This window comes from Panulirus ornatus, chromosome 39, assembly GCF_036320965.1.
Source record: "Panulirus ornatus isolate Po-2019 chromosome 39, ASM3632096v1, whole genome shotgun sequence".
In the NCBI taxonomy this organism is placed as follows: Eukaryota; Metazoa; Arthropoda; class Malacostraca; order Decapoda; family Palinuridae; genus Panulirus; species Panulirus ornatus.
The window spans coordinates 88,130-157,903 of NC_092262.1; positions in this window are offsets into that span (position 1 = coordinate 88,130).

The window sequence follows — 69,774 nt, forward strand, 5'->3', positions numbered from 1 at the left end:
AGGAGAGGAGAAAGATGCATAGGTCGAGAGTGAAACAGGACAGGAGAGAGAGGCTTGGGACTAGAGTCAGGCTGGACAGGAGAGAGAGGCTTGGGACGGAAGTTAGGCAGGACAGGAGAGAGTGTTTTGGGACGAGAGTCAGGAAGGAGAGGAGAAAGAGAATTGGGACGAGAGTCAGGGAGGAGAGGAGAGATAGGACTGGGACGAGAGTCAGGCAGGAAAGGAGAGATTGGCTTGGGACGAGAGTCAGGCAGGACAGGAGAGAGAGGATTGGGACGAGAATCAGGCATGACAGGAGAGAGAGGATTGGGACGAGAGTCAGGCAGGAGAGGAGAGAGAGAGGCTTAAGAGGAGAGTCACGCAGGTTAGGAGAGAGAGAGAGAGAGAGAGAGAGAGAGAGAGAGAGAGAGAGAGAGAGAGAGAGAGAGAGAGAGAGAGAGAGAGAGATAGGTAAGTTTGGGACGAGAGTGAGGCAGGACAGGAGAGATAGAGGCTTGGGACGAGAGTCAGGCAGCACAGGAGAGAGAGGCTTGGGACGAGAGTCAGGCAAGACAGGAGAGAGAGTCTTGGGACGAGAGTCAGGTAGGACACGAGAGAGAGAGGCTTGGGACAAGAGTCAAGCTGGACAGGAGAAAGTGGATTCAGACGAGAATATGTAGAAAAGGTGAGAGAGAGGTTTGGGATGAGAGTCAGGCAGGACAGGAGAGAGCAGCTTAGGACGAGAGTGAGGCTGGACAGGAGAGAGAGGCTTAGGTCGAGAGTCAGGGAAGACAGGAGAGAGAGGCTTAGGACGAGAGTGAAGCAAGACACGAGGGAGATGCATAGGACGAAAGTCAGGCAGGAGAGGAGAAAGATGTATAGGACGAGAGTGAGACAGGAGAGGAGAGAGAGGGTTCGGACTAGAGTCAGGCTGGACAGGAGAGAGAGGCTTAGGATGAAAGTTAGGCAGGATAGGAGAGAGTGGCTTGGGACGAGAGTCAGGCAGGAGAGGAGAAGAAGAACTGGGACGAGAGTCAAGCAGGACAGGAGAGATAGGATTTGGACGCGAGTCAGGCAGGAGAGGAGAGAGTGGCTTGGTACGAGATTCAGGCAGGACAGGAGAGAGAGGATTGGGATGAGAGTCAGGCATGACAGGAGAGAGAGGTTTGGGACGAGAGTCAGGCAGGAGAGGAGAGAGAGAGGCTTGGGACGAGAGTTACGAAGGTTAGGAGAGAGAGGATTCGGACGAGAGTGAGACAGGAGAGAGAGAGAGAGAGAGAGAGAGAGAGAGAGAGAGAGAGAGAGAGAGAGAGAGAGAGAGAGAGAGAGAGAGAGAGAGAGAGAGAGTTGTTTGGGGCGAGAGTGAGGCAGGACAGGAGAGAGAAGCTTGGGACGAGAATCAGGCAGGATAGGAGAGAGGTGCTTGGGACGAGAGTCAGGTAGGATAGGAATGAGAGAGAGTCTTGTGACGAGAGTCAAGCTGGACAGGAGAAAGTGGATTGAGACGAGAATATGTAGAACAGGTGAGAGAGAGGTTTGGGATGAGAGTCAGGCAGGACAGGATAGAGCGGCTTAGGACGACAGTGAGGCAGAACAAGAGAGAGAGGCTTGGGACGAGAGTCAGGCTGGACAGGAGAGAGAGGCTTGGGACGAGAGTTAGGCACGATAGGAGAGAGTGACTTGGGACGAGAGTCAGACAGGAAAGGAGAGAGAGGATTGGGACGAGAGTCAGGCAGGAGAGGAGAGAGAGCGGCTTGGGACGAGAGTCACGCAGGTTAGGAGAGAGAGGATTCGGACGAGAGTGAGACAGGACAGGAGATATATCTATATCTATATATATATATATATATATATATATATATATATATATATATATATATATATATATATAGAGAGAGAGAGAGAGAGAGAGAGAGAGAGAGAGAGAGACAGGTTTGGGACGAGAGTCAGGCAGGACAGGAGAAAGAGGCTTAGGACGAGAGTCAAGCAGGACACGAGGGAGATGCATAGGACGAAAGTCAGTCATTAGAGGAGAAAGATGAATAAGACGAGAGTGAGACAGGACAGGAGAGAGAGGCTTGAGACTAGAGTCAGGCTGGACAGGAGAGAGAGGCTTGAGACGAGAGTTAGGCAGTATAGGAGAGAGTGGCTTGGGACTAGAGTCAGGTAGGACAGGGGAGAGAGGTTTGGGAGGCGAGTCAGGCGGGACAGGAGAGAGAGGCTTGGGACGAGAGTTAGGCAGGATAGGAGAGAGCGGCTTGGGACGAGAATCAGGCAGGACAGGAGAGAGAGGCTTGGACGAGAGTCAGGCAGGACAGGAGAGAGTGGCTTTGAACTAGAGTCAAGCAGGACACGAGGGAGATGCATAGGACGAAAGTCAGGCAGGAGAGTAGAAAGATGCTTGGGACGAGAGTGAGACAGGACAGGAGAGAGAGGCTTGGGACTAGAGTCAGGCTGCACAGGAGAGAGAGGCTCGGGACGAGAGTTATGCAGGACAGGAGAGAGTGGCTTGGGACGAGAGCCAGGCAGGAGAGAAGAGAGAGGATTGGGACGAGAGTCAGGCAGGAGAGGAGAGAGTGGCTTGGGACGAGAGTCAGGCAGGACACGAGAGAGAGGCTTGGGATGGGAGTCAGGCATGACAGGAGAGAGGATTGGCACGAGAGTCAGGCAGGAGAGGAGAGAGAGAGCTTTTGGACGAGATTCACGCAGGTTAGGAGAGTGATGATTCGGACGAGAGTCAGACAGGACAGGAGAGAGAGAGAGATAGAGAGAGAGAGAGAGAGAGAGAGAGAGAGAGAGAGAGAGAGAGAGAGAGAGAGAGAGAGAGAGAGAGAGAGAGAGAGAGAGAGGGAGAGAAAGAGAGAGAGAGACAGAGAGAGAGAGAGAGAGAGAGAGAGAGAGAGAGAGAGAGAGAGAGAGAGAGAGAGAGAGAGAGAGAGAGGGAGAGTGGTTTGGGACGAGAGTCAGGCTGCACAGGAGAGAGAGGCTTGGGACGAGAGTTATGCAGGACAGGAGAGAGTGGCTTGGGACGAGAGCCAGGCAGGAGAGAAGAGAGAGGATTGGGACGAGAGTCAGGCAGGAGAGGAGAGAGTGGCTTTGGACGAGAGTCAGGCAGGACAGGAGAGAGAGGATTGGGGCGAGAGTCAGGCATGACAGGAGAGAGAGGATTGGGACGAGAGTCAGGCAGGAGAGGAGAGAGAGAGGCTTGGGACGAGAGTCACGAAGGTTAGAAGAGAAAGGATTCGGACGAGAGTGAGACAGGAGAGAGAGAGAGAGAGAGAGAGAGAGAGAGAGAGAGAGAGAGAGAGAGAGAGAGAGAGAGAGAGAGAGAGAGAGAGAGAGAGTGGTTTGGGACGAGAGTCAGGCAGGACAGGAGAGAGAGGCTTGTGACGAGAATCAGGCAGGAGAGGAGAGAGATGCTTGGGACGAGAGTCATTAAGGATAGGAGAGAGTCTTGGAACGAGAGTCAAGCTGGACAGGAGAGAGTGGATTGAGACGAGAATATGTAGAACAGGTGAGAGAGAGGTTTGGGATGAGAGTCAGGCAGGACAGGATAGAGCGGCTTAGGACGAGAGTGAGGCAGAACAGGAGAGAGAGGCTTGGGACGAGAATAAGGCTGGACAGGAGAGAGAGGCTTGGGACGAGAGTTAGGCACGATAGGAGAGAGTGACTTGGGACGAGAGTCAGGTAGGTGAGGAGAGAGTGGCTTGGGACGAGATTCAGGCAGGACAGGAGAGAGAGGATTGTGACGAGAGTCAGGCATGACAGGAGAGAGAGGCTTAGGACGAGATTCAGGTAGGAGAGGAGAGAGAGAGAGAGAGAGAGAGAGAGAGAGAGAGAGAGAGAGAGAGAGAGAGAGAGAGAGAGAGAGAGAGAGAGAGAGAGAGAGAGAGAGAGAGAGAGATTTGGGACGAGAGTCAGGCATGACAGGAGAGAGAGGCTTAGGACGAGATTCAGGCAGGAGAGGAGAGAGAGAGAGAGAGGCTTGTGACGAAAGTCAAGCAGGACACGAGGGAGATGCATAGGGTGAAAGTCAGGCAGGAGAGGAGAAAGATACATAGGACGAGAGTGAGACAGGACTGGAGAGAGAGGCTAGAGTCAGGCTGGACAGGAGAGAGAGGCTTGGGACGAGAGTTAGGGAGGATAGGAGAGTGACTTGGGACGAGAGTCAAGCAGGAGTGGAGAGAGAGGATTGGGAGGAGAGTCAGGCAGGACAGGAGAGAGAAGATTGGGACGAGAGTCAGTTAGGAGAAGAGAGAGTGGCCGGGGACGAGAGTCATTCAGGACAGGAGAGAGAGGATTGGAAGGAGAGTCAGGCAGGAGAGGAGAGAGAGAGGCTTGGGACGAGAATCACGCAGGTTAGGAGAGTGATGATTCGGACGAGAGTGAGACAGGACAGGAGAGAGAGAGAGAACGAGAGAGAGAGAGAGAGAGAGAGAGAGAGAGAGAGAGAGAGAGAGAGAGAGAGAGAGAGAGAGAGAGAGAGAGAGAGAGAGAGAGAGGTTTGGGACGAGAGTCAGGCAGGACAGGAGAGAGAGAGGCTTGTGACGAGAGTCAAGCTGGACAGGAGAGAGTGGATTGAGACGAGAATATGTAGAACAGGTGAGAGAGAGGTTTGGGATGAGAGTCAGGCAGACAGGAGAGAGAGGCTTGGGACGAGAGTCAAATTGGACACGAGGGAGATGCGTAGGACGAAATTCAGGCAGGAGAGGAGAAAGATGCATAGGACGAGAGTCAGACAGGATAGGAGAGAGAGGCTTGGGACTAGAGTCAGGCTGGACAGGAGAGAGCGGCTTGGGACGAGAGTTAGGGAGGATAGGAGAGATTGGCTTGGGACGAGAGTCAGGCAGGAGAGGAGAGAGAGGATTGGGACGCGAGTCAGGCTGGAGAGGAGGTAGTGGCTTAGGACGAGTCAGGCAGGACAGGAGAGAGAGGATTGGGACGAGAGTCACGCAGGTTATGAGAGAGAGGATTCGGACGAGAGAGAGACAGGAGAGAGAGAGAGAGAGAGAGAGAGAGAGAGAGAGAGAGAGAGAGAGAGAGAGAGAGAGAGAGAGAGAGAGAGAGAGAGAGAGAGGTTTGGGACGAGAGTCATTCAGGACAGGAGAATGCGGCTTATGACGATGTTCAGGCAGGACAGGAGAGAGAGGCTTGGGATGAGAGATAGGCAGGATAGGAGAGAGCGGCTCGGGACGAGTCATATAGGAAAGGAGAGAGAGAGGCTTGGGACGAGAGTCAGGCAGGAAAGGAGAGAGAGGCTTGGGACTAGAGTCAAGATGGACACGAGGGAGATGCATAGGTTGAAAGTCAGGCAGGAGAGGAGAAAGATGCATAGGACGAAAGTGAGACAGGACAGGAGAGGGAGGCTTGGGACTTGAGTCAGGGTGGAGAGGAGAAAGAGGCTTGGGACGAGAGTTAGGGAGGATAGGAGAGAGTGGCTTGGGACGAGAATCAGGCAGGACAGGAGAGATAGGCTTGGACGAGAGTCAGGCAGGACAGGAGAGAGTGGCTTTGAACTAGAGTCAAGCAGGACACGAGGGAGATGCATAGGACGAAAGTCAGGCAGGAGAGTAGAAAGATGCTTAGGACGAGAGTGAGACAGGACAGGAGAGAGAGGCTTGGGACTAGAGTCAGGCTGCACAGGAGAGAGAGGCTTGGGACGAGAGTTATGCAGGACAGGAGAGAGTGGCTTGGGACGAGAGCCAGGCAGGAGAGAAGAGAGAGGATTGGGACGAGAGTCAGGGAGGACAGGAGAGAGAGGATTGGGACGACAGTCAGGCAGGAGAGGAGAGAGTGGCTTGGGACGAGAGTCAGGCAGGACACGAGAGAGAGGCTTGGGATGGAAGTCAGGCATGACAGGAGAGAGGATTGGCACGAGAGTCAGGCAGGAGAGGAGAGAGAGAGCCTTTGGACGAGATTCACGCAGGTTAGGAGAGTGATGATTCGGACGAGAGTGAGACAGGACAGGAGAGAGAGAGAGAACGAGAGAGAGAGAGAGAGAGAGAGAGAGAGAGAGAGAGAGAGAGAGAGAGAGAGAGAGAGAGAGAGAGAGAGAGAGAGAGAGAGAGAGAGAGAGAGAGAGGTTTGGGACGAGAGTCAGGCAGGACAGGAGAGTGCTGCTTAGGACGATGTTCAGGCAGGACAGGAGAGAGAGGCTTGGGACGAGAATCAGGCAGGACAGAAGAGAGCGGTTTACGACGAGAGTGAGGCTGGACAGGAGAGAAAGTCTTGTTACGAGAGTCAGGCAGGATAGGAGAAAGAGGCTTAGGACGAGAGTCAGGCAGGACACGAGGGAGATGCATAGGACGAAAGTCAGGCAGGAGAGGAGAAAGATGCATAGGACGAGAGTGAGACAGGACAGGAGAGAGAGGCTTGGGATTAGAGTCAGGCTGGACAGGAGAGAGAGGCTTGGGACTAGAGTCAGGCTGGACAGGAGAGAGAGACTTGGGACGAGAGTTAGGCAGGATAGGAGAGAGCGGCTTGGGACGAGAATCAGGCAGGACAGGAGAGAGAGGCTTGGACGAGAGTCAGGCAGGACAGGAGAGAGTGGCTTTGAACTAGAGTCAAGCAGGACACGAGGGAGATGCATAGGACGAAAGTCAGGCAGGAGAGTAGAAAGATGCTTAGGACGAGAGTGAGACAGGACAGGAGAGAGAGGCTTGGGACTAGAGTCAGGCTGCACAGGAGAGAGAGGCTTGGGACGAGAGTTATGCAGGACAGGAGAGAGTGGCTTGGGACGAGAGCCAGGCAGGAGAGGAGAGAGAGGATTGGGACGAGAGTCAGGGAGGACAGGAGAGAGAGGATTGGGACGAGAGTCAGGCAGGAGAGGAGAGAGTGGCTTGGGACGAGAGTCAGGCAGGACACGAGAGAGAGGCTTGGGATGGGAGTCAGGCATGACAGGAGAGAGGATTGGCACGAGAGTCAGGCAGGAGAGGAGAGAGAGAACCTTTGGACGAGATTCACGCAGGTTAGGAGAGTGATGATTCGGACGAGAGTGAGACAGGACAGGAGAGAGAGAGAGAACGAGAGAGAGAGAGAGAGAGAGAGAGAGAGAGAGAGAGAGAGAGAGAGAGAGAGAGAGAGAGAGAGAGAGAGAGAGAGAGAGAGAGAGGTTTGGGACGAGAGTCAGGCAGGACAGGAGAGTGCTGCTTAGGACGATGTTCAGGCAGGACAGGAGAGAGAGGCTTGGGACGAGAATCAGGCAGGACAGAAGAGAGCGGCTTACGACGAGAGTGAGGCTGGACAGGAGAGAAAGTCTTGTTACGAGAGTCAGGCAGGATAGGAGAAAGAGGCTTAGGACGAGAGTCAGGCAGGACACGAGATAGATGCATAGGACGAAAGTCAGGCAGGAGAGGAGAAAGATGCATAGGACGAGAGTGAGACAGGACAGGAGAGAGAGGCTTGGGATTAGAGTCAGGCTGGACAGGAGAGAGAGGCTTGGGACTAGAGTCAGGCTGGACAGGAGAGAGAGACTTGGGACGAGAGTTAGGCAGGATAGGAGAGAGCGGCTTGGGACGAGATTCAGGCAGGAGAGGAGAGAGTGGCTTGGGAAGAGATTCAGGTAGGACAGGAGACAGAGTATTGGGACGAGAGTCAGGCAGGAGAGGAGAGAGAGAGGGAGAGAGAGAGAGAGAGAGAGAGATAGGTTTGGGACGAGAGTCATTCAGGACAGGAGAGAGAGGCTTGGGACGAGAGTCAGGCAGCACAGGAGAGAGAGGCTTGGGACGAGAGTCAGGCAAGACAGGAGAGAGATAGGCTTGGGACAAGAGTCAAGCTGGACAGGAGAGAGTGGATTCAGACGAGAATATGTAGAACAGGTGAGAGAGAGGTTAGGGATGAGAGTCAGGCAGTACAGGAGAGAGCGTCTTAGAACGAGAGTTAGGCTGGACAGGAGAGAGAGGCTTAGGACGAGAGTCAGGCAAGACAGGAGAGAGAGGCTTAGGACGAGAGTTAGGCAGGATAGGAGAGAGTGGCTTGGGACGAGAGTCAGGCAGGAGAGGAGAAAGAGAATTGGGACGAGAGTCAAGCAGGACAGGAGAGATAGGATTGGGACGCGAGTCAGGCTGGAGAGGAGAGAGTGGCTTGGGACGAGAGTCAGGCAGGACAGGAGAGAGAGGATTGGGACGAGAATCAGGCAGGAGAGGAGAGAGATGCTTGGGACGAGAGTCATTAAGGATAGGAGAGAGAGAGTCTTGGAACGAGAGTCAAGCTGGACAGGAGAGAGTGGATTGAGACGAGAATATGTAGAACAGGTGAGAGAGAGGTTTGGGATGAGAGTCAGGCAGACAGGAGAGAGAGGCTTGGGACGAGAGTCAAATTGGACACGAGGGAGATGCGTAGGACGAAATTCAGGCAGGAGAGGAGAAAGATGCATAGGACGAGAGTCAGACAGGATAGGAGAGAGAAGCTTGGGACTAGAGTCAGGCTGGACAGGAGAGAGCGGCTTGGGACGAGAGTTAGGGAGGATAGGAGAGATTGGCTTGGGACGAGAGTCAGGCAGGAGAGGAGAGAGAGGATTGGGACGTGAGTCAGGCTGGAGAGGAGGTAGTGGCTTAGGACGAGTCAGGCAGGACAGGAGAGAGAGGATTGGGACGAGAGTCACGCAGGTTATGAGAGAGAGGATTCGGACGAGAGAGAGACAGGAGAGAGAGAGAGAGAGAGAGAGAGAGAGAGAGAGAGAGAGAGAGAGAGAGAGAGAGAGAGAGAGAGGTTTGGGACGAGAGTCATTCAGGACAGGAGAATGCGGCTTATGACGATGTTCAGGCAGGACAGGAGAGAGAGGCTTGGGACGAGAGATAGGCAGGATAGGAGAGAGCGGCTCGGGACGAGAGTCATATAGGAAAGGAGAGAGAGAGGCTTGGGACGAGAGTCAGGCAGGAAAGGAGAGAGAGGCTTGGGACTAGAGTCAAGATGGACACGAGGGAGATGCATAGGTTGAAAGTCAGGCAGGAGAGGAGAAAGATGCATAGGACGAGAGTGAGACAGGACAGGAGAGAGAGGCTTGGGACTTGAGTCAGGGTGGAGAGGAGAAAGAGGCTTGGGACGAGAGTTATGCAGGACAGGAGAGAGTGGCTTGGGACGAGAGCCAGGCAGGAGAGGAGAGAGAGGATCTGGACGAGAGTCAGGGAGGACAGGAGAGAGAGGATTGGGACGAGAGTCAGGCAGGAGAGGAGAGAGTGGCTTGGGACGAGAGTCAGACAGGACACGAGAGAGAGGCTTGGGATGGGAGTCAGGCATGACAGGAGAGAGGATTGGCACGAGAGTCAGGCAGGAGAGGAGAGAGAGAGCCTTTGGACGAGATTCACGCAGGTTAGGAGAGTGATGATTCGGACGAGAGTGAGACAGGTCAGGAGAGAGAGAGAGAGAGAGAGAGAGAGAGAGAGAGAGAGAGAGAGAGAGAGAGAGAGAGAGAGAGAGAGAGAGAGAGAGAGAGGTTTGGGACGAGAGTCAGGCAGGACAGGAGAGTGCTGCTTAGGACGATGTTCAGGCAGGACAGGAGAGAGAGGCTTGGGACGAGAATCAGGCAGGACAGAAGAGAGCGGCTTACGACGAGAGTGAGGCTGGACAGGAGAGAAAGTCTTGTTACGAGAGTCAAGCAGGATAGGAGAAAGAGGCTTAGGACGAGAGTCAGGCAGGACACGAGGGAGATGCATAGGACGAAAGTCAGGCAGGAGAGGAGAAAGATGCATAGGACGAGAGTGAGACAGGACAGGAGAGAGAGGCTTGGGATTAGAGTCAGGCTGGACAGGAGAGAGAGGCTTGGGACTAGAGTCAGGCTGGACAGGAGAGAGAGACTTGGGACGAGAGTTAGGCAGGATAGGAGAGAGCGGCTTGGGACGAGAATCAGGCAGGACAGGAGAGAGAGGCTTGGACGAGAGTCAGGCAGGACAGGAGAGAGTGGCTTTGAACTAGAGTCAAGCAGGACACGAGAGAGATGCATAGGACGAAAGTCAGGCAGGAGAGTAGAAAGATGCTTGGGACGAGAGTGAGACAGGACAGGAGAGAGAGGCTTGGGACTAGAGTCAGGCTGCACAGGAGAGAGAGGCTTGGGACGAGAGTTATGCAGGACAGGAGAGAGTGGCTTGGGACGAGAGCCAGGCAGGAGAGGAGAGAGAGGATTGGGACGAGAGTCAGGCAGGAGAGGAGAGAGTGGCTTGGGACGAGAGTCAGGCAGGACACGAGAGAGAGGCTTGGGATGGGAGTCAGGCATGACAGGAGAGAGGATTGGCACGAGAGTCAGGCAGGAGAGGAGAGAGAGAGCTTTTGGACGAGATTCACGCAGGTTAGGAGAGTGATGATTCGGACGAGAGTGAGACAGGACAGGAGAGAGAGAGAGAGAGAGAGAGAGAGAGAGAGAGAGAGAGAGAGAGAGAGAGAGAGAGAGAGAGAGAGAGAGAGAGAGGTTTGGGACGAGAGTCAGGCAGGACAGGAGAGTGCTCTTTAGGAAGATGTTCAGGCAGGACAGGAGAGAGACGCTTGGGACGAGAATCAGGCAGGACAGAAGAGAGAGAGGCTTGGGACGAGAATGAAGCTGGACAGGAGAGAGTGGACTGAGACGAGAATATGTAGAACAGGTGAGAGAGAGGTTTGGGATGAGAGTCAGGCAGGACAGGAGAGAGCGTCTTACGACGAGAGTGAGGCTGGACAGGAGAGAAAGGCTTGTTACGAGAGTCAGGCAGGATCGGAGAAAGAGGCTTAGGACGAGAGTCAAGCAGGACACGAGGGAGATGCATAGGACGAAAGTCAGGCAGGAGAGGAGAAAGATGCATAGGACGAGAGTGAGACAGGACAGGAGAGAGGGGCTTGGGATTAGAGTCAGGCTGGACAGGAGAGAGAGGCTTGGGACGAGAGTTAGGCAGGATAGGAGAGAGTGGCTTGGGACGAGAGTCAGGCAGGAGAGGAGAGAGAGGGTTGGGACGAGAGTCAGGCAGGACAGGAGAGAGAGGATTGGGACGATAGTCAGGCGGGAGAGGAGACAGTGGCTTGGGACGAGAGTCAGGCACGACAGGAGAGAGAGGATTGTGAGAGTCAGGTATGACAGGAGAGAGAGGCTTGGGACGAGAGACGGGCAGGAGGGGAGACAAAGACGCTTGAGATGTGAGTCACGCCAGTTAGGAGAGAGAGGATTCGGACGAGAGTGAGACAGGACAGGAGAGAGAGAGAGAGAGAGAGAGAGAGAGAGAGAGAGAGAGAGAGAGAGAGAGAGAGAGAGAGAGAGAGAGAGAGAGAGAGAGAGAGAGAGAGAGAGAGATAGGTTTGGGACGAGAATAAAGCAGGACAATACAGTGCGGCTTAGGGCGATGTTCAGGCAGGACAGGAGAGAGTCTCGGGACGAGAGTCAGGCAAGACAGGAGAGAGAGGCTCGGGACTAGAGTCAGGCAGGACAGGAGAGAGAGGCTTAGGACAAGAGTCAAGCAAGACACGAGGGAGATGCATAGGACGAAAGTCAGGCAGGAGAGGAGAAAGATGCATAGGACGAGAGTGCGACAGGACAGGAGAGAGTGGCTTGGGACTAGAGTCAGGCTGGGCAGGAGAGAGAGGCTTGGGACGAGAGTTAGGCAGGATATGAGAGAGTGGCTTGTTACGAGATTCAGGCAGGAGAGGAGAGTGAGGATTGGGACGAGAGTCAGGCAGGACAGGAGAGAGAGGATTGGGACGAGAGTCAGGCAGGAGAGGAGAGAGTGTCTTGGGACGAGAGTCAGGCAGGACAGGAGAGAGATGCTTGGGACGAGAGTCAGGCATGATATAAGAGAGAGGATTGGGACGAGAGTCAGGCAGGAGAGGAGAAAGATGCATAGGCGGAGAGTGAGACAGGACAGGAGAGAGAGGCTTGGGACGAGAATCAGGCAGGAGAGGAGAAAGAGAATTGGGACGAGAGTCAGGCAGGACAGGAGAGAGAGGATTGGTACGAGATTCAGGCAGGAGAGGAGAGAGTGGCTTGGGAACAGATTCAGGTAGGACAGGAGACAGAGTATTGGGACGAGAGTCAGGCAGGAGAGGAGAGAGAGAGGGTTGGGATGAGAGTCACGCAGGTTAGGTGAGAGAGGTTTCGGACGAGAGAGAGAGAGAGAGAGAGAGAGAGAGAGAGAGAGAGAGAGAGAGAGAGAGAGAGAGAGAGAGAGAGAGAGAGAGAGAGAGAGAGAGAGAGGTTTGGGACGAGAGTCTGGCAGGACAGGAGAATGCGACTTAGGATGATGTTCAGGAAGGACAGGAGAGAGAGGCTTGGGACGAGAGTCAGGCAAGACTGGAGAGAGAGGCTTGAGACGAGAGCTAGGCAGGATAGGAGAGAGTGGTTTGGGACGAGAGTCAGGCAGGACAGGAGAGAGAGAGGCTTGGGACGAGAGTCAGGCAGGACAGGAGAGAGAGAGGCTTGGGACGAGAGTCAAGCAGGACAGGAGAGAGAGAGGCTTGGGACGAGAGTCAAGCTGGACAGGAGAGAGTGGATTGAGACGAGAATATGTAGAACAGGTGAGAGAGAGTTTTGGCATGAGAGTCAGGCAGTTTAGGAGAGAGCGGCTTAGGACGAGAGTGAGGCTGGAAAGGAGAGAGAGGTTTGGGATGAGAGTCAAGCAGGACAGGAGAAAGAGGCTTAGGACGAGAGTCAAGCAGGACACGAGGGAGATGCATAGGACGAGAGTCATGCAGGAGAGGAGAAAGATGCATAGGACGAGAGTGAGACAGGACAGGAGAGAGAGGCTTGGGACTAGAGTCAGGCTGGACAGGATAGAGAGGTTTGGGACGAGAGTTGGGCAGGATAGGAGAGAGTAACTTGGGACAAGAGTCAGGTAGGACAGGAAAGAAATGATTGGGACGAGAGTCAGGCACGACAGGAAAGAGAGGATTGGGACGAGAGTCAGGCAGGAGAGGAAAAAGTGGCTTAGGACGATAGGAGAGAGAGGATTGGGACGAGAGTCAGGCAAGACAGGAGAGAGAGGTTTGGAACGAGAGCCAGGAGGGAGAGGACAGAGAAGCTTGCGACGAGAGTCAGGCAGGACAGGAGAAAGAGGCCTGTGGAGAGAATAACCTGGACAGGAGGGAGAGGCTTGTGACAAGAGTTAGGCAGGATAGCAGAGGGTGGCATGGGACGAGAGTCAGGAAGGACCAGAGAGAGAGGATTGGCACGAACGTGATGCAGGATAGGAGAGAGAGGCTTAGGACGAGAGTCAGGCAGAACAGGAGAAAGTGGCTTAGGACGAGAGTCAAGCAGTAAATTAGGGAGATGCATAGGACGAGAGTCAGGCAGGACAGGAGTAGAGGATTGGGACGAGAGTCAGGCAGGAAAGGAAAGAGTGAGAGAAGATTAGGACGAAAGAAAGGCAGGATAGCAGACAGAGGCTTGGGACCAGAGTCAGGCAGGACGGGATAGAGAGGCTTAGGACGAGAGTCAAGCAGGACAGGATGGAGATGCATAGGACGAGAGTCAGTCAGGACAGGAGAGAGATGCATAGGACGAGAGTCAGACAGGACTGGAGATAGAGTTTTGGGATTAGAGTCAGGCTGGACAGGAGAGAGAGGCTTGGGACGAGAGTTAGGTAGGATAGGAGACGTTGGCTTGTGACGAGAGTCAGCAAGGACAAGAGAGAGAGGATTGGGACGAGAGTCATGCAGGACAGGAGAGAGAGAGGCTTGGGACGAGAGTCAAGCTGGAGAGGAGAGAGTGGATTGAGACGAGAATATGTAGAACAGGTGAGAGAGAGGTTTGGGATGAGAGTCAGGCAGGACAGGAGAGAGTGGCTTAGGGCGAGAGTGAGGATGGACAGGAGTGAGAGGCTTGGGAGGAGAGTCAATCAGGACTGGAGAAAGAGGTTTAGGACGAGAGTCAAGCAGGACACGAGGGAGATGCATAGGACGAAATTCAGGCAGGAGAGGAGAAAGATGCATAGGACGAGTGTGTGACAGGACAGGAGAGAGAGGCTTGGGACTTGAGTCAGGCTGGACAGGATAGAGAGGTTTGGGACGAGAGTTGGGCAGGGTAGGAGAGAGTGGCTTGGGACGAGAGTCAGGTAGGACAGGAAAGAGATGATTGGGACGAGAGTCAGGCATGACAGGAGAGAGAGGATTGGGACTAGAGTCAGGCAGGAGAGGAGAGGGAGAGGTTTGGGATGAGAGCCACGCAGGTTAGGAGAGAGAGGATTCGGGCGAGAGTGACCCAGGACAGGACAGGAGAGAGAGAGAGAGAGAGAGAGAGAGAGAGAGAAGAGAGAGAGAGAGAGAGAGAGAGAGAGAGAGAGAGAGAGAGCGAGAGCGAGAGCGAGATCTTTGGACGAGAGTCAGGCTGGACAGAAGAGTGCGGCTTAGTACGATGTTCAGGCTGGACAGGAGAGAGAGGCTTGTGACGAGAGCCAGGTAAGACAGGTGAGAGAAGCTTGGGACGAGAGATAGGCAGGATAGGAGAGAGTGGCTTAGGACGAGAATTAGGCAGGACAGGAGAGAGAGGATTGGGACGAGACTCAGGCAGGACAGGAGAGAGAGGATTGGGACGAGAGTCAGGCAGAAGAGAAGAGAGTGGCTTGGGACGAGAGTCAGGCAGGACAGGAGAGAGAGGATTGGGACGAGGGGCAGGCATGACAGGAGAGAGAGAGAGAGAGAGAGAGAGAGAGAGAGAGAGAGAGAGAGAGAGAGAGAGAGAGAGAGAGAGAGAGAGAGAGAGAGAGAGAGAGAGAGAGTTTTGAGATGAGAGTCAGGCAGGACAGGAGAGTGCGGCTTAGGATTATGTTCAGGCAGGACAGGAGAGAGAGGTTTGGGACGAGAGTCAGGCAGGAGAGGACACAGAGGCTTTGGACGAGATTCAGGCAGGACAGGAGAGAGAGGCCTCTGACGAGAATAACCTGGACAGGAGGGAGAGGCTTGGGACGAGAGTCAGTCATGACAGATGAGAGAGGCTTGGGATGATAGGCAGGCAGGAGAGGACAGAGAAGCTTGGGACGAGAGTCAGGCAGGACAGGAGAAAGAGGCTTGTGACGAGAATAACCTGGATAGGAGGGAGAGGCTTGTGACAAGAGTTAGGCAGGATAGGAGAGGGTGGCTTGGGACGAGAGTCAGGAAGGACCAGAGAGAGAGGATTGGTACGAGAGTGATGCAGGATAGGAGAGAGAGGCTTAGGACGAGAGTCAGGCAGGAGAGGAAAAAGTGGCTTAGGACGATAGGAGAGAGAGGATTGGGACGAGAGTCAGGCAAGACAGGAGAGAGAGGTTTGGAACGAGAGCCAGGAGGGAGAGGACAGAGAAGCTTGCGACGAGAGTCAGGCAGGACAGGAGAAAGAGGCCTGTGGCGAGAATAACCTGGACAGGAGGGAGAGGCTTGTGACAAGAGTTAGGCAGGATAGGAGAGGGTGGCTTGGGACGAGAGTCAGGAAGGACCAGAGAGAGAGGATTGGCACGAGCGCGATGCAGGATAGGAGAGAGAGGCTTAGGACGAGAGTCAGGCAGAACAGGAGAAAGTGGCTTAGGACGAGCGTCAAGCAGGAAATGAGGGAGATGCATAGGACGAGAGTCAGGCAGGACAGGAGTAGAGGATTGGGACGAGAGTCAGGCAGGAAAGGAAAGAGTGAGAGAGGATTAGGACGAAAGAAAGGCAGGATAGCAGACAGAGGCTTGGGACCAGAGTCAGGCAGGACGGGATAGAGAGGTTTAGGACGAGAGTCAAGCAGAACAGGAGGGAGATGCATAGGACGAGAGTCAGGCAGGACAGGAGAGAGATGTATAGGACGAGAGTCAGACAGGACTGGAGATAGAGGTTTGGGACTAGAGTCAGGCTGGACAGCATAGAGAGGCTTGGGAAGAGAGTTAGGCAGGATATGAGAGGGTGGCTTGGGACGAGAGTCAGAAGGACAAGAGAGAGAGGGTTGGGACGAGAGTCAGGCAGGACAGGAGAGAGAGAGGCTTGGGACGAGAGTCAAGCTGGATAGGAGAGAGTGGATTGAGACGAGAATATGTAGAACAGGTGAGAGAGAGTTTTGGCATGAGAGTCAGGCAGTTTAGGAGAGAGCGGCTTAGGACGAGAGTGAGGCTGGAAAGGAGAGAGAGGTTTGGGATGAGAGTCAAGCAGGACAGGAGAAAGAGGCTTAGGACGAGAGTCAAGCAGGACACGAGGGAGATGCATAGGACGAGAGTCATGCAGGAGAGGAGAAAGATGCATAGGACGAGAGTGAGACAGGACAGGAGAGAGAGGCTTGGGACTAGAGTCAGGCTGGACAGGATAGAGAGGTTTGGGACGAGAGTTGGGCAGGATAGGAGAGAGTAACTTGGGACAAGAGTCAGGTAGGACAGGAAAGAAATGATTGGGACGAGAGTCAGGCACGACAGGAAAGAGAGGATTGGGACGAGAGTCAGGCAGGAGAGGAAAAAGTGGCTTAGGACGATAGGAGAGAGAGGATTGGGACGAGAGTCAGGCAAGACAGGAGAGAGAGGTTTGGAACGAGAGCCAGGAGGGAGAGGACAGAGAAGCTTGCGACGAGAGTCAGGCAGGACAGGAGAAAGAGGCCTGTGGCGAGAATAACCTGGACAGGAGGGAGAGGCTTGTGACAAGAGTTAGGCAGGATAGGAGAGGGTGGCTTGGGACGAGAGTCAGGAAGGACCAGAGAGAGAGGATTGGCACGAACGTGATGCAGGATAGGAGAGAGAGGCTTAGGACGAGAGTCAGGCAGAACAGGAGAAAGTGGCTTAGGACGAGAGTCAAGCAGGAAATTAGGGAGATGCATAGGACGAGAGTCAGGCAGGACAGGAGTAGAGGATTGGGACGAGAGTCAGGCAGGAAAGGAAAGAGTGAGAGAGGATTAGGACGAAAGAAAGGCAGGATAGCAGACACAGGCTTGGGACCAGAGTCAGGCAGGACGGGATAGAGAGGTTTAGGACGAGAGTCAAGCAGAACAGGAGGGAGATGCATAGGACGAGAGTCAGGCAGGACAGGAGAGAGATGTATAGGACGAGAGTCAGACAGGACTGGAGATAGAGGTTTGGGACTAGAGTCAGGCTGGACAGCATAGAGAGGCTTGTGACAAGAGTTAGGCAGGATAGGAGAGGGTGGCTTGGGACGAGAGTCAGGAAGGACCAGAGAGAGAGGATTGGCACGAGCTTGATGCAGGATAGGAGAGAGAGGCTTAGGACGAGAGTCAGGCAGAACAGGAGAAAGTGGCTTAGGACGAGCGTCAAGCAGGAAATGAGGGAGATGCATAGGACGAGAGTCAGGCAGGACAGGAGTAGAGGATTGGGACGAGAGTCAGGCAGGAAAGGAAAGAGTGAGAGAGGATTAGGACGAAAGAAAGGCAGGATAGCAGACAGAGGCTTGGGACCAGAGTCAGGCAGGACGGGATAGAGAGGTTTAGGACGAGAGTCAAGCAGAACAGGAGGGAGATGCATAGGACGAGAGTCAGGCAGGACAGGAGAGAGATGTATAGGACGAGAGTCAGACAGGACTGGAGATAGAGGTTTGGGACTAGAGTCAGGCTGGACAGCATAGAGAGGCTTGGGAAGAGAGTTAGGCAGGATATGAGAGGGTGGCTTGGGACGAGAGTCAGAAAGGACAAGAGAGAGAGGGTTGGGACGAGAGTCAGGCAGGACAGGAGAGAGAGAGGCTTGGGACGAGAGTCAAGCTGGATAGGAGAGAGTGGATTGAGACGAGAATATGTAGAACAGGTGAGAGAGAGTTTTGGCATGAGAGTCAGGCAGTTTAGGAGAGAGCGGCTTAGGACGAGAGTGAGGCTGGAAAGGAGAGAGAGGTTTGGGATGAGAGTCAAGCAGGACAGGAGAAAGAGGCTTAGGACGAGAGTCAAGCAGGACACGAGGGAGATGCATAGGACGAGAGTCATGCAGGAGAGGAGAAAGATGCATAGGACGAGAGTGAGACAGGACAGGAGAGAGAGGCTTGGGACTAGAGTCAGGCTGGACAGGATAGAGAGGTTTGGGACGAGAGTTGGGCAGGATAGGAGAGAGTAACTTGGGACAAGAGTCAGGTAGGACAGGAAAGAAATGATTGGGACGAGAGTCAGGCACGACAGGAAAGAGAGGATTGGGACGAGAGTCAGGCAGGAGAGGAAAAAGTGGCTTAGGACGATAGGAGAGAGAGGATTGGGACGAGAGTCAGGCAAGACAGGAGAGAGAGGTTTGGAACGAGAGCCAGGAGGGAGAGGACAGAGAAGCTTGCGACGAGAGTCAGGCAGGACAGGAGAAAGAGGCCTGTGGAGAGAATAACCTGGACAGGAGGGAGAGGCTTGTGACAAGAGTTAGGCAGGATAGCAGAGGGTGGCATGGGACGAGAGTCAGGAAGGACCAGAGAGAGAGGATTGGCACGAACGTGATGCAGGATAGGAGAGAGAGGCTTAGGACGAGAGTCAGGCAGAACAGGAGAAAGTGGCTTAGGACGAGAGTCAAGCAGTAAATTAGGGAGATGCATAGGACGAGAGTCAGGCAGGACAGGAGTAGAGGATTGGGACGAGAGTCAGGCAGGAAAGGAAAGAGTGAGAGAAGATTAGGACGAAAGAAAGGCAGGATAGCAGACAGAGGCTTGGGACCAGAGTCAGGCTGGACGGGATAGAGAGGCTTAGGACGAGAGTCAAGCAGAACAGGAGGGAGATGCATAGGACGAGAGTCAGGCAGGACAGGAGAGAGATGTATAGGAGAAGAGAGTCAGACAGGACTGGAGATAGAGGTTTGGGACTAGAGTCAGGCTGGACAGCATAGAGTGGCTTGGGACGAGAGTTAGGCAGGATAGGAGAGGGTGGCTTGGGACGAGAGTCAGGAAGGACAAGAGAGAGAGGGTTGGGACGAGAGTCAGGCAGGACAGGAGAGAGAGAGGCTTGGGACGAGAGTCAAGCTGGATAGGAGAGAGTGGATTGAGACGAGAATATGTAGAACAGGTGAGAGAGTGTTTTAGCATGAGAGTCAGGCAGGTTAGGCGAGAGCGGCTTAGGACGAGAGTGAGGCTGGAAAGGAGAGAGAGGTTTGGGATGAGAGTCAAGCAGGACAGGAGAAAGAGGCTTAGGACGAGAGTCAAGCAGGACACGAGGGAGATGCATAGAACGAGAGTCATGCAGGAGAGGAGAAAGATGCATAGGACGAGAGTGAGACAGGACAGGAGAGAGAGGCTTGGGACTAGAGTCAGCCTGGACAGGATAGAGAGGTTTGGGACGAGAGTTGGGCAGGGTAGGAGAGAGTGGCTTGGGACGAGAGTCAGGTAGGACAGGAAAGAGATGATTGGGACGAGAGTCAGGCATGACAGGAGAGAGAGGATTGGGACTAGAGTCAGGCAGGAGAGGAGAGGGAGAGGTTTGGGATGAGAGCCACGCAGGTTAGGAGAGAGAGGATTCGGGCGAGAGTGACCCAGGACAGGACAGGAGAGAGAGAGAGAGAGAGAGAGAGAGAGAGAGAGAGAGAGAGAGAGAGAGAGAGAGAGAGAGAGAGAGAGAGAGAGAGAGAGAGAGAGCGAGAGCGAGAGCGAGATCTTTGGACGAGAGTCAGGCTGGACAGAAGAGTGCGGCTTAGTACGATGTTCAGGCTGGACAGGAGAGAGAGGCTTGTGACGAGAGCCAGGTAAGACAGGTGAGAGAAGCTTGGGACGAGAGTTAGGCAGGATAGGAGAGAGTGGCTTGGGACGAAAATTCGGCAGGACAGGAGAGAGTGGATTGGGACGAGACTCAGGCCGGACAGGAGAGAGAGAATTGGGACGAGAGAAAGGCAGAAGAGGAGAAAGTGGCTTGGGGCGAGAGTCAGGCAGTAGAGGAGAGAGAGGATTGGGACGAGAGGCAGGCATGACAGGAGAGAGAGAGAGAGAGAGAGAGAGAGAGAGAGAGAGAGAGAGAGAGAGAGAGAGAGAGAGAGAGAGAGAGAGAGAGAGAGAGAGAGAGAGAGGTTTGGGATGAGAGTCAGGCAGGAGAGGAGAGTGCGGCTTAGGATTATGTTCAGGCAGGACAGGAGAGAGAGGTTTGGGACGAGAGTCAGGCAGGAGAGGACAGAGAGGCTTGGGACGAGATTCAGGCAGGACAGGAGAGAGAGGCCTCTGACGAGAATAACCTGGACAGGAGGGAGAGGCTTGCGACGAGAGTCAGGCATGACAGATGAGAGAGGCTTGGGATGATAAGCAGGAAGGAGAGGACAGAGAAGCTTGGGACGAGAGTCAGGCAGGACAGGAGAAAGAGGCTTGTGACGAGAATAAACTGGATAGGAGGGAGAGGCTTGTGACAAGAGTTAGGCAGGATAGGAGAGGTTGGCTTGGGACGAGAGTCAGGAAGGACCAGAGAGAGAGGATTGGTACGAGAGTGATGCAGGATAGGAGAGAGAGGCTTAGGACGAGAGTCAGGCAGGAGAGGAAAAAGTGACTTAGGACGATAGGAGAGAGAGGATTGGGACGAGAGTCAGGCAAGACAGGAGAGAGAGGTTTGGAACGAGAGCCAGGAGGGAGAGGACAGAGAAGCTTGGGACGAGAGTCAGGCAGGACAGGAGAAAGAGGCCTGTGACGAGAATAACCTGGACAGGAGGGAGAGGCTTGTGACAAGAGTTAGGCAGGATAGCAGAGGGTGGCTTGGGACGAGAGTCAGGAAGGACCAGAGAGAGAGGATTGGCACGAGCGTGATGCAGGATAGGAGAGAGAGGCTTAGGACGAGAGTCAGGCAGAACAGGAGAAAGTGGCTTAGGACGAGAGTCAAGCAGGAAATGAGGGAGATGCATAGGACGAGAGTCAGGCAGGACAGGAGTAGAGGATTGGAACGAGAGTCAGGCAGGAAAGGAAAGAGTGAGAGAGGAATAGGACGAAAGAAAGGCAGGATAGCAGACAGAGGCTTGGGACCAGAGTCAGGCAGGACGGGATAGAGAGGTTTAGGACGAGAGTCAAGCAGAACAGGAGGGAGATGCATAGGGCGAGAGTCAGGCAGGACAGGAGAGAGATGTATAGGACGATAGTCAGACAGGACTGGAGATAGAGGTTTGGGACTAGAGTCAGGCTGGACAGCATAGAGAGGCTTGGGACGAGAGTTAGGCAGGATAGGAGAGGGTTGCTTGGGACGAGAGTCAGGAAGGACAAGAGAGAGAGGGTTGGGACGAGAGTCAGGCAGGACAGGAGAGAGAGAGGCTTGGGACGAGAGTCAAGCTGGATAGGAGAGAGTGGATTGAGACGAGAATATGTAGAACAGGTGAGAGAGAGTTTTGGCATGAGAGTCAGGCAGTTTAGGAGAGAGCGGCTTAGGACGAGAGTGAGGCTGGAAAGGAGAGAGAGGTTTGGGATGAGAGTCAAGCAGGACAGGAGAAAGAGGCTTAGGACGAAAGTCAAGCAGGACACGAGGGAGATGCATAGGACGAGAGTCATGCAGGAGAGGAGAAAGATGCATAGGACGAGAGTGAGACAGGACAGGAGAGAGAGACTTGGGACTGGAGTCAGGCTGGACAGGATAGAGAGGTTTGGGACGAGAGTTGGGCAGGATAGGAGAGAGTAACTTGGGACGAGAGTCAGGTAGGACAGGAAAGAGATGATTGGGACGAGAGTCAGGCACGACAGGAGAGAGAGGATTGGGACGAGAGTCAGGCAGGAGAGGAAAAAGTGTCTTAGGACGATAGGAGAGAGAGGATTGGGACGAGAGTCAGGCAAGACAGGAGAGAGAGGTTTGGAACGAGAGCCAGGAGGGAGAGGACAGAGAAGCTTGCGACGAGAGTCAGGCAGGACAGGAGAAAGAGGCCTGTGGCGAGAATAACCTGGACAGGAGGGAGAGGCTTGTGACAAGAGTTAGGCAGGATAGCAGAGGGTGGCTTGGGACGAGAGTCAGGAAGGACCAGAGAGAGAGGATTGGCACGAACGTGATGCAGGATAGGAGAGAGAGGCTTAGGACGAGAGTCAGGCAGAACAGGAGAAAGTGGCTTAGGACGAGAGTCAAGCAGGAAATTAGGGAGATGCATAGGACGAGAGTCAGGCAGGACAGGAGTAGAGGATTGGGACGAGAGTCAGGCAGGAAAGGAAAGAGTGAGAGAGGATTAGGACGAAAGAAAGGCAGGATAGCAGACAGAGGCTTGGGACCAGAGTCAGGCTGGACGGGATAGAGAGGCTTAGGAGGAGAGTCAAGCAGAACAGGAGGGAGATGCATAGGACGAGAGTCAGGCAGGACAGGAGAGAGATGTATAGGAGAAGAGAGTCAGACAGGACTGGAGATAGAGGTTTGGGACTAGAGTCAGGCTGGACAGCATAGAGTGGCTTGGGACGAGAGTTAGGCAGGATAGGAGAGGGTGGCTTGGGACGAGAGTCAGGAAGGACAAGAGAGAGAGGGTTGGGACGAGATTCAGGCAGGACAGGAGAGAGAGAGGCTTGGGACGAGAGTCAAGCTGGATAGGAGAGAGTGCATTGAGACGAGAATATGTAGAACAGGTGAGAGAGTGTTTTAGCATGAGAGTCAGGCAGGTTAGGCGAGAGCGGCTTAGGACGAGAGTGAGGCTGGAAAGGAGAGAGAGGTTTGGGATGAGAGTCAAGCAGGACAGGAGAAAGAGGCTTAGGACGAGAGTCAAGCAGGACACGAGGGAGATGCATAGGACGAGAGTCATGCAGGAGAGGAGAAAGATGCATAGGACGAGAGTGAGACAGGACAGGAGAGAGAGGCTTGGGACTAGAGTCAGGCTGGACAGGATAGAGAGGTTTGGGACGAGAGTTGGGCAGGATAGGAGAGAGTAACTTGGGACGAGAGTCAGGTAGGACAGGAAAGAGATGATTGGGACGAGAGTCAGGCACGACAGGAGAGAGAGGATTGGGACGAGAGTCAGGCAGGAGAGGAAAAAGTGGCTTAGGACGATAGGAGAGAGAGGATTGGGACGAGAGTCAGGCAAGACAGGAGAGAGAGGTTTGGAACGAGAGCCAGGAGGGAGAGGACAGAGAAGCTTGCGACGAGAGTCAGGCAGGACAGGAGAAAGTGGCTTGGGACGAGAGTCAGGTAGGACAGGAGAGAGATGATTGGGACGAGAGTCAGGCATGACAGGAGAGAGAGGATTGGGACTAGAGTCAGGCAGGAGAGGAGAGGTAGAGGTTTGGGATGAGAGCCACGCAGGTGAGGAGAGAGAGGATTCGGGCGAGAGTGACCCAGGACAGGACAGGACAGGAGAGAGAGAGAGAGAGAGAGAGAGAGAGAGAGAGAGAGAGAGAGAGAGAGAGAGAGAGAGAGAGAGAGAGAGAGAGAGAGAGAGAGAGCGAGAGCGAGAGGTTTGGACGAGAGTCAGTCTGGACAGAAGAGTGCGGCTTAGTACGATGTTCAGGCTGGACAGGAGAGAGAGGCTTGTGACGAGAGCCAGGTAAGACAGGAGAGAGAAGCTTGGGACGAGAGTTAGGCAGGATAGGAGAGAGTGGCTTGGGACGAAAATTCGGCAGGACAGGAGAGAGTGGATTGGGACGAGACTCAGGCCGGACAGGAGAGAGAGAATTAGGACGAGAGTCAGGCAGAAGAGGAGAAAGTGGCTTGGGACGAGAGTCAGGCAGTAGAGGAGAGAGAGGATTGGGACTAGAGGCAGGCATGACAGGAGAGAGAGAGAGAGAGAGAGAGAGAGAGAGAGAGAGAGAGAGAGAGAGAGAGAGAGAGAGAGAGAGAGAGAGAGAGAGAGGTTTGGGATGAGAGTCAGGCAGGACAGGAGAGTGCGGCTTAGGATTATGTTCAGGCAGGACAGGAGAGAGAGATTTGGGACGAGAGTCAGGCAGGAGAGGAAAAAGTGGCTTAGGACGATAGGAGAGAGAGGATTGGGACGAGAGTCAGGCAAGACAGGAGAGAGAGGATTGGGACGAGAGTCAGGCAGGAGAGGAAAAAGTGGCTTAGGACGATAGGAGAGAGAGGATTGGGACGAGAGTCAGGCAAGACAGGAGAGAGAGGTTTGGAACGAGAGCCAGGAGGGAGAGGACAGAGAAGCTTGCGACGAGAGTCAGGCAGGACAGGAGAAAGAGGCCTGTGGCGAGAATAACCTGGACAGGAGGGAGAGGCTTGTGACAAGAGTTAGGCAGGATATCAGAGGGTGGCTTGGGACGAGAGACAGGAAGGACCAGAGAGAGAGGATTGGCACGAACGTGATGCAGGATAGGAGAGTGTGTCTTAGGACGAGAGTCAGGCAGAACAGGAGAAAGTGGCTTAGGACGAGAGTCAAGCAGGAAATTAGGGAGATGCATAGGACGAGAGTCAGGCAGGACAGGAGTAGAGGATTGGGACGAGAGTCAGGCAGGAAAGGAAAGAGTGAGAGAGTATTAGGACGAAAGAAAGGCAGGATAGCAGACAGAGGCTTGGGACCAGAGTCAGGCTGGACGGGATAGAGAGGCTTAGGACGAGAGTCAAGCAGAACAGGAGGGAGATGCATAGGACGAGAGTCAGGCAGGACAGGAGAGAGATGTATAGGAGAAGAGAGTCAGACAGGACTGGAGATAGAGGTTTGGGACTAGAGTCAGTCCTGATTGACTCTCCTCCCAAGCCTCTCAATCCTGTCCATACTCACTCTCGCCCTAAGCCGCTCTCTCCTGTCCTGCCTGACTCTCATCCCAAACCTCTCTCTCACCTGTTCTACATATTCTCGTCTCAATCCACTCTCTCCTATCCAGCTTGACTCTCGTCCAAATCCTCTCTCTCCTGTCCTTCCTAATTCTCGTCCCAAGCCACTCTCTCCTATCCTGCCTAACTCTCGTTCCAAGCTTCCCTCTCCTGTCTTGCCTGACTCTCGTTACAAGCCTCTCTCTCCTGTCCAGCCTGAACATCGTACTAAGCCGCACTCTTCTGTCCAGCCTGACTCTCGTCCAAACCTCTCTCTCTCTCTCTCTCTCTCTCTCTCTCTCTCTCTCTCTCTCTCTCTCTCTCTGTTTCTCTCTCTCTCTCTCCTGTCCTGTCCTGGGTCACTCTCGCCCGAATCCTCTCTCTCCTAACCTGCGTGGCTCTCATCCCAAAACTCTCCCTCTCCTCTCCTACCTGACTCTCGTCACAATCCTCTCTCTCCTGTCGTGCCTGACTCTCGTCCCAATCATCTCTTTCCTGTCCTACCTGACTCTCGTCCCAAGTTACTCTCTCCTATCCTGCCCAACTCTCGTCCCAAACCTCTCTATCCTGTCCAGCCTGACTCCAGTCCCAAGCCTCTCTCTCCTGTCCTGTCTCACTCTCGTCCTATGCATCTTTCTCCTCTCCTGCATGACTCTCGTCCTATGCATCTCCCTCGTGTCCTGCTTGACTCTCGTCCTAAGCCTCTTTCTCCTGTCCTGCTTGAATCTCATCCCAAACCTCTCTCTCCTTTCCAGCCTCACTCTCGTCCTAAGCCGCTCTCTCCTAAACTGCCTGACTCTCAAGCCAAAACTCTCTCTCACCTGTTCTATATATTCTCGTATCAATCCACTCTCTCCTATCCAGCTTGACTCTCGTCCCAAGCCTCTCTCTCTCCTGTCCTGCCTGACTATCGTCCCAACCCTCTCTCTCTTGTCCTTCCTGACTCTCGTCCCAAGCCACCCTCTCCTATCCTGCCTAACTCTCGTCCCAAGCCTCTCTATGCTGTCCAGCTTGACTCTAGTCCCAAACCTCTATCTCCAGTCCTGTCTGACTCTCGTCCTATACATCTCTCTCCTGTCCTGCCTGACTCTCGTCCTATGCATCTCCCTCCTGTTCTGCTTGACTCTCGTCCTAAACCTCTCTATCCCGTCCTGCCTGACTCTGGTCCCAAGCCTCTGTCTGCTATCCTGCCTTTCTTTCGTCCTAATCCTCTCTCACTCTTTCCTTTCCTGCCTGACTCTCGTCCCAATCCTCTACTCCTGTCCTGCCTGACTCTCGTCCTATGCATCTCCCTCATTTCCTGCTTGACTCTCGTCCTAAGCCAATTTCTCCTGTTCTGCCTGACTCTCGTCCTAAGCCTCTCTCTCCTATCCTGCATCACGCTCGTGCCAATCCTCTCTCTCTGGTCCTTCCTGACTCTCGTCCCAAGCCACCCTCTCCTATCCTGCCTAACTCTTGTCACAAGCCTCTCCCTCCTGTCCAGGTTATTCTCGTCACAGGCCTCTTTCTCCTGTCCTGCCTGACTCTCGTCCCAAGCTTCTCTGTCCTCTCCCTCCTGGCTCTCGTTCCAAACCTCTCTCTCCTGTCTTGCCTGACTCTCGTCCCAATCCTCTCTCTCCTATCGTCCTAAGTCACTTTTTCCTCTCCTGCCTGACTCTCATCCTAAGCCTCTCTCTCCTATCCTGCATCACTCTCGTACAAATCCTCTCTCTCTGGTCCTTCCTGACTCTCGTCCCAAGCCACCCTCTCCTATCCTGCCTAACTCTTGTCACAAGCCTCTCCCTCCTATCCAGTTTATTCTCGTCACAAGCCTCTTTCTCCTGTCCTGCCTGACTCTCGTCACAATCCTCTCTCTCCTGTCCTGCCTGAGTCTCGTCCCAATCCTCTCTCTCCTGTCCTGCCTAATTCTCGTCCAAAGCCACTCTCTCCTATCCTGCCTAACTCTCGTCCCAAGCTTCTCTCTCCTGTGGATTGAGACGAGAATATGTAGAACAGGTGAGAGAGTGTTTTAGCAGGACAGGAGAAAGAGGCTTAGGACGAGAGTCAAGCAGGACACGAGGGAGATGCATAGGACGAGAGTCATGCAGGAGAGGAGAAAGATGCATAGGACGAGAGTGAGACAGGACAGGAGAGAGAGGTTTGGGACTGGAGTCAGGCTGGACAGGATAGAGAGGTTTGGGACGAGAGTTGGGCAGGATAGGAGAGAGTAACTTGGGACGAGAGTCAGGTAGGACAGGAAAGAGATGATTTGGACGAGAGTCAGGCACGACAGGAGAGAGAGGATTGGGACGAGAGTCAGGCAGGAGAGGAAAAAGTGGCTTAGGACGATAGGAGAGAGAGGATTGGGACGAGAGTCAGGCAAGACAGGAGAGAGAGGTTTGGAACGAGAACCAGGAGGGAGAGGACAGAGAAGCTTGCGACGAGAGTCAGGCAGGACATGAGAAAGAGGCCTGTGGCGAGAATAACCTGGACAGGAGGGAGAGGCTTGTGACAAGAGTTAGGCAGGATAGCAGAGGGTGGCTTGGGACGAGAGTCAGGACGGACCAGAGAGAGAGGATTGGCACGAACGTTATGCAGGATAGGAGAGAGAGGCTTAGGACGAGAGTCAGGCAGAACAGGAGAAAGTGGCTTAGGACGAGAGTGAAGCAGGAAATTAGGGAGATGCATAGGAGGAGAGTCAGGCAGGACAGGAGTAGAGGATTGGGACGAGAGTCAGGCAGGAAAGGAAAGAGTGAGAGAGGATTAGGACGAAAGAAAGGCAGGATAGCAGACAGAGGCTTGGGACCAGAGTCAGGCTGGACGGGATAGAGAGGCTTAGGACGAGAGTCAAGCAGAACAGGAGGGAGATGCATAGGACGAGAGTCAGGCAGGACAGGAGAGAGATGTATAGGAGAAGAGAGTCAGACAGGACTGGAGATAGAGGTTTGGGACTAGAGTCAGGCTGGACAGCATAGAGTGGCTTAGGACGAGAGTTAGGCAGGATAGGAGAGGGTGGCTTGGGACGAGACTCAGGAAGGACAAGAGAGAGAGGGTTGGGACGAGATTCAGGCAGGACAGGAGAGAGAGAGGCTTGGGACGAGAGTCAAGCTGGATAGGAGAGAGTGGATTGAGACGAGAATATGTAGAACAGGTGAGAGAGTGTTTTAGCATGAGAGTCAGGCAGGTTAAGGAAGAGCGGCTTAGGACGAGAGTGAGGCTGGAAAGGAGAGAGAGGTTTGGGATGAGAGTCAAGCAGGACAGGAGAAAGAGGCTTAGGACGAGAGTCAAGCTGGACACGAGGGAGATGCATAGGACGAGAGTCATGCAGGAGAGGAGAAAGATGCATAGGACGAGAGTGAGACAGGACAGGAGAGAGAGGCTTGGGACTAGAGTCAGGCTGGACAGGATAGAGAGGTTTGGGACGAGAGTTGGGCAGGATAGGAGAGAGTAACTTGGGACGAGAGTCAGGTAGGACAGGAAAGAGATGATTGGGACGAGAGTCAGGCACGACAGGAGAGAGAGGATTGGGACGAGAGTCAGGCAGGAGAGGAAAAAGTGGCTTAGGACGATAGGAGAGAGAGGATTGGGACGAGAGTCAGGCAAGACAGGAGAGAGAGGTTTGGAACGAGAGCCAGGAGGGAGAGGACAGAGAAGCTTGCGACGAGAGTCAGGCAGGACAGGAGAAAGAGGCCTGTGGCGAGAATAACCTGGACAGGAGGGAGAGGCTTGTGACAAGAGTTAGGCAGGATATCAGATGGTGGCTTGGGACGAGAGTCAGGAAGGACCAGAGAGAGAGGATTGGCACGAACGTGATGCAGGATAGGAGAGAGTGGCTTAGGACGAGAGTCAGGCAGAACAGGAGAAAGTGGCTTAGGACGAGAGTCAAGCAGGAAATTTGGGAGATGCATAGGGCGAGAGTCAGGCAGGACAGGAGTAGAGGATTGGGACGAGAGTCAGGCAGGAAAGGAAAGAGTGAGAGAGGATTAGGACGAAAGAAAGTCAGGATAGCAGACAGAGGCTTGGGACCAGAGTCAGGCTGGACGGGATAGAGAGGCTTAGGACGAGAGTCAAGCAGAAAACAAGGGAGATGCATAGGACGAGAGTCAGGCAGGACAGGAGAGAGATGTATAGGAGAAGAGAGTCAGACAGGACTGGAGATAGAGGTTTGGGACTAGAGTCAGGCTGGACAGCATAGAGTGGCTTGGGACGAGAGTTAGGCAGGATAGGAGAGGGTGGCTTGGGACGAGACTCAGGAAGGACAAGTCAGAGAGGGTTGGGACGAGATTCAGGCAGGACAGGAGAGAGAGAGGCTTGGGACGAGAGTCAAGCTGGATAGGAGAGAGTGGATTGAGACGAGAATATGTAGAACAGGTGAGAGAGTGTTTTAGCATGAGAGTCAGGCAGGTTAGGAGAGAGCGGCTTAGGACGAGAGTGAGGCTGGAAAGGAGAGAGAGGTCTGGGATGAGAGTCAAGCAGGACAGGAGAAAGAGGCTTAGGACGAGAGTCAAGCAGGACACGAGGGAGATGCATAGGACGAGAGTCATGAAGGAGAGGAGAAAGATGCATAGGACGAGAGTGAGACAGGACAGGAGAGAGAGGCTTGGGACTAGAGTCAGGCTGGACAGGATAGAGAGGTTTGGGACGAGAGTTGGGCAGGATAGGAGAGAGTGGCTTGGGACGAGAGTCAGGTAGGACAGGAGAGAGATGATTGGGACGAGAGTCAGGCATGACAGGAGAGAGAGGATTGGGACTAGAGTCAGGCAGGAGAGGAGAGGGAGAGGTTTGGGATGAGAGCCACGCAGGTTAGGAGAGAGAGGATTCGGGCGAGAGTGACCCAGGACAGGACAGGACAGGAGAGAGAGAGAGAGACAGAGAGAGAGAGAGAGAGAGAGAGAGAGAGAGAGAGAGAGAGAGAGAGAGAGAGAGAGAGAGAGAGAGAGAGAGAGAGAGAGAGAGCGAGAGCGAGAGGTTTGGACGAGAGTCAGGCTGGAGAGAAGAGTGCGGCTTAGTACGATGTTCAGGCTGGACAGGAGAGAGAGGCTTGTGACGAGAGCCAGGTAAGACAGGAGAGAGAAGCTTGGGACGAGAGTTAGGCAGGATAGGAGAGAGTGGCTTGGGACGAAAATTCGGCAGGACAGGAGAGAGTGGATTGGGACGAGACTCAGGCTGGACAGGAGAGAGAGAATTAGGACGAGAGTCAGGCAGAAGAGGAGAAAGTGGCTTGGGACGAGAGTCAGGCAGTAGAGGAGAGAGAGGATTGGGACTAGAGGCAGGCATGACAGGAGAGAGAGAGAGAGAGAGAGAGAGAGAGAGAGAGAGAGAGAGAGAGAGAGAGAGAGAGAGAGAGAGAGAGAGAGAGAGAGAGAGAGAGAGAGGTTTGGGATGAGAATCAGGCACGACAGGAGAGTGCGGCTTAGGATTATGTTCAGGCAGGACAGGAGAGAGAGGTTTGGGACGAGAGTCAGGCAGGAGAGGACACAGAGGCTTGGGACGAGATTCAGGCAGGACAGGAGAGAGAGGCCTTTGACGAGAATAACCTGGACAGGAGGGAGAGGCTTGGGACGAGAGTCAGGCATGACAGATGAGAGAGGCTTGGGATGATAAGCAGGAAGGAGAGGACAGAGAAGCTTGGGACGAGAGTCAGGCAGGACAGGAGAAAGAGGCTTGTGACGAGAATAAACTGGATAGGAGGGAGAGGCTTGTGACAAGAGTTAGGCAGGATAGGAGAGGGTGGCTTGGGACGAGAGTCAGGAAGGACCAGAGAGAGAGGATTGGTACGAGAGTGATGCAGGATAGGAGAGAGAGGCTTAGGACGAGAGTCAGGCAGGAGAGGAAAAAGTGACTTAGGACGATAGGAGAGAGAGGATTGGGACGAGAGTCAGGCAAGACAGGAGAGAGAGGTTTGGAACGAGAGCCAGGAGGGAGAGGACAGAAAAGCTTGGGACGAGAGTCAGGCAGGACAGGAGAAAGAGGCCTGTGGCGAGAATAACCTGGACAGGAGGGAGAGGCTTGTGACAAGAGTTAGGCAGGATAGGAGAGGGTGGCTTGGGACGAGAGTCAGGAAGGACCAGAGAGAGAGGATTGGCACGAGCGTGATGCAGGATAGGAGAGAGAGGCTTAGGACGAGAGTCAGGCAGAACAGGAGAAATTGGCTTAGGACGAGAGTCAAGCAGGAAATGAGGGAGATGCATAGGACGAGAGTCAGGCAGGACAGGAGTAGAGGATTGGGACGAGAGTCAGGCAGGAAAGGAAAGAGTGAGAGAGGATTAGGACGAAAGAAAGGCAGGATAGCAGACAGAGGCTTGGGACCAGAGTCAGGCAGGACGGGATAGAGAGGTTTAGGACGAGAGTCAAGCAGAACAGGAGGGAGATGCATAGGTCGAGAGTCAGGCAGGACAGGAGAGAGATGTATAGGACGAGAGTCAGACAGGACTGGAGATAGAGGTTTGGGACTAGAGTCAGGCTGGACAGCATAGAGAGGCTTGGGACGAGAGTTAGGCAGGATAGGAGAGGGTGGCTTGGGACGAGAGTCAGGAAGGACAAGAGAGAGAGGGTTGGGACGATAGTCAGGCTGGACAGGAGAGAGAGAGAGGCTTGGGACGAGAGTCAAGCTGGATAGGAGAGAGTGGATTGATACGAGAATATGTAGAACAGGTGAGAGAGAGTTTTGGCTTGAGAGTCAGGCAGTTTAGGAGAGAGCGGCTTAGGACGAGAGTGAGGCTGGAAAGGAGAGAGAGGTTTGGGATGAGATTCAAGCAGGACAGGAGAAAGAGGCTTAGGACGAGAGTCAAGCAGGACACGAGGGAGATGCATAGGACGAGAGTCATGCAGGAGAGGAGAAAGATGCATAGGACGAGAGTGAGACAGGACAGGAGAGAGAGGCTTGGGACTGGAGTCAGGCTGGACAGGATAGAGAGGTTTGGGACGAGAGTTGGGCAGGATAGGAGAGAGTAACTTGGGACGAGAGTCAGGTAGGACAGGAAAGAGATGATTGGGACGAGAGTCAGGCACGACAGGAGAGAGAGGATTGGGACGAGAGTCAGGCAGGAGAGGAGAGGGAGAGTTTTGGGATGAGAGCCACGCAGGTTAGGAGAGAGAGGATTCGGGCGAGAGTGACCCAGGACAGGACAGGAGAGAGAGAGAGAGAAACAGAGAGAGAGAGAGAGAGAGAGAGAGAGAGAGAGAGAGAGAGAGAGAGAAGAGAGAGAGAGAGAGAGAGAGAGAGAGAGAGAGAGAGAGAGAGAGAGAGAGAGAGAGAGAGAGAGAGAGAGAGAGAGAGAGAGAGAGAGAGAGAGAGAGAGAGAGAGAGAGAGGTTTGGACGAGAGTCAGGCTGGACAGAAGAGTGCGGCTTAGTACGATGTTCAGGCTGGACAGGAGAGAGAGGCTTGTAACGAGAGTCAGGCAAGACAGGAGAGAGAAGCTTGGAACGAGAGTTAGGCAGGATAGGAGAGAGTGGCTTGGGACGAGAATTAGGAAGGACAGGAGAGAGAGGGTTGGGACGAGAGTCAAGCTGGATAGGAGAGAGTGGATTGAGACGAGAATATGTAGAACAGGTGAGAGAGAGGTTTGGGATGAGAGTCAGGCAGGACAGGAGAGAGCGGCTTAGGGCGAGAGTGAGGATGGACAGGATTGAGAGGCTTGGGAGGAGAGTCAATCAGGACTGGAGAAAGAGGTTCAGGACGAGAGTCAAGCAGGACACGAGGGAGATGTATAAGACTAAATTCAGGCAGGAGAGGAGAAAGATGCATAGGACGAGTGTGTGACAGGACATGAGAGAGAGGCTTGGGACTTGAGTCAAGCTGGACAGGAAAGAGAAGCTTGGGACGAGAGTTAGGCAGGATAGGAGAGAGTGGCTTTGGACGAGAATTAGGCAGGACAGGAGAGAGAGGATTGGGACGAGACTCAGGCAGGACAGGAGAGAGAGGATTGTGACGAGAGTCAGGCAGAAGAGGAGAGAGTGGCTTGGGACGAGAGTCGGGCAGGACAGGAGAGAGAGGATTGGGACGAGAGTCAGGCATGACAGGAGAGAGAGAGAGAGAGAGAGAGAGAGAGAGAGAGAGAGAGAGAGAGAGAGAGAGAGAGAGAGAGGGAGAGAGAGAGAGAGAGAGAGAGAGAGAGAGAGAGAGTTTTGGGATGAGAGTCAGGCAGGACAGGAGAGTGCGGCTTAGGATTATGTTCAGGGAGGACAGGAGAGAGAGGTTTGGGACGAGAGTCAGGCAGGAGAGGACAGAGAGGCTTGGGACGAGATTAAGGCCGGACAGGAGAGAGAGGCCTCTGACGAGAATAACCTGGACAGGAGGGAGAGGCTAGGGACGAGAGTCAGGCATGACAGATGAGAGAGGCTTGGGATGATAGGCAGGCAGGAGAGGACAGAGAAGCTTGGGACGAGAGTCTGGCAGGACAGGAGAAAGAGGCTTGTGACGATAATAACCTGGATAGGAAAGAGAGGCTTGTGACAAGAGTTAGGCAGGATAGGAGAGGGTGGCTTGGGACGAGAGTCAGGAAGGACCAGATAGAGAGGATTGGTACGAGAGTGATGCAGTATAGGAGAGAGAGGCTTAGGACGAGAGTCAGGCAGGAGAGGAAAAAGTGGCTTAGGACGATAGGAGAGAGAGGATTGGGACGAGAGTCAGGCAAGACAGGAGAGAGAGGTTTGGAACGAGAGCCAGGAGGGAGAGGACAGAGAAGCTTGGGACGAGAGTCAGGCAGGACAGGAGAAAGAGGCCTCTTACGAGAATAACTTGGACAGGAGGGAGAGGCTTGTTACAAGAGTTAGGCAGGATAGAATAAGGGTGGCTTGGGACGAGAGTCAGGAAGGACCAGAGAGAGAGGATTGGCACGAACGTGATGCAGGATAGGAGAGAGAGGCTTAGGACGAGAGTCAGGCAGGACAGGAGAGAGATGTATAGGACGAGAGTCAGACAGGACTGGAGATAGATGTTTGGGACTAGAGTCAGGCTGGACAGCATAGAGAGGCTTGGGACGAGAGTTAGGCAGGATAGGAGATGGTGGCTTGGGACGAGAGTCAGGAAGGACAAGAGAGAGAGGGTTGGGACGAGAGTCAGGCAGGACAGGAGAGAGAGAGGCTTGGGACGAGAGTCAAGCTGGATAGGAGAGAGTGGATTGAGACGAGAATATGTAGAACAGGTGAGAGAGAGTTTTGGCATGAGAGTCAGGCAGGTTAGGAGAGAGCGGCTTAGGACGAGAGTGAGGCTGGAAAGGAGAGAGAGGTTTGGGATGAGAGTCAAGCAGGACAGGAGAAAGAGTCTTAGGACGAGAGTCAAGCAGGACACGAGGGAGATGCATAGGACGAGAGTCATGCAGGAGAGGAGAAAGATGCATAGGACGAGAGTGAGACAGGACAGGAGAGAGAGGCTTGGGACTAGAGTCAGGCTGGACAGGATAGAGAGGTTTGGGACGAGAGTTGGGCAGGATAGGAGAGAGTGGCTTGGGACGAGAGTCAGGTAGGACAGGAAAGAGATGATTGGGAGGAGAGTCAGGCATGACAGGAGAGAGAGGATTGGGACGAGAGTCCGGCAGGAGAGGAGAGGGAGAGGTTTGGGATGAGAGCCACGCAGGTTAGGAGAGAGAGGATTCGGGCGAGAGTGACCCAGGACAGGACAGGACAGGACAGGACAGGAAAGAGAGAGAGAGAGAGAGAGAGAGAGAGAGAGAGAGAGAGAGAGAGAGAGAGAGAGAGAGAGAGAGAGAGAGAGAGAGAGAGAGAGAGAGAGAGAGAGGTTTGGACGAGAGTCAGGCTGGACAGAAGAGTGTGGCTTAGTACGATGTTCAGGCTGGACAGGAGAGAGTTTCTTGTGACGAGAGTTAGGCAAGACAGGAGAGATAGGTTTGGGACGAGAGTCAGGCAGGACAGGACAGAGAGGCTTAGGACGAGAGTCAGGTAGGACAAGAAAGAGAGGCCTGTGACGAGAATAACCTGGACAGGAGGGAGAGGCTTGGGACGAGAGTCAGGCAGGACAGGAAAGAGAGGATTGGGAGGAGAGTCAGGCAAGACCGGAGAGAGAGGTTTGGGACGAGAGTCAGGTAGGAGATGAGAAATAATCTTGGGACGAGAGTACGGCAGGACAGGAGAGAGAGTCCTGTGACGAGAATAACATGGAAAGGTGGGAGAGGCTTGTGACGAGAGTTAGGTAGGATAGGAGAGGGTGGCTTGGGACGAGAGTCAGGAAGGACTAGAGAGAGAGGATTGGGACGAGAATGATGCAGGACAAGAGAGAGAGGCTTGGGACGAGAGTCAGGCAGGGCAGGAGAAAGAGGCTTAGGACGAGAGTCAAGCAGGAAAGGAGGGAGATGGATAGTACGAGAGTCAGGCAGGACAGGAGTAGAGGATTGGGACGAGAGTCAGGCAGGACAGGAGTCAGAGAGAGAGGATTAGGACGGAACAAAGGCTTGTGAAGAGAGTCAGGCAGGACGGGATAGAGAGGCTTAGGACGAGTCAAGAAGGAAAGGAGGGAGATGCATAGGACGAGAGTCAGTCATGACATGAGAGAGATGCATAGGACAAGAATCAGACAGGACTGGAGATAGAGGTTTTGGACTAGAGTCACGCTGGACAGGAGAGAGAAGCTTGGGACGAGAGTTAGGGAGGATAGGAGAGGGTGGCTTCGGACTAGAGTCAGGAAGGACAAGAGAGAGAGGATTGGGACGAGAATCAGGCAGGACAGGAGAGAGAGGCTTGGGACGAGAGTCAGGCAGGGCAGGAGAAAGAGGCTTAGGACGAGAGTCAAGCAGGAAAGGAGGGAGATGGATAGTACGAGAGTCAGGCAGGACAGGAGTAGAGGATTGGGACGAGAGTCAGGCAGGACAGGAGTCAGAGAGAGAGGATTAGGACGGAACAAAGGCTTGTGAAGAGAGTCAGGCAGGACGGGATAGAGAGGCTTAGGACGAGTCAAGAAGGAAAGGAGGGAGATGCATAGGACGAGAGTCAGTCATGACATGAGAGAGATGCATAGGACAAGAATCAGACAGGACTGGAGATAGAGGTTTTGGACTAGAGTCACGCTGGACAGGAGAGAGAAGCTTGGGACGAGAGTTAGGCAGGATAGGAGAGGGTGGCTTGGGACTAGAGTCAGGAAGGACAAGAGAGAGAGGATTGGGACGAGAATCAGGCAGGACAGGAGAGAGAGGCTTGGGACGAGAGTCAGGCAGGACAGGAGAAAGAGGCTTAGGAGGAGAGTCAAGCAGGAAAGGAGGGAGATGCATAGGACAAGAGTCAGGCAGGACATGAGTAGAGGATTTGGACGAGAGTAAGTCAGGACAGGAAAGAGAGAGAGAGAGGCTTTGCACGAAAGACAGGCAGGATAGGATAGAGAGGCTTGGGACGAGAGTCAGGCAGGACGGGATAGAGAGGCTTAGGACGAGAGTCAAGAAGGACAGGATGGAGATGCATAGGACGAGAGTCAGTCAGGACAGGAGAGAGATGCATAGGACGAGAGTCAGACAGGACTGGAAATAGAGTTTTGGGATTAGAGTCAGGCTGGACAGGAGAGAGAGGCTTGGGACGAGAGTTAGGTAGGATAGGAGAGGTTGGCTTGTGACTAGAGTCAGCAAGGACAAGAGAGAGAGGATTGGGACGAGAGTCATGCAGGACAGGAGAGAGAGAGGCTTGGGACGAGAGTCAAGCTGGACAGGAGAGAGTGGATTGAAACGAGAATATGTAGAACAGGTGAGAGAGAGGTTTGGGATGAGAGTCAGGCAGGACAGGAGAGAGCGGCTTAGGGCGAGAGTGAAGATGGACAGGAGTGAAAGGCTTGGGAGGAGAGTCAATCAGGACTGGAGAAAGAGGTTTAGGACGAGAGTCAAGCAGGACACGAGGGAGATGCATAGAACGAAAGTCAGGCAGGAGAGGAGAAAGATGCATAGGACGAGTGTGTGACAGGATAGGAGAGAGAGGCTTGGGACTTAAGTCAGGCTGGACAGGAGAGAGAGGCATGGGACGAGAGTTAGGCAGGATAGGAGAGAGTGGCTTTGGACGAGAATTAGGCAGGACAGGAGAGAGAGGATTGGGACGAGACTCAGGCAGGACAGGAGAGAGCGGATTGGGACGAGAGTCAGGCATGACAGGAGAGAGAGAGAGAGAGAGAGAGAGAGAGAGAGAGAGAGAGAGAGAGAGAGAGAGAGAGAGAGAGAGAGAGAGAGAGAGAGGTTTGGGATGAGAGTCAGGCAGGACAGGAGAGTGCGGCTTATGATGATGTTCAGGCAGGACAGGAGAGAAAGGTTTGGGACGAGAGTCAGGCATGAGAGGACAGAGAAGCTTGGGACGAGATTCAGGCAGGACAGGAGAGAGAGGCCTCTCGCGAGAATAACCTGGATAGGAGGGAGAGGCTTGGGACGAGAGTCTGGCATGACAGAAGAGAGAGGCTTGGGATGATAGGCAGGCAGGAGAGGACAGAGAATCTTGGGAAGAGAGTCAGGCAGGACAGGAGAAAGAGGCCTGTGACGAGAATAACCTGGATAGGAGGGAGAGGCTTGTGACAAGAGTTAGGCAGGATAGGAGAGGGTGGCTTGGGACGAGAGTTATGAAGGACCAGAGAGAGAGGATTGGTACGAGAGTGATGCAGGATAGGAGAGAGAGACTTAGGACGAGATTCAGGCAGAACAGGAGAAAGTGGCTTAGGACGAGAGTCAAGCAGGAAATGAGGGAGATGCATAGGACGAGAGTCAGGCAGGACAGGAGAAAGAGGCTTGGGGTGATAGGCAGGTAGGAGAGGACAGAGAAGCTTGGGACGAGAGTCAGGCAGGACAGGATAAAGAGGCCTGTGACGAGAATAACCTGGACAGGAGGGAGAGGCTTGTGACAAGAGTTAGGCAGGATAGGAGAGGGTGGCTTGGGACGAGATCAGGAAGGACAAGAGAGAGAGGATTGGCACGAGCGTGATGCAGGATAGGAGAGAGAGGCTTAGGACGAGAGTCAGGAAGAACAGGAGAAAGTGGCTTAGGACGAGAGTCAAGCAGGAAATTAGGGAGATGCATAGGACGAGAGTTAGGCAGGACAGGAGTGGAGGATTGGGACGAGAGTCAGGCAGGAAAGGAAAGAGTGAGAGAGGATTAGGACGAAAGAAAGGCAGGATAGCAGACAGAGGCTTGGGACCAGAGTCAGGCAGGACGGGATAGAAAGGCTTAGGACGAGAGTCAATCAGAACAGGAGGGAGATGCATAGGACGAGAGTCAGGCAGGACAGGAGAGAGATGTATAGGACGAGATTCAGACAGGACTGGAGATAGAGGTTTGGGACTAGAGTCAGGCTGGACAGCATAGAGAAGCTTGGAACGAGAGTTAGGCAGGATAGGAGAGGGTGGCTTGGGACGAGAGTCAGGAAGGACAAGAGAGAGAGTGTTGGGACGAGAATCAGGGAGGACAGGAGAGAGAGACCCTTGGGACGAGAGTCAAGCTGGACAGGAGAGAGAGTGGATTGAGACGAGAATATGTAGAACAGGTGAGAGAGAGTTTTGGCATGAGAGTCAGGCAGTTTAGGAGAGAACGGCTTTGGACGAGAGTAAGGCTGGAAAGGAGAGAGATGTTTGGGATGAGAGTCAGGCAGGACAGGAGAAAGAGGCTTAGGACGAGAGTCAAGCAGGACACGAGGGAGATGCATAGGACGAGAATCATGCAGGAGAGGAGAAAGATGCATAGGACGAGAGTGAGACGGGACAGGAGAGAGAGGCTTGGGACTAGAGTCAGGCTGGATAGGATAGAGAGGTTTGGGACGAGAGTTGGGCAGGATAGGAGAGAGTGGCTTGGGACGAGAGTCAGGTAGGACAGGAGAGAGATGATTGGGACGAGAGTCAGGCATGACAGGAGGGAGAGGATTGAGACGAGAGTCAGGCAGGAGAGGAGAGGGAGAGGTTTGGAATGAGAGCCACGCAGGTTAGGAGAGAGAGGATTCGGGCGAGAGTGAGACAGGACAGGACAGGAGAGAGAGAGAGAGAGAGAGAGAGAGAGAGAGAGAGAGAGAGAGAGAGAGAGAGAGAGAGAGAGAGAGAGAGAGAGAGAGAGAGAGAGCGAGAGAGAGAGAGAGAGAGAGAGGTTTGGACGAGAGTCAGGCTGGACAGAAGAGTGCGGCTTAGTACGATGTTCAGGCTGGACAGGAGAGAGAGGATTGTGACGAGAGTCAGGCAAGACAGGAGAGAGAGGTTTGGGACGAGAGTCAGGCAGGAGAGGACAGAGAGGCTTAGGACGAGAGTCAGGCAGGATAAGAGAGAGAGGCCTGTGACGAGAATAACCTGGACAGGAGGGAGAGGCTTGGGACGAGAGTCAGGGAGGAGAGGAAAGAGAGGATTGGGAGGAGAGTAAGGCAAGACAGGAGAGAGAGGTTTGGGACTAGAGTCAGGTAGGAGTGAGAGATAGGCTTGGGATGAGAGTACGGCAGGACAGGAGAGAGAGTCTTGGAACGAGAGTTATGCAGGATAGGAGAGGGTGGCTTGGGACGAGAGTCAGGAAGGACTAGAGAGAGAGGATTGGGACGAGAATGAGGCAGGACAAGAGAGAGACCCTTGGGACGAGAGTCAGGCAGGGCAGGAGAAAGAGGCTTAGGACGAGAGTCAAGCAGGAAAGGAGGGAGATGGATATTACGTGAGTCAGGCAGGACAGGAGTAGAGGATTGGGACGAGAGTCAGGCAGGACAGGAGTCAGAGAGAGAGGCTCAGGACGGAATAAAGTCTTGTGAAGAGAGTCAGGCAGGACGGGATAGAGAGGCTTAGGACGAGTCAAGAAGGACAGGAGGGAGATGAATAGGACGAGAGTCAGTCAGGACAGGAGAGAGATGCATAGGACGAGAATCAGACAGGACTGGAGATAGAGGTTTTGGACTAGAGTCAGGCTGGACAGGAGAGAGAAGCTTGGGGCGAGAGTTAGGCACAGATAGTAGAGGGTGGCTTGGGACGAGAGTCAGGAAGGACAAGAGAGAGAGGATTGGGACGAGAGTCAGGCAGGACAGGAGAGAGAGAGGCTTGGGACGAGAGTCAAGCTGGACGGGAGAGAGTTGACTGAGACGAGAATATGTAGAACAGGTGAGAGAGAGGTTTGGGATGATAATCAGGCAGGACAGGAGAGAGCGGCGTAGTACGAGAATGAGGCTGGACAGGAGAGAGAGGCTTGGGACGAGAGATAGGCAGGATAGGAGAGAGTGGCTTAGGACGAGAACTAGGCAGGACAGTAGAGAGAGGATTGGGACGAGACTCAGGCAGGACAGGAGAGAGAGGATTGGGACGAGAGTCAGGCAGAAGAGGAGAGAGTGGCTTAGGACGAGAGTCAGGCAGGACAGGAGAGAGAGGATTGGGACCAGAGTCAGGCATGACAGGAGAGAGAGAGAGAGAGAGAGAGAGAGAGAGAGAGAGAGAGAGAGAGAGAGAGAGAGAGAGAGAGAGAGAGAGAGAGAGAGAGAGAGAGAGAGAGAGAGAGAGAGAGAGAGAGAGAGAGAGAGAGAGAGAGAGAGAGAGAGAGAGAGAGAGAGAGAGAGAGAGAAAGAAAGGTTTGGAACGAGAGTCAGGCAGGACAGGAGAGTGCAGCTTAGGATGATGTTCAGGCAGGCCAAGAGAGAGAGAATTGGGACGAGAGTCAGGCAGGAGAGAACAGAGAGGCTTCGGACGAGATTCAGGCAGGACAGGAGAGAGAAGCCTCTGACGAGAATAACCTGGATAGGAGGGAGAGGCTTGGGACGAGATTCAGGCATGACATAAGAGAGAGGCTTGGGGTGATAGGCAGGTAGGAGAGGACAGAGAAGCTTGGGACGAGAGTAAGGCAGGACAGGAGAAAGAGGCCTGTGACGAGAATAACCTGGATAGGAGGGAGAAGCTTGTGACAAGAGTTAGGCAGGATAGGGGAGTGTGGCTTGGGACGAGAGTCAGGAAGGACCAGAGAGAGAGGATTGGTACGAGAGTGATGCAGGATAGGAGAGAGAGGCTTAGGACGAGAGTCAGGCAGGACAGGAGAAAGTGGCTTAGAACGATAGGAGAGAGACGATTGGGACGAGAGTCAGGCAAGACAGGAGAAAGACGTTTGGAACGAGAGCCAGGCAGGAGAGGACAGAGAAGCTTTGGACGAGAGTCAGGCAGGACTGGAGAAAGAGGCCTGTGACGAGAATAACCTGGACAGGAGGGAGAGGCTTGTGACAAGAGTTAGGCAGGATAGGAGAGGGTGGCTTGTGACGAGAGTCAGGAAGGACCAGAGAGAGAGTATTGGTGCGAGCGTGATGCAGGATAGGAGAGAGAGGCTTAGGACGAGAGTCAGGCAGAACAGGAGAAAGTGGCTTAGGACGAGAGTCAAGCAGGAAATGAGGGAGATGCATAGGACGAGAGTCAGGCAGGACAGGAGTAGAGGATTTGGACGAGAGTCAGGCAGGACATGAAAGAGTGAGAGAGGATTAGGACGAAAGAAAGGCAGGATAGCATAGAGAGGCTTGGGACCAGAGTCAGGCAGGACGGGATAGACAGGCTTAGGACGAGAGTCAATCAGAACAGGAGGGAGATGCATAGGACGAGAGTCAGGCAGGACAGGAGAGAGATGTATAGGACGAGAGTCAGACAGGTCTAGAGATAGAGGTTTGGGACTAGTCAGGCTGGACAGCATAGAGAGGCTTGGGACGAGAGTTACGCAGGAGAGGAGAGGATGGCTTGGGACGAGAGTCAGGAAGGACAAGAGAGAGAGGGTTGGGACGAGAGTCGGGCAGGACAGGAGAGAAAGAGGCTTGGTATGAGAGTCAAGCTGGACAGGAGAGAGCGGATTGAGACGAGAATATGTAGAACAGGTGAGAGAGAGGTTTAGGATGAGAGTCAGGCAGGTTAGGAGAGAGCGGCTTATGACGAGAGTGAGGCTGGAAAGGAGAGAGAGTCTTGGGATGAGAGTCAGGCAGGACAGGAGAAAGAGGCTTAGGACGAGAGTCAAGCAGGACACGAGGAAGATGCATAGGACGAGAGTCAGGCAAAAGAGGAGAAAGATGCATAGGACGAGAGTGAGACAGGACAGGAGAGAGAGGCTTGGGACTAGAGTCAGGCTGGACAGGATAGAGAGGCTTGGGACGAGAGTTGGGCAGTATAGGAGAGAGTGGTTTGGGACGAGAGTCAGGTAGGACAGGAGAGAGAGGATTGGGACGAGAGTCAGGCATGACAGGAGAGAGAGGATTGGGACGAGAGTCAGGCATGACAGGAGATAGAGGATTGGGACGAGAGGCAGGCAGGAGACGAGAGGGAGAGGTTTGGGATGAGAGCCACGCAGGTTAGGAGAGAGAGGATTCGGGCGAGAGCGAGACAGGACAGGACAGGAGAGAGAGAGAGAGAGAGAGAGAGAGAGAGAGAGAGAGAGAGAGAGAGAGAGAGAGAGAGAGAGAGAGAGAGAGAGAGAGAGGAGAGAGAGAGAGAGAGAGAGAGAGAGAGAGAGAGAGAGAGAGAGAGAGAGAGAGAGAGAGAGAGAGAGAGAGAGAGAGAGAGAGAGAGAGAGGTTTGGACGAGATTCAGGCTGGACAGAAGATTGCGGCTTAGTACGATGTTCAGGCTGGACAGGAGAGAGAGGCTTGTGACGAGAGTCAGGCAAGACAGGAGAGAGAGGCTTGGGACGAGATTCAGACAGGAGAGGACAGAGAGGCTTAGGACGAGAGTCAGGCAGGACAGGAAAGAGAGGATTGGGAGGTTAGTCAGGCAAGACAGGAGAGAGAGGTTTGGGACGACAGTCAGGTAGGAGTGAGAGATAGGCTTGGGACGAGAGAACGGCAGGACAGGAGAGAGAGTCCTGTGACGAGAATAACATGGAAAGGTGGGAGAGGCTTGGGACGAGAGTTAGGCAGGATAGGAGAGTGTGGCTTGGGACGAGAGTCAGGAAGGACTAGAGAGAGAGGATTGGGACAAGAATGAGGAAGGACAAGAGAGAGAATCTTGGGACGAGAGTCAGGCAGGACGGGATAGAGAGGCTTAGGACGAGTCAAGGACAGGAGGGAGATACATAGGACGAGAGTCAGTCAGGACTGGAGAGAGATGCATAGGGCGAGAATCAGGCATGACTGGAGATAGATGTTTGGGACTAGAGTCATGCTGAACAGGAGAGAGAAGCTTGGGACGAGAGTTAGGCAGGATAGGAGAGTGTGGCTTGGGACGAGAGTCAGGAAGGACAAGATAGAGAGGATTGGGACGAGAGTCAGGCAGGAGAGAACAGAGAGGCTTCGGACGAGATTCAAGCAGGACAGGAGAGAGAGGCCTCTAAAGAGAATAACCTGGATAGGAGGGAGAGGCTTGGGACGAGATTCAGGCATGACAGAAGAGAGAGGCTTGGGGTGATAGGCAGGTAGGAGAGGACAGAGAAGCTTTGGACGAGAGTCAGGCAGGACAGGAGAAAGAGGCCTTTGACGAGAATAACCTGGATAGGAGGTAGAGGCTTGTGACAAGAGTTAGGCAGGATAGGGGAGGTTGGCTTGGGACGAGAGTCAGGAAGGACCAGAGAGAGAGGATTGGTACGAGAGTGATGCAGGATAGGAGAGAGAGGCTTAGGACGAGAGTCAGGCAGGACAGGAGAAAGTGGCTTAGGACGATAGGAGAGAGACGATTGGGACGAGAGTCAGGCAAGACAGGAGAGAGAGGTTTGGAACGAGAGCCAGGCAGGAGAGGACAGAGAAGCTTTGGACGAGAGTCAGGCAGGACTGGAGAAAGAGGCCTGTGACGAGAATAACCTGGACAGGAGGGAGAGGCTTGTGACAAGAGTTAGGCAGGATAGGAGAGGGTGGTTTGTGACGAGAGTCAGGAAGGACCAGAGAGAGAGTATTGGTGCGAGCGTGATGCAGGATAGGAGAGAGAGGCTTAGGACGAGAGTCAGGCAGAACAGGAGAAAGTGGCTTAGGACGAGAGTCAAGCAGGAAATGAGGGAGATGCATAGGACGAGAGTCAGGCAGGACAGGAGTAGAGGATTTGGACGAGAGTCAGGCTGGACATGAAAGAGTGAGAGAGGATTAGGACGAAAGAAAGGCAGGATAGCAGACAGAGGCTTGGGACCATAGTCAGGCAGGACGGGATAGACAGGCTTAGGACGAGAGTCAATCAGAACAGGAGGGAGATGCATAGGACGAGAGTCAGGCAGGACAGGAGAGAGATGTATAGGACGAGAGTCAGACAGGTCTAGAGATAGAGGTTTGGGACTAGAGTCAGGCTGGACAGCATAGAGAGGCTTGGGACGAGAGTTACGCAGGAGAGGAGAGGGTGGCTTGGGACGAGAGTCAGGAAGGACAAGAGAGAGAGTGTTGGGACGAGAATCAGGGAGGACAGGAGAGAGAGACCCTTGGGACGAGAGTCAAGCTGGACAGGAGAGAGTGGATTGAGACGAGAATATGTAGAACAGGTGAGAGAGAGGTTTAGGATAAGGGTCAGGCAGGTTAGGAGAGAGCGGCTTATGACGGGAGTGAGGCTGGAAAGGAGAGAGAGGCTTGGGATGAGAGTTAGGCAGGACAGGAGAAAGAGGCTTAGGACGAGAGTCAAGCAGGACACGAGGGAGATGAATAGGACGAGAGTCAGGCAAAAGAGGAGAAAGATGCATAGGACGAGTGTGAGACAGGACAGGAGAGAGAGGCTTGGGACTAGAGTCAGGCTGGACAGGATAGAGAGGCTTGGGACGAGAGTTGGGCAGTATATGAGAGAGTGGTTTGGGACGAGAGTCAGGTAGGACAGGAGAGAGAGGATTGGGACGAGAGTCAGGCATGACAGGAGAGAGAGGATTGGGACGAGAGTCAGGCATGACAGGAGAGAGAGGATTGGGACGAGAGGCAGGCAGGAGACGAGAAGGAGAGTTTTGGGATGAGAGCCACGCAGGTTAGGAGAGAGGGGATTCGGGCGAGAGCGAGACAGGACAGGACAGGAGAGAGAGAGAGAGAGAGAGAGAGAGAGAGAGAGAGAGCGAGAGAGAGAGAGAGAGAGAGAGAGAGAGAGAGAGAGAGAGAGAGAGAGAGAGAGAGAGAGAGAGAGAGAGAGAGAGAGAGAGAGAGAGAGAGAGAGAGAGAGAGAGGTTTGGACGAGAGTCAGGCTGGAAAGAAGATTGCGGCTTAGTACGATGTTCAGGCTGGACAGGAGAGAGAGGCTTGTGACGAGAGTCAGGCAAGACAGGAGAGAAAGGCTTGGGACGAGAGTCAGCCAGGAGAGGACAGAGAGGCTTAGGACGAGAGTCAGGCAGGGCAAGAGAGAGAGGCCTGTGACGAGAATAACCTGAACAGGAGGGACAGGCTTGGGACGAGAGTCAGGCAGGACAGGAAAGAGAGGATTGGGAGGTGAGTCAGGCAAGACAGGAGAGAGAGGTTTGGGACGACAGTCAAGTAGGAGTGAGAGATAGGCTTGGGCCGAGAGAACGGCAGGACAGGAGAGAGAGTCCTGTGACGAGAATAACATGGAAAGGTGGGAGAGGCTTGGGACGAGAGTTAGGCAGGATAGGAGAGGGTGGCTTAGGACGAGAGTCAGGAAGGACTAGAGAGAGAGGATTGGGACAAGAATGAGGCAGGACAAGAGAGAGTGGCTTGGGACGAGAGTCAGGCAGGCCGGGATAGAGAGGCTTAGGACGAGTCAAGAAGGACAGGAGGGAGATGCATAGGACGAGAGTCAGTCAGGACTGGAGAGAGATGCATTGGACGAGAATTATGCAGGACTGGAGATAGAGGTTTGGGACTAGAGTCACTCTGGACAGGAGCGAGAAACTTGGGACGAGAGTTAGGCAGGATAGGAGAGGGTGGCTTGGGACAAGAGTCAGGAAGGGCAAGAGAGAGAGGATTGGGACGAGAGTCAGGCAGGACAGGAGAGAGAAAGGCTTGGGACGAGATTCAAGCTGGACGGGAGAGAGTATATTGAGACGAGATTATGTAGAACAGGTGAGAGAGAGATTTGTGATGAGAATCAGGCAGAACAGGAGAGAGCGGCTTAGTACGAGAATGAGGCTGGACAGGAGAGAGAGGCTTGGGACGAGAGTTAGGCAGGACAGGAGAAAGAGGTTTAGGACAAGAGTCGAGCAGGAGACGAGGGAGATACATAGGACGAAAGTCAGGCAGGAGATGAGAAAGATGCATAGGACGAGAGTCAGGCTGGACAGGAGAGAGAGGCTTGGGACGAGAGTTAGGTAGGATAGGAGAAAGTGGCTTGGGACGAGAGTCAGGCGGGAGAGGAGAGATAGGATTGGGACGAGAGTCAGGCAGGACAAGAGAGAGAGGATTGGGACAAGAGTCACGCAGAACAGGAGAGAGTGGCTTGGGAAGAGAGTCAGGCAGGACAGGAGAGACAGGATTGGGACGAGAGTCAGGCAGGACAGGAGAGAGATAATTGGGACGAGGGTCAGGCAGGAGAGGAGAGAGAGAGGCGTGGGACGAGAGTCAGGCAGGTTAGGAGAGTGGATTCGGACGAGAATGATACAGCAGAGAGAGAGAGAGAGAGAGAGAGAGAGAGAGAGAGAGAGAGAGAGAGAGAGAGAGAGAGAGAGAGAGAGAGAGAGAGAGAGAGGTTTGGGACGAGAGTCAGGCAGGACAGGAGAGTGCGGCTTAGGACGATGTTCAGGCAGGACACGAGAGAGAGGTTTGTGAAAAGAGTCAGGCTGGACAGGAGAGAGTGGCCTGTGACGAGAATAACCTGGACAGGAGGGAGAGGCTTGGGTGAGAATCAGGCATGACAGAAGAGAGAGGCTTGTGGCGAGGGTCAGGCAGGAGAGGAGATAGAGAGGCTTGGGACGAGAGTCACGTAGGTTAGGAGAGAGAGGATTCGGACGAGAATGAGACGGGAGAGGAGAGAGAGAGAGAGAGAGAGAGAGAGAGAGAGAGAGAGAGAGAGAGAGAGAGAGAGAGAGAGAGAGAGAGAGAGGTTTGGGACGAGAGTAAGGCAGGACAGGAGAGTGCGGCTTAGGACGATGTTCAGGCAGGACAGGAGAGAGAGGATTTGGACGAGAGTCAGGCAAGACAGGAGACAGAGGTTTGGGACGAGAGCCTTGTAGGAGAGGACATAAAGCCTTGGGACGAGAGTCAGGCAGGACAGGAGAGAGAGTCCTGTAACGAGAATAACCTGGACAGGAGGGAGAGGCTTGTGACGAGAGTTAGGCAGGATAGGAGAGGGTGGCTTGGGACCAGAGGCAGGACGTAAAAGATAGAGAGGATTGGTACGAGAGTGAGGCAGGACATGAGAGAGAGGCTTGGGACGAGAGTCAGACAGGAGAGGAGAAAGTGGCTTGGGACGAGAGTCAAGCAGGAAAGGAAGGAGATGCATAGGACGAGAGTCATCCACGACAGGAGTCGAGGATTGGAACGAGAGTCAGGCAGGACAGGAAAGAGAGAGAGAGGCTTAGGACGAAAGACAGGCAGGATAGGAGAGTGAGGCTTGGAAGGAGAGTTAGGCAGGACGGGATACAGAGGCTTAGGACGAGAGTAAAGCATGAGAAGAGGGAGATGCATGGGACGAGAGTCAGGCAGGACAGGAGGGAGAGGATTTGGACGAGGGTCAGGCAAGACAGGAGAGAGGTTTGGGACGAGAGCCAGGGAGGACATGAAAGAGTGAGAGAGGATTAGGACGAAAGAAAGGCAGGATAGCAGACAGAGGCTTGGGACCAGAGTCAGGCAGGACGGGATAGACAGGCTTAGGACGAGAGTCAAGCAAAACAGGAGGGAGATGCGTAGGACGAGAGTCAGGCAGGACAGGAGAGAGATGTATAGGACGAGAGTCAGACAGGACTAGAGATAGAGGTTTGGGACTAGAGTCAGGCTGGACAGCATAGAGAGGCTTGGGACGAGAGTTAGGCAGGATAGGAGAGGGTGACTTGGGACGAGAGTCAGGAAGGACAAGAGAGAGAGGGTTGGGACGAGAGTCAGGCAGGACAGGAGAGAGAGAGGCTTGGGACGAGAGTCAAGCTGGACAGGAGAGAGTGGATTGAGACGAGAGTATGTAGAACAGGTGAGAGAGAATTTTAGAATGAGAGTCAGGCAGGTTAGGAGAGAGCGGCTTAGGACGAGAGTGAGGCTGGCAAGGAGAGAGAGGCTTGGGATGAGAGTCAGGCAGGACAGGAGAAAGAGGCTTACGACGAGAGTCAAGCAGGACACGAGGGAGATGCATAGGACGAGAGTCAGGCAGGAGAGGAGAAAGATGCATAGGACGAGAGTGAGACAGGACAGGAGAGAGAGGCTTGGGACTAGAGTCAGGCTGGACAGGAGAGAGAGGCTTGGGACGAGAGTTAGGCAGGATAGGAGAGAGTGGCTTGGGACGAGAGTGAGGCAGGAGAGGAGACAGAGGATTGAGAAGAGAGTCAGGCAGGACAGGAGAGAGAGGATTGGGACGAGAGTCAGGCAGGAGAGGAGAGAGAGAGGCTTGGGACGAGAGTCAGCCATGTTAGGAGAGAGAGGATTCGGGCGAGTGTGAGACAGGACAGGAGAGAGAGAGAGAGAGAGAGAGAGAGAGAGAGAGAGAGAGAGAGAGAGAGAGAGAGAGAGAGAGAGAGAGAGAGAGAGAGAGAGAGAGAGAATGAGAGAGAGAGAGAATGAGAGAGAGAGAGAGAGAGAGAGAGAGAGAGAGAGAGAGAGGTTTGGGACGAGAGTCAGGCAGGACAGGAGAGTGCGGCTTAGAACGATGTTCAGGCAGGACAGGGGAGAGAGGATTGGGACGAGAGCCAGGCAAGACAGGAGACAGAGGTTTGGGACGAGAGGCAGGTAGGAGATGAGAGATAATCTTGGGACGAGAGTACGGCAGGATAGGAGAGAGAGTCCTGTGACGAGAATAACATGGAAAGGTGGGAGAGGCTTGGGACGAGAGTTAGGCAGGATAGGAGAGGGTGGCTTGGGACGAGAGTCAGGAAGGACTAGAGAGAGAGGATTGGGATGAGAATGAGGCAGGACAAGAGAGAGAGGCTTGGGACGAGAGTCAGGCAGGACGGGATAGAGAGGCTTAGGACGAGTCAAGAAGGACAGGAGGGAGATGCATAGGACGAGAGTCAGTCAGGACAGGAGAGAGATGCATAGGACGAGAATCAGTCAGGACAGGAGAGAGAGGATTGGGACAAGAGTCACGCAGGAGAGGAGAGAGTGGCTTGGGACGAGAGTCAGGCAGGACAGGAGAGAGAGGATTGGGACGAGAGTCAGGCAGGACAGGAGAGAGAGGATTGGGACGAGGGTCAGGCAGGAGAGGAGAAAGAGAGGCGTGGGACGAGAGTCAGGCAGGTTAGGAGTGAGTGGATTCGGTCGAGAATGATACAGGAGAGGGGAGAGAGAGAGAGAGAGAGAGAGAGAGAGAGGAGAGAGAGAGAGAGAGAGAGAGAGAGAGAGAGAGAGAGAGAGAGAGAGAGAGAGAGAGAGAGAGAGAGGTTTGGGACGAGAGTCAGGCAGGACAGGAGAGTGCGGCTTAGAACGATGTTCAGGCAGGACAGGGGAGAGAGGATTGGGACGAGAGCCAGGCAAGACAGGAGACAGAGGTTTGGGACGAGAGGCAGGTAGGTGAGGACATAAAGCTTGTGACGAGAGTCAGGCAGTACAGGAGAGAGAGGCCTGTGACGAGAATAACCTGGACAGGAGGGAGAGGCTTGTTACGAGAGTTAGGCAGGATAGGATAGGGTGGCTTGGGACCAGAGGCAGGACATAAAAGATAGAGAGGATTGGGACGAGAGTGAGGCAGGATATGAGAGAGAGGCTTGGGACGAGAGTCAGGCAGGAGAGGAGAAAGTGGCTTGGGACGAGAGTCAAGCAGGAAAGGAAGGAGATGCATAGGACGAGAGTCATCCAGGACAGGAGTAGAGGATTGGAACGAGAGTCAGGCAGGACAGGAAAGAGAGAGAGAGGTTTAGGACGAAAGACAGGCAGGATAGGAGAGTGCGGCTTGGGAGGAGATTCAAGCAGGACGGGATACAGAGGCTGAGGACGAGAGTAAAGCATGAGAAGAGGGAGATGCATAGGACGAGAGTCAGGCAGGACAGGAGAGAGAGGATTTGGACGAGAGTCAGGCAAGACAGGAGAGAGAGGTTTGGGACGAGAGCCAGGCATTAGAGTAGAGATAGGCTTGTGACGAGAGTCAGGCGGGACAGGAGAAAGAGGCGTGTGGCGAGAATAACCTGGACAGGAGGAAGAGGCTTGTGACGAGAGTTAGGCAGGATAGGAGAGTGTGGCTTGGGACGAAAGTCAGGAAGGATAAGAGAGAGAGGATTGGGACGAGAGTGATTCAGGACAGGAGAGAGAGGCCTGGGACGAGAGTTAGGCAGGACGGGATAGACAGGCTTAGGACGAGAGTCAAGCAGGACAGGAGGGAGATGCATTGGACGAGAGTCAGGCTAAACAGGAGTAGAGGATTGGGACAAGAGTTATGGAAGACAGGAGAGAGAGGTTTGGGACGAGAGCCAGGCAGGAGAAGATAGAGAGGCTTGGAACGAGAGTCAGGCAGGACAGGAGAGAGAGGCCTGTGACGAGAATAACCTGGACAGGAGGGAGAGGCTTTTGACGAGAGTTAGGCAGGATAGGAGAGGGTGGCTTGGGACGAGAGTCAGGAAGGACAAGAGAGAGAGGATTGGGACGAGAGTGAGACAGGACAGGAGAGAGAGGCTTGTGACGAGAGTCAGGCAGGACAGGAGAAAGTGCTTTAGGACGAGAGTCAAGCAGGAGAGGAGGGAGATGCATAGGATGAGAGTCAGGCAGGACACGAGTAGAGCATTGGGACGAGAGTCAGGGAGGACAGGAAAGAGAGAGAGATGATTAAAACGAAAGAAAAGCAGGATATGAGATTGAGGCTTTGGACGAGAGTCAGGCAGGACGGGATAGAGAGGCTTAGGACGAGAGTCAAGCAGGACAGGAGGGAGGTGCCTAGGACAAGAGTCAGGGAGGACAGGAGAGAGATGTATAGGACGATAGTCAGACAGGAATGGAGATAGAGGTGAGAGAGAGGTTTGGGATGAGAATCAGGCAGGACAGTAGAGAGCGGCTTAGGACGAGAGTGAGGCTGGACAGGAGAGAGAGAGGCTTGGGACGAGAGTCAGGCAGGATAGGAGAAAGAGGCTTTGGACGAGAGTCAAGCAGGACACGAGGGAGATGCATGGGACGAGAGTCAGGCAGGAGAGGAGAAAGATGCATAGGACGAGAGTGAGACAGGACAGGAGAGAGAGGCTTGGGACTAGAGTCAGGCTGGACAGGAGAGAGAGGCTTGGGACGAGAGTTAGGCAGGATAGGAGAGAGTGGCTTGGGACGAGAGTGAGGCAGGAGAGGAGACAGAGGATTGAGAAGAGAGTCAGGCAGGACAGGAGAGAGAGGATTGGGACGAGAGTCAGGCAGGAGAGGAGAGAGAGAGGCTTGGGACGAGAGTCAGCCAGGTTAGGAGAGAGAGGATTCGGGCGAGTGTGAGACAGGACAGGAGAGAGAGAGAGAGAGAGAGAGAGAGAGAGAGAGAGAGAGAGAGAGAGAGAGAGAGAGAGAGAGAGAGAGAGAGAGAGAGAGAGAGAGAGAATGAGAGAGAGAGAGAATGAGAGAGAGAGAGAATGAGAGAGAGAGAGAGAGAGAGAGAGAGAGAGAGAGAGAGAGAGAGAGAGAGAGAGAGAGAGAGAGAGAGAGAGAGAGAGAGAGAGAGAGAGAGAGGTTTGGGACGAGAGTCAGGCAGGACAGGCGAGTGCGGCTCAGGACGATGTTCAGGCAGGACAGTAGAGAGAGGCTTGGGACGAGAGTCAGGTAGGACAGGAGAAAGAGGCTTAGGACGAGAGTCAAGCAGGACACGAGGGAGATGCATAGGACGAGAGTCAGGCAGGAGAGGAGAAAGATGCATAGGACGAAAGTGAGACAGGACAGGAGAGAGAGGCTTGGGACGAGAGTTGGGCAGGATAGGAGAGAGTGTTTTGGGACGAGAGTCAGGTAGGACAGGAGAGAGAGGACTGGGACGAGAGTCAGGCATGACAGGAGAGAGAAGATTGGGACGAGAGTCAGGCATGAGAGGAGAGAGAGGATTGGGACGAGAGGCAGGCAGGAGACGAGAGAGAGAGGTTTGGGATGAGAGCCACGCAGGTTAGGAGAGAGAGGATTCGGGCGAGAGTGAGACAGGACAGGACAGGACAGGAGAGAGAGAGAGAGAGAGAGAGAGAGAGAGAGAGAGAGAGAGAGAGAGAGAGAGAGAGAGAGAGAGAGAGAGAGAGAGAGAGAGAGAGAGAGAGAGAGAGAGGTTTGGACGAGACTCAGGCTGGACAGAAGAGTGCGGCTTAGTACGATGTTCAGGCTGGACAGGAGAGAGAGGCTTGTGACGAGAGTCAGGCAAGAGAGGAGATATAGGTTTGGGACGAGAGTCAGGCAGGAGAGGACAGAGAGGCTTAGGACGAGAGTCAGGTAGGACAAGAAAGAGAGGCCTGTGACGAGAATAAACTGGACAGGAGGGAGAGGCTTGGGACGAGAGTCATGAAGGACGGGAAAGAGAAGATTGGTAGGAGAGTCAGGCAAGACAGGAGAGAGAGGTTTGGGACGAGAGTCAGGTAGGAGATGAGAGATAATCTTGGGACGAGAGTACGGCAGGATAGGAGAGAGAGTCCTGTGACGAGAATAACATGGAAAGGTGGGAGAGGCTTGGGACGAGAGTTAGGCAGGATAGGAGAGGGTGGCTTGGGACGAGAGTCAGGAAGGACTAGAGAGTGAGGATTGGGATGAGAATGAGGCAGGGCAAGAGAGAGAGGCTTGGGACGAGAGTCAGGCAGGACGGGATAGAGAGGCTTAGGACGAGTCAAGAAGGACAGGAGGGAGATGCATAGGACGAGAGTCAGTCAGGACAGGAGAGAGATGCATAGGACGAGAATCAGACAGGACTGGAGATAGAGGTTTAGGACTAGATTCACGCCGTACAGGAGAGAGAAGCTTAGGAGGAGAGTTAGGCAGGATAGGAGAGGGTGGCTTGGGACGAGAGTCAGGAAGGACAAGAGAGAGAGGATTGGGACGAGAGTCAGGCAGGACAGGAGAGAGAGAGGCTTGGGACGAGAGTCAAGCTGGACGGGAGAGAGTGGATTGAGACGAGAATATGTAGAACAGGTGAGAGAGAGGTTTGGGATGAGAATCAGGCAGGACAGGAGAGAGCGGCTTAGTACGAGAATGAGGCTGGACAGGAGACAGAGGCTTGGGACGAGAGTTAGGTAGGACAAGAGAAAGAGGTTTAGGACAAGAGTCGAGAAGGAGACGAGGGAGATACCTAGGACGAAAGTCAGGCAGGAGAGGAGAAAGATGCATAGGACGAGAGTGAGACAGGACAGGAGAGAGAGGCTTGGGACTTGAGTCAGGCTGGACAGGAGAGAGAGGCTTGGGACGAGAGTTAGTTAGGATAGGAGATAGTGGCTTAGGACGAGAGTCAGGCAGGAGAGGAGAGAGAGGATTGGGACGAGAGTCAGTCAGGACAGGAGAGAGAGGATTGGGACGAGAGTCACGCAGGAGAGGAGAGAGTGGCTTGGGGCGAGAGTCAGGCAGGACAGGAGAGAGAGGATTGGGACGAGAGTCAGGCAGGACAGGAGAGTGAGGATTGGGACGAGGGTCAGGCAGGAGAGGAGAAAGAGAGGCGTGGGACGAGAGTCAGGCAGGTTAGGAGTGAGTGGATTCGGTCGAGAATGATACAGGAGAGGGGAGAGAGAGAGAGAGAGAGAGAGAGAGAGAGAGAGAGAGAGAGAGAGAGAGAGAGAGAGAGAGAGAGAGAGAGAGAGAGAGAGAGAGAGGTTTAGGACGAGAGTCAGGCAGGACAGGAGAGTGCGGCTTAGAACGATGTTCAGGCAGGACAGGAGAGAGAGGATTGGGACGAGAGCCAGGCAAGACAGGAGACAGAGGTTTGGGACGAGAGGCAGGTAGGTGAGGACATAAAGCTTGTGACGAGAGTCAGGCAGTACAGGAGAGAGAGGCCTGTGACGAGAATAACCTGGACAGGAGGGAGAGGCTTGTGACGAGAGTTAGGCAGGATAGGATAGGGTGGCTTGGGACCAGAGGCAGGACATAAAAGATAGAGAGGATTGGGACGAGAGTGAGGCAGGACATGAGAGAGAGGCTTGGGACGAGAGTAAGGCAGGAGAAGAGAAAGTGGCTTGGGACGAGAGTCAAGCAGGAAAGGAAGGAGATGCATAGTACGAGAGTCATCCAGGACAGGAGTAGAGGATTGGAACGAGAGTCAGGCAGGACAGGAAAGAGAGAGAGAGGTTTAGGACGAAAGACAGGCAGGATAGGAGAGTGCGGCTTGGGAGGAGATTCAAGCAGGACGGGATACAGAGGCTGAGGACGAGAGTAAAGCATGAGAAGAGGGAGATGCATAGGACGAGAGTCAGGCAGGACAGGAGAGAGAGGATTTGGACGAGAGTCAGGCAAGACAGGAGAGAGAGGTTTGGGACGAGAGCCAGGCATTAGAGTAGAGATAGGCTTGTGACGAGAGTCAGGCGGGACAGGAGAAAGAGGCCTGTGGCGAGAATAACCTGGACAGGAGGAAGAGGCTTGTGACGAGAGTTAGGCAGGATAGGAGAGTGTGGCTTGGGACGAAAGTCAGGAAGGATAAGAGAGAGAGGATTGGGATGAGAGTGATTCAGGACAGGAGAGAGAGGCCTGGGACGAGAGTTAGGCAGGACGGGATAGACAGGCTTAGGACGAGAGTCAAGCAGGACAGGAGGGAGATGCATTGGACGAGAGTCAGGCTAAACAGGAGTAGAGGATTGGGACAAGAGTTATGGAAGACAGGAGAGAGAGAGGTTTGGGACGAGAGCCAGGCAGGAGAAGATAGAGAGGCTTGGAACGAGAGTCAGGCAGGACAGGAGAGAGAGGCCTGTGACGAGAATAACCTGGACAGGAGGGAGAGGCTTTTGACGAGAGTTAGGCAGGATAGGAGAGGGTGGCTTGGGACGAGAGTCAGGAAGGACAAGAGAGAGAGGATTGGGACGAGAGTGAGGCAGGACAGGAGAGAGAGGCTTGTGACGAGAGTCAGGCAGGACAGGAGAAAGTGCTTTAGGACGAGAGTCAAGCAGGAGAGGAGGGAGATGCATAGGATGAGAGTCAGGCAGGACACGAGTAGAGCATTGGGACGAGAGTCAGGGAGGACAGGAAAGAGAGAGAGATGATTAAAACGAAAGAAAAGTAGGATATGAGATTGAGGCTTTGGACGAGAGTCAGGCAGGACGGGACAGAGAGGCTTAGGGCGAGAGTCAAGCAGGACAGGAGGGAGGTGCCTAGGACGAGAGTCAGGGAGGACAGGAGAGAGATGTATAGGACGATAGTCAGACAGGAATGGAGATAGAGGTGAGAGAGAGGTTTGGGATGAGAATCAGGCAGGACAGTAGAGAGCGGCTTAGGACGAGAGTGAGGCTGGACAGGAGAGAGAGAGGCTTGGGACGAGAGTCAGGCAGGATAGGAGAAAGAGGCTTTGGACGAGAGTCAAGCAGGACACGAGGGAGATGCATAGGACGAGAGTCAGGCAGGAGAGGAGAAAGATGCATAGGACGAGAGTGAGACAGGACAGGAGAGAGAGGCTTGGGACTAGAGTCAGGCTGGACAGGAGAGAGAGGCTTGGGACGAGAGTTAGGCAGGATAGGAGAGAGTGGCTTGGGACGAGAGTGAGGCAGGAGAGGAGACAGAGGATTGAGAAGAGAGTCAGGCAGGACAGGAGAGAGAGGATTGGGACGAGAGTCAGGCAGGAGAGGAGAGAGAGAGGCTTGGGACGAGAGTCAGCCATGTTAGGAGAGAGAGGATTCGGGCGAGTGTGAGACAGGACAGGAGAGAGAGAGAGAGAGAGAGAGAGAGAGAGAGAGAGAGAGAGAGAGAGAGAGAGAGAGAGAGAGAGAGAGAGAGAGAGAGAGAGAATGAGAGAGAGAGAGAGAGAGAGAGAGAGAGAGAGAGAGAGAGAGAGAGAGAGAGAGAGAGAGAGAGAGAGAGAGAGAGAGAGAGAGAGAGAGAGAGAGAGAGAGAGAGAGAGGTTTGGGACGAGAGTCAGGCAGGACAGGCGAGTGCGGCTCAGGACGATGTTCAGGCAGGACAGTAGAGAGAGGCTTGGGACGAGAGTCAGGTAGGACAGTAGAAAGAGGCTTAGGACGAGAATCAAGCAGGAAAGGAGGGCGATGCATAGGACGAGAGTCAATCGGGACAGGATTAGAGGATTGGGACGAGAGTCAGGGAGGACAGGAAAGAGAGAGAGAGGCTTAGGACGAGAGTCAAGCAGGAGAGGAGGGAGATGCATAGGACGAGAGTCAGGCAGGACAGGAGAAAGGGGATTAGGACGAGAGTCAGGGAAGATAGGAGAGAGAGGTTTGGGACGAGAGAGAGGCATGAGAGGAGAGAGAGGCTTGGGACGAGAGTCAGGCAGGGCAGGAGAGAGAGGCCTTTGACGAGAATAACCTGGACAGGAGGGAGAGGCTTGTGACGAGAGTTAGGCAGGATAGGAGAGGTTGGCTTGGGAGGAGAGTCAGGAAGGACAAGAGAGAAAGAGGATTGGGACGAGAGTGAGGCAGGACAGGAGAGAGAGGCTTGGGACGAGAGTCAGGCAGGACAGGAAAAAGTGGCTTAGGACGAGAGTCAAGCAGGAAAGGAGGGAGATGCATAGGACGAGAGTCAGGCAGGACAGGAGTAGAGGACTTGGACGAGAGTCAGGGAGGACAGGAAAGAGAGAGAAATGATTAAAATGAAAGAAAAGCAGGATAGGAGAGAGAGGCTTAGGACGAGAGTCAGGCAGGACGGGATAGAGAGACTTAGGACGAGAGTCAAGCAGAACAGGAGGGAGATGCATAGGTCGAGAGTCAGGCAGGACAGGAGAGAGAAGATTGGGACGAGAGTCAGGCAGGACAGGAGAGAGAGAGGCTTGGGACGAGAGTCAAGCTAGAGAGGAGAGAGTGGATTGAGACGAGAATATGTAGAAGAGGTGAGAGAGAGGTTTGGGATGAGAATCAGGCAGGACAGGAGAGAGCGGCTTAGGACGAGAGTGAGGCTTTAGAGGAGAGAGGGGCTTGGGACGAGAGTCAGGCACGAGAGTAGAAAGAGGCTTAGGACGAGAGTCAAGCAGGAAACGAGGGATATGCATAGGACGAGAGTTAGGCAGGAGAGGAGAAAGATGCATAGGACGAGACTGAGACAGTACAGGAGAGAGAGGCTTGGGACTAGAGTCAGGCTGGACAGGAGAGAGAGAGGCTTGGGACGACAGTTAGGCAGGATAGGAGGGATTGGCTTGGGACGAGAGTCAGGTAGGAGAAGAGAGAGAGGATTGGGACGAGAGTCATTCATGACAGGAGAGAGAGGATTGGGATGAGAGTCAGGCAGGAGAAGAGAGAGAGAAGCTTGGGACGAGAGTCACGCAGGTTAGGAGGGAGGGGATTCCGACGAGAGTGAGACAGGACAGGAGAGAGAGAGAGAGAGAGAGAGAGAGAGAGAGAGAGAGAGAGAGAGAGAGAGAGAGAGAGAGAGAGAGAGAGAGAGAGAGAGAGAGAGAGAGAGAGAGAGAGAGAGAGAGAGAGAGAGAGAGAGAGAGAGAGGTTTGGGACGAGAGTCAGGCAGGACAGGAGAGAGAGGATTTGGACGATAGTCAACAAAGACAGGAGAGAGAGGTTTGGGACGAGAGCCAGGCAGGAGAGGACAGAGAGGCTTGGGATGAGAGTCAGGTAGGACAGGAGAGAGATGCTTGTGAGGAGAATAACTTGGACAGGAGGGAGAGGTTTGGGACGAGTGTCAGGCATGACAGAAGAGCGAGGCTTGGGACGATAGTCAGGCAGGACAGGAGATGAAGAGGATTGGGGCGATAGTCAACCAAGACAGGAGAGAGAGGTTTGGGACAAGAGTCAGGCAAGAGAGGACAGAGAGGCTTGGGACGAGAGTCAGGCAGGACAGGAGAGAGATGCCTGTGACGAGAATAACCTGGACAGGAGGGAGAGGGTTAGTACGAGAGTTTGGCAGGATAGGAGAGGGTGGCTTGGGACGAGAGTCAGGAAGGACTAGAGAGAGAGGATTGTGACGAGAGTGAGGCAGGACAAGAGAGAGAGTCTTGGAACGAGAGTCAGGCACGACAGGAGAAAGAGGCTTAGGACGAGAGTCAAACAGGAAAGGAGGGAGATGGATGGTACGAGAGTCAGGCAGGACAGGAGTAGAGGATTGGGACGAGAGTCAGGCAGGACAGGACACAGAGAGAGAGGCTTAGGACGAAAAATAGCCTTGGGACAAGAGTCAGGCAGGACGGTATAGAGAGGCTTAGGACGAGAGTCAAGAAGGACAGGAGGGAGATGCATAGGACGAGAGTCAGGCAGGACAGGAGAGAGATGCATAGGAAGAGAGTCAGACAGGACTGGAGATAGATGTTTGGGACTAGAGTCACGCTGGACAGGAGAGAGAAGCTTTGGACGAGAGTTAGGCAGGATAGGAGAGGGTGGCTTGGGACGAGAGTCAGGAATGACAAGAGAGAGAGGATTGGGACGTGAGTCAGGCAGGACAGGAGAGAGTGGATTGAGACGAGAATATGTAGAACAGGTGAGAGAGAGATTTGGGATGAGAGTCAGGAAGGACAGGAGAGAGCGGCTTAGTACGAGAATGAGGCTGGACAGGAGAGAGAGGCTTGGGACGAGTGTTAGGCAGGACAGGAAAAAGAGGTTTAGGACAAGAGTCGAGCAGGAGACGAGGGAGATACATAGGACGAAAGTCAGGCAGGAGAGGATAAAGATGCATAGGACGAGAGTGAGACAGGACAGGAGAGAGAGGCTTGGGACTTGAGTCAGGCTGGACAGGAGAGAGAGGCTTGGGACGAGTGTTAGTTAGGATAGGAGAAAGTGGCTTAGGACGAGAGTCAGGCAGGAGAGGAGAGAGAGGATTGGGACGAGAGTCACGCAGGAGAAGAGAGAGTGGCTTGGGACGAGAGGCAGGCAGGACAGGAGAGTGAGGATTGGGACGAGAGTCAGGCAAGACAGGAGAGAGAGGATTGGGACGAGGGTCAGGCAGGAGAGGAGAAAGAGCGGCGTGGGACGAGAGTCAGGCAGGTTAGGAGTGAGTGGATTCGGTCGAGAATGATACAGGAGAGGAGAGAGAGAGAGAGAGAGAGAGAGAGAGAGAGAGAGAGAGAGAGAGAGAGAGAGAGAGAGAGAGAGAGAGAGAGAGAGAGAGAGAGAGAGAGAGAGGTTTGGGACGAGAGTCAGGCAGGACAGGAGAGTGCGGTTTAGGACGATGTTCAGGCAGGACAGGAGAGAGAGGATTGGGACGAGAGTCAGGCAAGACAGGAGACAGAGGTTTGGGACCAGAGGCAGGTAGGAGAGTACATAAAGCTTGTGACGAAAGTCAGGCAGGACAGGAGAGAGAGGCCTGTGACGAGAATAACCTGGACAGGAGGGAGAGGCTTGTGACGAGAGTTAGGCAGGATAGTAGAGGGTGGCTTGGGACCAGAGTCAGGACGTAAAAGATAGAGAGGATTGGGACGAGAGTGAGGCAGGACAGGAGAGAGAGGCTTGGGACGAGAGTCATGCAGGAGAGGAGAAAGTGGCTTGGGACGAGAGTCAAGCAGGAAAGGAAGGAGATGCATAGGACGAGAGTCAGGCAGGACAGGAGTCGAAGATTGGAACGAGAGTCAGGCAGGACCGGAAAGAGAGAGAGAGGCTTAGGACGAAAGACAGGTAGGATAGCAGAGTGAGGCTTGGGAGGAGAGTCAGGCAGGACGGGATACAGAGGCTTAGGACGAGAGTAAAGCATGAGAAGAGGGAGATGCATAGGACGAGAGTCAGGCAGGACAGGAGAGAGAGGATTTGGACGAGAGTCAGGCAAGACAGGAGAGAGAGGTTTGGGACGAGAGCCAGGCATTAGAGGAGAGAGAGGCTTGTGACGAGAGTCAGGCGGGACAGAAGAAAGAGGCCTGTGACGAGAATAACCTGGACAGGAGGGAGAGGCTTGTGACGAGAGTTAGGCAGGATAGGAGAGGGTGGCTTGGGACGAAATTCAGGAACGATAAGAGAGAGAGGATTGGGACGAGAGTGATTCAGGACAGGAGAGAGAGGCCTGGGACGAGAGTCAGGCAGGACGGGATAGACAGGCTTAGGACGAGAGTCAAGCAGGATAGGAGGGAGATGTATAGGACGAGAGTCAGTCTAAACAGGAGTAGAGGATTGGGACAAGAGTTATGGAAGACAGGAGAGAGAGGTTTGGGACGAGAGCCAGGCAGGAGAAGATAGAGAGGCTTGGAACGAGAGTCAGGCAGGACAGGAGAGAGAGTCCTGTGACGAGAATAACCTGGACAGGAGGAAGAGGCTTGTGACGAGAGTTAGGCAGGATAGGAGAGGGTGGCTTGGGACGAGAGTCAGGAAGGACAAGAGAGAGAGGATTGGGACGAGAGTGAGGCAGGACAGGAGAGAGAGGCTTGTGACGAGAGTCAGGCAGGACAGGAGAAAGGGCCTTAGGACGAGAGTCAAGCAGGAAAGGAGGGAGATGCATAGGACGAGAGTCAGGAAGTACAGGAGTGGAGGTTTGGGGACGAGAGTCAGGCAGGACAGGAGAGGGAGAGAGAGGCTTGGGACGAAAGACAGGCAGGATAGGGGAGAGAGGCTTCGGAAGAGAGTCAGGCAGGATGGGATAGAAATGCTTAGGACGAGAGTCAAGCAGGAAAGGAGGGAGATGCATAGGACGAGAGTCAGGCAGGGCGGGGAGGGGAGGATTGGGACGAGAGTCAGGCAAGAAGGAGAGAGAGGTTTGTGACGAGAGCCAGGCAGGAGAGGAGAGAGAGTCTTGGGACGAGAGTCAGGGACGACAGTAGAGATAGGCCTGTGACGAGAATAACCTGGAAAGGAGGGAAAGGCTTTTTGACGAAGTTAGGCAGGATAGGAGAGGGTGGCTTGGGACGAGAGTCAGGAAGGACAAGAGAGAGAGGATTGGGACGAGAGTGGGGCAGGACAGGAGAGAGAGGTTGGGACGAGAGTCAGGTTGGACAGGGAAAGTGGCTTAGGACGAGAGTCAAGCAGGAAAGGAGGGAGATGTAAAGGACGAGAGTCAGGCAGGACAGGAGTAGAGGATTGGGACGAGAGTCAGGCAGGACAGGAAAGAGAGAGAGAGGATTAGGAAGAAAGAGAGGAAGGATAGGAGAGACAGGCTTGGGACGAGAGTCATGCAGGAGTGATAGAGAGGTAAGGACGAGAGTCAAGCAGGACAATGGGAGATGCATAGGACGAGAGTCAGACAGGACTGGAGATATAGGTTTTTTTTTTTTTTGGGACTAGAGTCAGGCTGGACCAGGAAAGAGAGGTTGGGACGAGGTTAGGTAGGATAGGAGAGGGTGGCTTGTGACGAGAGTCAGGAATGACAATGAGAGAGAGGATTGGGACGAGAGTCAGGCAGGACAGGATAGAGAGAGGCTTGGGACGAGAGTCAAGCTGGACATGAGAGAGTGGATTGAGACGTGAATATGTAGAAAGGTGAGAGAGAGGTTTGTGATGAGAGTCAGGAAGGACAAGAGAGAGACGACTGGGACGAGAGTGGGGCAGGACAGGAGAGAGGGCCTGGGAGGGAGAGTCAGGCAGGAGAGGATAGAGAGGCTTAGGACGAGAGTAAAGGGCGGGACAGGAGGGAGATGATGGGGAGGCGGAGTCAGGCAGAACAGGTGTAGAGGATTGGGACGAGAGTTAGGGAAGAAGAAGAGAGAGGTTTGGGACGGAGCCAGGCAGGAGAGGATAGAGAGGCTTGGGACGAGAGTCAAGGAGGACTAGGGAGAGAGGCCTGTGACGAGAAAAAACTGGACGGGTGGGAGAGGCTTTTGACGAGAGTTAGGCAGGATAGGAGAGGGTGGCTTGGGACGAGAGTCAGGAAGGACAAGAGAAAGAGGATTGGGACGAGAGTAAGGCAGGACAGGAGAGAGAGGCTTGTGACGAGAGTCAGGCAGGACAGGAGAGAGAGGCTTGTGACGAGAGTCAGTCAGGAAGGAGAAAGTAGCTTAGGACGAGAGTCAGCAGGAAAGGAGGGAGATGCATAGGACGAGAGTCAGGCAGGACATGAGTAGAGGATTGGGACGAGAATCAGGGAGGACAGGAAAGAGAGAGAGATGATTAAAACGAAAGAAAGGCAGGATAGGAGAGAGACTCTTGGGACGAGAGTCAGGCAGGACGGGATAGAGAGGCTTAGGACGAGAGTCAAGCATGACAGGAGGGAGATGCATAGGACAAGAGTCAGGGTGGACAGGAGAGAGATGCATAGGACGAGAGTCAGACAGGAATGGAGTTTAGAGCTTTGGGACTAGAGTCAGGCTGGAGAGGAGAGAGAGGTTTGGGACGAAAGTTAAGCAGGACAGGAGAAGAGGCTTAGGACGAGAGGAGGCAGGACAGGAGAGAGAGGCTTGGGACGAGAGTCAAGCTGGACAGGGGGGAGAGTGAATTGAGACGAGAATATGTAGAACAGGTGAGAGAGAGGTTTTTGATGAGAATCAGGCAGGACAGGAGAGAGCGGCTTAGGACGAGAGTGAGGCTGGACAGGAGAGAGAGGCTTGGGACGAGAGTCAGGCAGGATAGGAGAAAGAGTTTAGGAGGGAGAGTCAAGCAGGACACGAGGGAGAGCATAGGCGTGAGTCAGGCAGGAGAGGAGAAAGATGCTTAGGACGAGAGTTGAGACAGGACATGAGAGAGAGGCTTGGGACTAGAGTCAGGCTGGACAGGAGAGAGAGGTTTTCGGACGAGAGTTAGGCAGGATAGTGGGGAGTGGTTGGGACGAGAGTGAGGCAGGAGAGGAGACAGAGGATTGAGACGAGATCAGGCAGGACAGGAGACAGAGGATTGAGACGAGAGTCAGGCAGGACAGGAGGGAGAGGATTGGGACGAGAGTCAGGCATGATAGGAGAAAGAGTATTGTGACGAGAGTCAGGCAGGAGAGGAGAGAGAGAGGCTTGGGACGAGAGTCACGCAGGTTAGGAGAGAGGATTCGGACGAGAGTGAGACAGGACAGGAGAGAGAGAGAGAGAGAGAGAGAGAGAGAGAGAGAGAGAGAGAGAGAGAGAGAGAGAGAGAGAGAGAGAGAGAGAGAGAGATAGGTTTGGGACGAGAGTCAAGCAGGACAGGCGAGTGCGGCTTAGGACGATGTTCAGGCAGGACAGTAGAGAGTGGCCTGTGACGAGAATAACCTGGACAGGAGGAAGAGGCTTGGGACGAGAGTCAGGCATGACAGAAGATAGAGGCTTGTGACGAGAATAACCTGGACAGGAGGGAGAGGCTTGTGACGAGAGTTAGGCAGGATATGAGAGGGTGGCTTGGGACGAGAGTCAGGACGTAAAAGATAGAGAGGATTGGGACGAGAGTGAGACAGGACAGGAGAGAGAGGCTTGGGACGAGAGTGAGGCAGGACAGGAGAAAGAGGCTCAGGACGAGAGTCAAGCAGGGAAGGAGGGAGATGCATAGGACGAGAGTCAGGCAGGACAGGAGTAGAGGATTGGGACAAGAGTCAGGCAGGACAGGAAAGAGAGAGAGAGGCTTAGGACGAGAGTCAAGCAGGACAGGAGGGAGATGCATAGGACGAGAGTCAGGCAGGACGGGATAGAGAGACTTAGGACGAGAGTCAAGCAGGACAGGAGGGAGATGCATAGGTCGAGAGTCAGGCAGGATAGGAGAGAGATGCATAGGACGAGAGCCAGACAGGACTGGAGATATAGGTTTCGGACTAGAGTCAGGCTGGACAGGAGAGCGAGGCTTGGGATGAGAGTTAGGCAGGATAGGAGAGAAAGGCTTGGGACGAGAGTCAGGAAGGATGAGAGAGAGAGAAGATTGGGACGAGAGTCAGGCAAGACAGGAGAGAGAAGATTGGGACGAGAGTCAGGGAGGACAGGAGAGAGAGAGGCTTGGGACGAGAGTCAAGCTGGACAGGAGAGAGTGGATTGAGACGAGAATATATAGAACAGGTGAGAGAGAGGTTTGGGATGAGAATGAGGCAGGAGAGAGCGGCTTAGGACGAGAGTGAGGCTTTTGAGGAGAGAGGGGCTTGGGACGAGAGTCAGGCACGAGAGGAGAAAAAGGCCTAGGACGAGAGTGAAGCAGGACACGAGGGAGATGCATAGGACGAGATTCAGGCAGGAGAGGAGAAAGATGCATAGGACGAGAGTGAGACAGGACAGGAGAGAGAGGCTTGTGACTAGAGTCAGGCTGGACAGGAGAGAGAGGCTTGTGAGGAGAGTCAGGCAGGACAGGAGAAAGTGGCTTAGGACGAGAGTCAAGCAGGAAAGGAGGGAGATGCATAGGACGAGAGTCAGGCAGGACAGGAGTAGAGGATTGGGACGAGAGTCAGGGAGGACAGGAAAGAGAGAGAGATGATTAAAACGAAAGAAAGGCAGGATAGGAGAGAGAGGCTTGGGACGAGAGGCAGGCAGGACGGGATAGAGAGGCTTAGGACGAGAGTCAAGCATGACAGGAGGGAGATGCATAAGACGAGAGTCAGGGAGGACAGGAGAGAGATGCATAGGACGAGAGTCAGACAGGAATGGAGATAGAGCTTTGGGAATAGAGTCAGGCTGGAGAGGAGAGAGAGGCTTGGGACGAAAGTTAAGCAGGACAGGAGAAAGAGGCTTAGGACGAGAGTGAGGCAGGACAGGAGAGAGAGGCTTGGGACGAGAGTCAAGTTGGACAGGAGAGAGTGAATTGAGACGAGAATATGTAGAACAGGTGAGAGAGAGGTTTTTGATGAGAATCAGGCAGGACAGGAGAGAGCGGCTTAGGACGAGAGTGAGGCTGGACAGGAGAGAGAGGCTTGGGACGAGAGTCAGGCAGGATAGGAGAAAGAGGCTTAGGACGAGAGTCAAGCAGGACACGAGGGAGGTGCATAGGACGAGAGTCAGGCAGGAGAGGAGAAAGATGCATAGGACGAGAGTGAGACAGGACAGGAGAGAGAGGCTTGGGACTAGAGTCAGGCTGGACAGGAGAGAGAGGCCTCGGACGAGAGTTAGGCAGGATAGTGGGGAGTGGCTTGGGACGAGAGTGAGGCAGGAGAGGAGACAGTAGATTGAGACGAGAGTCAGGCAGGACAGGAGACATAGGATTGAGACGAGAGTCAGGCAGGACAGGAGAGAGAGGATTGGGACGAGAGTCAGGCATGATAGGAGAAAGAGTATTGGGACGAGAGTCAGGCAGGAGAGGAGAGAGAGAGGCTTGGGACGAAAGTCACGCAGGGTAGGAGAGAGAGGATTCGGACGAGAGTGAAACAGGACAGGAGAGAGAGAGAGAGAGAGAGAGAGAGAGAGAGAGAGAGAGAGAGGTTTGGGACGAGAGTCAGGCAGGACAGGCGAGTGCGGCTTAGGTCGATGTTCAGGCAGGACAGTAGAGAGTGGCCTGTGACGAGAATATCCTGGACAGGAGGGAGAGGCTTGGGACGAGAGTCAGGCATGACAGAAGATAGAGGCTTGTGACGAGAATAACCTGGACAGGAGGGAGAGGCTTGTGACGAGAGTTAGGCAGGATATGAGAGGGTGGCTTGGGACGAGAGTCAGGACGTAAAAGATAGAGAGGATTGGGACGCAGGTTAGGACAGAGAGAGAGAGAGAGAGAGAGAGGAGAGAGAAGAGAGAGAGAGGAGAGAGAGAGAGAGAGAGGAGAGAGAGAGAGAGGAGAGAGAGAGAGTGAGAAAAGAGAGAGAGAGAGAGAGAGAGAGAGAGAGAGAAGAGAGAGAGAGGAGAAGAGAGAGAGAGAGAGAGAGAGAGAGAGAGAGCGGAGGAGAGAGAGAGAGAGAGAGAGAGAGAGGAGAGTGAGAGAGAGAGAGAGAGAGAGAGAGAGAGAGAGAGAGAGAGAGAGAGAGAGAGAGAGATCTTGGAACGAGAAGCAGGCAGGACAGGAAGAGAGAGTTTTGGGACGAGAGTCAGGCAAGACAGGAGAGAGAGGTTGGGACGAGAAGCCAGGCAGGAGAGGACAGAGAGCTTGGGACGAGAATCAGGTAGGACAGGAGAGAGAGGCCTGTGAGGAGAATAACCTGAAGAGCGGGGAGAGGTTTGGGACGAGAGGCAGGCATGACAGAAGAGAGAGGCTTGGGACGATATCAGGCAGGACAGAAGATAGAGGATTGGGATAATAGTTAACCAAGACAGGAGAGAGAGGTTTGGGACGAGAGCCAGGCAGGAGAGGAAAAAGAGGCTTAGGACGAGAGTCAGGCAAGACAGGAGAGAGATGACTGTGACGAGAATAACCTGGACTGAATTGAGAGTCTTGGGACGAGAGTTAGGCAGGATAGAAGAGGGTGGCTTGGAACGAGAGTCAGGAAGGACTAGAGAGAGAGGATTGGGACGAGAGTTAGGCAGAACAAGAGAGAGAGGCTTGGGACGCTTGTTAGGCAGGACAGGAGAAAGAGGCTTATGACTAGAGTCAAGCAGGAAAGGGGGGAGATGGATAGTACGAGAGTCAGGTAGGACAGGAGTAGAGGATTGGGACGAGAGTCAGGCTGGACAGTACACAGAGAGAGAGGCTTAGGACGAAAAACAGGCTTGGAACAAGAGTCAGGCAGGACGGGATAGAGAGGCTTAGGACGAGAGTCAGGAAAGACAGGAGGGAGATGCATAGTACGTTAGTCAGGCAGGACAGGAGAGAGATGCATAGGACGAGAGTCAGACAGGACTGGAGAGGGAGAGAGAGGCTTAGGACGAAAGACAGGCAGGATAGGGGAGAGAGGCTTCGGAAGAGAGTCAGGCAGGATGGGATAGAAATGCTTAGGACGAGAGTCAAGCAGGAAAGGAGGGAGATGCATAGGACGAGAGTCAGGCAGGACAGGAGAGGGAGGATTGGGACGAGAGTCAGGCAAGACAGGAGAGAGAGGTTTGTGACGAGAGCCAGGCAGGAGAGGAGAGAGAGTCTTGGGACGAGAGTCAGGGACGACAGTAGAGATAGGTCTGTGACGAGAATAACCTGGAAAGGAGGGAGAGGCTTTTGACGAGAGTTAGGCAGGATAGGAGAGGGTGGCTTGGGACGAGAGTCAGGAAGGACAAGAGAGAGAGGATTGGGACGAGAGTGAGGCAGGACAGGAGAGAGAGGCTTGGGACGAGAGTCAGGTTGGACAGGAGAAAGTGGCTTAGGACGAGAGTCAAGCAGGAAAGGAGGGAGATGTAAAGGACGAGAGTCAGGCAGGACAGGAGTAGAGGATTGGGACGAGTCAGGCAGGACAGGAAAGAGAGAGAGAGGATTAGGATGAAAGAGAGGCAGGATAGGAGAGACAGGCTTGGGACGAGAGTCATGCAGGAGAGGTAAGAGAGGCTTGTGACGAGAGTCAGACATTACAGCAGACAAAGGGCTGAGACGAAAATAGGCAGGACAGGAGAGAGAGGATTCAACGAGAGTCAGTCACTATAGGAGAGCGAGACTTGGGACGACAGTCAGGCAGGACACGAGATAGAGACTTGGGACGAGTCAGGCAGGACAGGAGAGAGAGTCCTGGGACGAGAGCCAGGCTAGACAGGAGATATAGGCATGAAACGAGAATAGGCTGGAGAAGAGTGAGAGGCTTGGGACGAGAGTCAGGCATGAGAGAAGAGAGAGGCTAGTGACGATAGTCAGGTAGGACAGGAGAAAGTTGATTGGGACGAGAGTCAGGCTCGACAGGAGATTGAGGCTTGAAACGAGGGTCAGGCAGGATAGGAGAGAGAGGCCTGTGACAAGAATAGGCCGGACAGGAGAGAGAGCCTTGGGACGAGAGTCAGACTGGTCAGGAGGGAGAGGCATGTGACGAGAATCGGCAGGGCAGGAGAGAGAGCCTTGGGAAGAGAGTCAGGCTCGACAGGAGAGAGAGGATTGGGACGAAAATCAGGCTGGACTGGAGTGAGAAGCGTGTGACGAGATTCAGGCAGGGCAAGAGTGAGAGGATTCAGACGAAAGTCAGGCATGACAGGAGCGAGATGCTTTGGACGATGGTCAGGCATGACAGGAGAGAGAGAATTGTGACGAGAGTCAGGCAGGACATGAGAGAGAGGCTTGGGACGTGAGTCAGGTAGGACAGGAGAGAAAGGCTTGGGACTATAGTCAGGCTGAACGTGGGAAATAGGCTTAGGGCGAGATTTAGGCAGGACAGGAGATAGAGGCTTAGGACGAGAGCCAGTCAGGACAGGAGTAGAGGATTGGGACGAAAGGCAGGCAGGACAGGAGAGAGAGGCTTGGGACGAGAGTCAGGCTGAACAGTGGAGAGAAGCTTGGGACTATAGTCAGTTAGGACAGTAGAGAGAGGGCTGAGACGAGAAAAGGCAGGACAGGAGAGAGAGGATTGGAACAAGAATCAGGCTCTACAGGAGAGAGGGGTTGGAGTCAGGCAGGACAGGAGAGAGAGGCTTGTGACGAGAGTCAGGCAGGACAGGAGAGAGAGGCTTGTGACGAGAGTCAGTCAGGACAGGAGAAAGTGGCTTAGGACGAGAGTCAAGCAGGAAAGGAGGGAGATGCATAGGACGAGAGTCAGGCAGGACAGGAGTAGAGGATTGGGACGAGAATCAGGGAAGACAGGAAAGAGAGAGAGATGATTAAAACGAAAGAAAGGCAGGATAGGAGAGAGACTCTTGGGACGAGAGTCAGGCAGGACGGGATAGAGAGGCTTAGGACGAGAGTCAAGCATGACAGGAGGGAGATGCATAGGACAAGAGTCAGGGAGGACAGGAGAGAGATGCATAGGACGAGAGTCAGACAGGAATGGAGATAGAGCTTTGGGACTAGAGTCAGGCTGGAGAGGAGAGAGAGGCTTGGGACGAAAGTTAAGCAGGACAGGAGAAAGAGGCTTAGGACGAGAGTGAGGCAGGACAGGAGAGAGAGGCTTGGGACGAGAGTCAAGCTGGACAGGAGAGAGTGAATTGAGACGAGAATATGTAGAACAGGTGAGAGAGAGGTTTTTGATGAGAATCAGGCAGGACAGGAGAGAGCGGCTTAGGACGAGAGTGAGGCTGGACAGGAGAGAGAGGCTTGGGACGAGAGTCAGGCAGGATAGGAGAAAGAGGCTTAGGACGAGAGTCAAGCAGGACACGAGGGAGATGCATAGGACGAGAGTCAGGCAGGAGAGGAGAAAGATGCATAGGACGAGAGTGAGACAGGACAGGAGAGAGAGGCTTGGGACTAGAGTCAGGCTGGACAGGAGAGAGAGGCCTCGGACGAGAGTTAGGCAGGATAGTGGGGAGTGGCTTGGGACGAGAGTGAGGCAGGAGAGGAGACAGAGGATTGAGACGAGAGTCAGGCAGGACAGGAGACAGAGGATTAAGACGAGAGTCAGGCAGGACAGGAGGGAGAGGATTGGGACGAAAGCCAGGCATGATAGGAGAAAGAGTATTGTGACGAGAGTCAGGCAGGAGAGGAGAGAGAGAGGCTTGGGACGAGAGTCACGCAGGTTAGGAGAGAGAGGATTCGGACGAGAGTGAGACAGGACAGGAGAGAGAGAGAGAGAGAGAGAGAGAGAGAGAGAGAGAGAGAGAGAGAGAGAGAGAGAGAGAGAGAGAGAGATAGGTTTGGGACGAGAGTCAAGCAGGACAGGCGAGTGCGGCTTAGGACGATGTTCAGGCAGGACAGTAGAGAGTGGCCTGTGACGAGAATAACCTGGACAGGAGGAAGAGGCTTGGGACGAGAGTCAGGCATGACAGAAGATAGAGGCTTGTGACGAGAATAACCTGGACAGGAGGGAGAGGCTTGTGACGAGAGTTAGGCAGGATATGAGAGGGTGGCTTGGGACGAGAGTCAGGACGTAAAAGATAGAGAGGATTGGGACGAGAGTGAGACAGTACAGGAGAGAGAGGCTTGGGACGAGAGTGAGGCAGGACAGGAGAAAGAGGCTTAGGACGAGAGTCAAGCAGGAAAGGAGGGAGATGCATAGGACGAGAGTCAGGCAGGACAGGAGTAGAGGATTGGGACAAGAGTCAGGCAGGACAGGAAAGAGAGAGAGAGGCTTAGGACGAGAGTCAAGCAGGACAGGAGGGAGATGCATAGGACGAGAGTCAGGCAGGACGGGATAGAGAGACTTAGGACGAGAGTCAAGCAGGACAGGAGGGAGATGCATAGGTCGAGAGTCAGGCAGGATAGGAGAGAGATGCATAGGACGAGAGCCAGACAGGACTGGAGATATAGGTTTCGGACTAGAGTCAGGCTGGACAGGAGAGCGAGGCTTGGGATGAGAGTTAGGCAGGATAGGAGAGAAAGGCTTGGGACGAGAGTTAGGAAGGATGAGAGAGAGAAGATTGGGACGAGAGTCAGGCAAGACAGGAGAGAGAAGATTGGGACGAGAGTCAGGGAGGACAGGAGAGAGAGAGGCTTGGGACGAGAGTCAAGCTGGACAGGAGAGAGTGGATTGAGACGAGAATATATAGAACAGGTGAGAGAGAGGTTTGGGATGAGAATGAGGCAGGAGAGAGCGGCTTAGGACGAGAATGAGGCTTTTGAGGAGAGAGGGGCTTGGGACGAGAGTCAGGCACGAGAGGAGAAAAAGGCCTAGGGCGAGAGTGAAGCAGGACACGAGGGAGATGCATAGGACGAGATTCAGGCA